The sequence below is a fragment of the Haemaphysalis longicornis genome, unplaced genomic scaffold (genome assembly GCF_048455015.1).
Source record: "Haemaphysalis longicornis isolate Haplotype H1 unplaced genomic scaffold, Haemaphysalis longicornis Haplotype H1 scaffold_5, whole genome shotgun sequence".
Classification (NCBI taxonomy): domain Eukaryota; kingdom Metazoa; phylum Arthropoda; class Arachnida; order Ixodida; family Ixodidae; genus Haemaphysalis; species Haemaphysalis longicornis.
The window spans coordinates 15282527-15354018 of record NW_027526385.1 but is presented as its reverse complement, the minus strand read 5'-3'; the positions used below and the strand labels follow the sequence as shown (position 1 = coordinate 15354018).

The window sequence follows — 71492 nt, the reverse complement described above, 5'->3', positions numbered from 1 at the left end:
ATACTTTTATGTAACCTGTTTCCTTCGGCACCCAGGGCCAGGGCAAGTGGGCCTGAGCTCTCCGGATCCGAGAGATATGGAAACATTACAAGATTGTCCACTTTGGTCGCACTGCTCCCCATGAGTCGGGTTTGCGTCAATCACATTTCATATATAATCAGAGGTAATCAGACACTTCTATTTATTTAAAATTAGTTTTTTTAGTAATTATAACTTACAGTTCTTGTCTATATTACCATTTCGTTCTGAAATGTTTCTTAAAAAAGCGAATGCTTTTTTTATTAACCGGTTTGTAAAATAAGTGTGAATCGACCAGATTTTAGGGGAAACCCAAAGGTGGAGTAGGTTTCTGCGAAGGAAAGTTGGACATCCACCTGAATTCAGCCATACGGCTACAAAGGAAAGCTATACAGCTTTCTCAGAAAGTTCGCAGTTGAAGAAAAATTCGTCCTGGTCCAGGATTCGAACCCGGACTACCGCTAAAATCTGGTTCATTAACACCTGTCCTTCACTTCGAGTTGTTGATTAATTCGCTCTCGCTGTACAAACGACTAGCCTCCTCGTTAGCTTTGTTGGTAGAGCGATTGCTCCGGTTCACCGGCGGTCTCAGGTTCGAATCCTGGAACAGGACGAATTTTTCTTCAACTGCGAAGTTTCTGAGAAAGCTGTATAGCTTTCCCTTGCAGCTGTATGGCTGCGTTCAGGTGGATGTCCCACTTTCCTTCGCTGAAAAAAGTGTGTTGTTTGGGCAGAAACCACCAGGCCCGACTAGTCCACTTAGTTCGTTTAACAAACGAGGGCCCTATTTTGAGCTTGCGAAAAGAAATTATTCGTGTCCGGAATTCATGCGCAGTTTTTTTTTGTTTCACCACCGTTGTCAATATACCCTAAAATATAAAAATTAACCCCTCGGAATGTGGGAAACTTGAAATTCCTGCACACCCAGGATAACATAAAACAAGGAAAACCAGGATACAGAAAATGCAAAAATATAGAATTTTGTTGCTCTTAAGATTTCAATCGAACGATGTGCTGTTTCAAACAAGATGCAGCACAACCTCCAGGTGCTTGATTAAGTGAATGCTCCCACTGAAGGGGAAAACGTTGTCTCCGAAATGGCACCTACCACACACTCTAGGCACACACTTTGTAACCCAACCTGCGGTGGAATAATTGGTTACAGGGTCCGTATGCTGCTGCACTGTGTGTTGCTCTTATTTTAATGCTAGTGTGTGTCAGAATACCTTGCAATGGTAATTCCATTCTTCTTTGATTGCCTCGATTGAAACAGCAGCTGCAGCCGCGCCCAACCAGCTGCTTGGACACGACAGACAACAGCATGCTGCCACAACCAAGGGCGAAACAATATTGAATAGATAAGGCGAAACAATCTTCAGAGCCTCATAAAAAAAACGTAAATGATGTTTCCTCTTCCTACTTTATGTGCTCGATGATATTATCTGATGATGTTTTGTCTGTGCAAGAGGCAAGTTTATTACCAAAATTATCGGTCAGTGCGCGACTTGTGAAAGAACATATACGCCACGGACACTGTTAGACTAAGGCCTTCAAGCTTAATCAATAGATAAATCGCTGGCTCATCTGGTCGCACCTTCGCCTAAGCGACCCGCCAGGAGGACGTCACTTGTCAAGCACCCTTACAAGACTGCTGCCGACACTCAAATAATGCTCCTCTCGTTGGAGCGTACTGTACTGTACGCTCCAAGGAAAGAAGCATTTTTTGCGGGTCGGCAGCAGTCTTGTGGGTGTACTTTACGAGCGACGTCCTGCTGGCGGGTCGCTTAGGCGAAGGTGCGACCACATTGGTCCAGCTCCGTGGCGTGTACGGCAGACGCTTGCGTTGCGACAAGCTCAGCTTGTGGAACGTGGCGGCGGGCTCCACAAGGTGAGCAGCGTTCCCCATAGGCAGCGTACAGGTAAACACAGCAGCTTCCGCTGCTACACGCTGCCCTATCGAGGCGTCAACTATCGGCGCTCATTAGCGTCATGACGCACTACTTCGCTTAACGTTTCCTAGACAGCAGCACCATCTTAATGGTGGAAAAGTTAGAGGAAGGACGTAAGGCGCGTTCGTGCAACTATCCGGACATGACCTCAAGGCTCAGTTGGCAGAGCGTTTCACACCTCCCGTTGCGGACAGGGTGATCGTGGGCTCGAAACCATTGCAATAGCCGCCGCGCCAATGGAACTTCTTCTAGTGATGCCATTCCCGTGACGGATATGACGTCGGTGCGGTTTGTGTACCCTGGCATAAAACACTTTCGTGTTAGAAAGAATAACGGTAAAAATAAAAATACAAAATGGTCTGGGCGCGGGCGCTCACGCGCCCAGACCGGCTGTGGCCTCCACCATCTCCAAGCGCCCGGCAGCATGACGTCAGTCACAAAAACATCACGTGTTCACACGGCGGAACAGCGCCCGCCAACCACAGCCAGCGCGTTGGACACGTCACGGGGTCCCTCACGTCGGCAGTTTGGGGCCGGGAGGAGTAGATGGCGTCATTCTGATGCTGTCTGCGAAATGGTGTCCGTTTTGAGCTTTTTCGTCGGCGCAAAAATTGAACTCTATTCAAAATATGTTCTACTGAATGGTTACTGTTCAAACTCTCTGAGAGACATGCCCATATACAGAGGAAGCCTTTTACATTGTTATCCCAGCCTTTAAATTTCGTGTCAGTACCATGTTAAGTCCCAAAATGACTGCACCAAGGAATCCTCTCTGTTCTGCCGCGGCGCTGTGGTCGACGACAAAGGCCCGGCGACTGCAGTGAGGCGAGGCGCGGCGGGGCGCCGGCACACCAGACCGCGGCACGAGCAAGGAGTGCGAGACCGACCCGCTTGACTGGACCAACAATCAACTGAACCGACAAGCAGCCGTGTATTGCCGATGACCCTTGGCGACACGCCTACACACATGATTGGCAAACTGCAATCGCGTGTGTTGTTCGACAACGACATCTATTACACACTGTCCAACACAGCGGCGCACCTAGCGCACACACGCTCCGAAGGAGGGCGCCACTGACCTACATCCTACACCCTTCCTGTCTGCACTCCGCTTTCTCTCCCCCAATATCGAGGAGGTAGTATAGTTCATTCCACAAGCTGGGTGCAGCACTGTGGAGGCGACATTTTTGTCAACAGCCCACCCCTCAGGGCGCCTAAGTCACCGCGAAGGAAGCGACAAAAGGCGCCTGGGCCTTGGGGTTCCACTTGCGCAGAGGGGAGAGGAAAATGTCCTTTCAGGACCCTCTTCACGGCGAGTTAGGCGCACTCAGTGGGCGCACTGTTGACAACAATGTAGCCTCCACAGTGCTGCACCTTGCTTGTGCAATGATTTTAGGTGGAGGCCTTGCTTCTACCACCCGATCACCATCATCATCATCGTCATTCCCATGGGACAGTCATCGTCATCGTCATCGTCTTATCCCGTGGGTTATATGCGTACCCACTACGGAAACTCGCCCAATTTGCTTGCAATGAACACTTACGAATAGAACACATATAACCGACGAATCACGATGCATACATTTAACTTTAATTATGAAAGTGACGGTAACAGAATTAAATCCGAAGGAAAATATATAAACGCAACAAAAACAAAAGATTAATCAATGCAGTTTGAGTTCACTGTCGAGAAACACATTACGCAGCTACAAAATTCATCACGCAGCTACACACGACGCAGTTACTAAATAAAAAACGAAATCGAGAGTACGGGCGAGTAGAAACCGCAAAAAGAACACGATAAACATTCTCAGTGTATATTTCTCACTTACGCGACTCCCAATGCCAGTTTTTATGATCAAAAATTTTTTAATGCGGTAGAGTTTGATCCCAAGCTTACGCTAGAAACTTTAGGGTTATAGGTCATCACTCCAACTTCAATCTCTACGGTGTCTACTGGGAGCCTTGATAAATCCTGTCCCAATTAAGGGCACGTTGCAAGTCAGGGAGATCATTATTGACATCGATATCAGTTCCCACTAGCGCCAACGAGATTCCCCAACCAGTTCTTTTCAATCGCAGCGCCCGTCAAGAACCGTTTTCTTCGTGGTCGGCATCGTGAAGTCCTGCGACAAACATGGGTATGCTGGCGGTCGTCGTTACTGTTTTCGAGTGGCCGCGTAGTTTCCCTGATTAGCATATGGCTGCCGGCACGACCATTTTCGCAGAAAAATGAGTGTCGCTCGTAGATGTGAAGATATGTAGGCCTATTCTCACGGCACCAGTGAGAAGTACCATCGTGAATTTCTCACGGCAGTTTCCTCTGATTGGCTTAACATGTCATTCGAATCTTACTTAGGACAAATATGTGGTGAAAACACGCTAGACATGGCTGCTTCCATGGCAGTCTGGCATAGTGCCTCCTTTCAAATTGGAACACTGGTTTGAATCCGCCTTAGTTGAAGATTTTTTGCAGTTCCCGAAATTTTAAAAGTTCTCGTTTATGTGGATTTTGTTAGGGATTTTTTTTTTCACTCTTGTGATTCCAAGAACTACCAAGCTATCGTCTCCCAGGATATCTGAGTCGGGTTGCGTTTAAGATACGTTGTGTTCTGTGTTGTTGGGCTAGGCGAAGTTTGATTATGTTCGTTGCAGTTGAATTGGGTTGGGCTGCGTCTGTTTAGCTAGTATAGGTAATGTTACTCCATGTTAGGCTCGGCGGTGTTAGGTTATATTAGGTTACGTTAGTCTCCGTTGTTTTAAAGGAGTACTGACACCAAATTTTTACGTCATGAATGTTTTCATTGCTTAGATCGATGCCTACGGTGCTAACTATCATGAAACAGTAGTTCATATACATCAGCGGACCATAAATGAGGAACTGTAACGCAGCGAAAACCGCCGTCAAAGGCTGACATTTCAAAAATCCCGGAGTTCGCGGGTGACCAAAAGTACTGTAGGACATCACGGTTTCCGCTGAACAGGGCCGGTGCTATCACGTGCGTATGCGAAAGCCTGTGACGCTCCATCCACGCGCCAGACGGTTGCGCCTTGCCATTAGCCGGGTGCCAGGTGGACGTCACGGATAAGGAGAGCACGCGGCTACGTCACCTCGTTTGCTCTACCACACCCTGATGTCACACGATGTCGATTTCGGTAAAAGCCTCCAGCACAGCAGTCTCGTCGGCGCCACATTTGCAATCAATTTAAGATATGTTCCACGCGACGCATGCTGTTCATACTTTACGCAGGGTATTGGGTAAAGGAAACGAACTGTACAATAATATCAGCCCCAAAATTGGTGTCAATATCCCTTTAAGTCTGGTCTTCTGTTTTTTCTTACTTGAATTGTACGTTGCAGTAAGGGACTATCATTGCTTACTCGTGCAAAACAAAGGTATTTAGGTCATTTAGTTTACTTCAAGTAATAATATTAGGCTGCGTCTAATCTCACGGCAGCCGTGAGAATTACCCCCGGGAAATTCTCACGGCAGTTTCCATAAAAGCTGGCTGGCCTAAAATTCGCTGGATAATATTGCGTCCCACCGTAACCTAACATAACATAACCTCACCGATCCTAACGTAACCTAACCTAAACGAACGCGTCATAACCTACCCAAATCCAGCCCAACTGCAACAAACACAATCTAACCCAGCCCAGCGTAACAGAACACAACCTGTATTTAACGTAATCCAACCCATTCTGGAAGTCCTGTGCGTCGATATCTTGATATAATAAAAACCAAAGTAAAAAAAGTAATAACAAAATTACGATGACTGAAAAATTCTGAAAGATAAAAAAAGGTAAAAAAAAACATCGCAGTGTCGGAGTGGGGCGTGAGCCTTCCCGTTTGAAACCAAGCACTACAGCACAGCGCTACACGGGCAGCTGCAAGCACGGCTTTTTAGGGAATATTTATCACAAAGTATTTCCGCGTAGTATTATTAGTCAATGAGAGGCGACTGCCGGGAGAAATGCCGGAGGGTAATAGGTTGCCGCAATAATACACTGCCTTTTTTGTATCGTTTGCTGCGGTGGCTGTTGCAAGCCGAAGTTCCGAACGCATGTACGGTGCTTGCAATAGAAGTCAACTGTCTCTTTTTAAGAACAAAAATTAAAGCCGTTACACTCAATGTGAAGGCTGTCGGAAGCGCAGAGCAGGGATTCACCATAATGAGCTGCAGCGCCGTTATCCGCTCACTGCTGCATTTCAAATTTCCCGCCTTCACAGTGGTCGTGCGCCCCCTGCCTGAAACTGCGCCAGCGGGAGCTGTGTTCTTTTAGTGCTTGCTTTAATTTCGTATGTTAGAGTTGTTTTGCGTAATTTTGAACGCGTAATTTTTCATTGAGCGGTTGGAGCCTTTTTTAAGTCATTTCGAACGCTCCATTTTTTTCTTGCGGGGCTAGAGCCTTTCTGCGCTATTTGGAAAGCGCCATTTTTTTCTTGCGCGGCCGCTTTTTTCACTTACTACCGTAAAAACCCACCCAACGACCGTTCCTAACTAAATGAAAGTGGGGGCTGCCGGTTATATACACAGATTTTGCCTAATATGTACCGGGAGTTTTCTTTGCGCTAAACAACGGGGAGATGTATGACAAGCGCCAGCGGTTCACGAGGTTTGAACGGTTATGACTATTTAAATCACGTGGTTTTCGAAGCGTCAGCGCTACCCCCTGACGACGGTACACAAGGCTCTACTTGGGTGTGTTAGCTCGCTGCGCCGCTTGACTCCGGCAGTCGCACTGACCGTTAGCGAGCTACGACGAGAAGACGAGCCCAAAAAGTGTTCTACACTTAATAGCGATACTTCTTGATTGGTGTTAAGCGTGACATCTGATGGCGCTCTGAACCGCGTTTACGTTACCGCGGGAACTGGCGTGTGCGTCTGTCGTCTGCTTCCCTCCGGTTCGCCAGCTCACGCCAGGTTCAGCGCGATTATAACTCAGTTATAATCGCGATTATAGCGCGATTATAACTATATACTGTACACATGAGCCCCGTCATACAATTACAGTAATGGGTCATACTAATACAACATAGATACCTGTAGTCATAGTTACAGGACCGTCATGAGAAAATAGTCATTGTTCCAAGCGCGTATTTTAATTTTAGCAAACAGGGCTCTTTTTGCAGTCTACCCTGAATTAGATAGTAAAACATAAAAGTGTAATGTTTTCGCGCCATTTTCGGCTTGAGCGCTGTATAACTAAACGAGCCCAAAAGAGCTTTGAGTCTTTAAAGGTGACGTTTACTCTACCAGCAGTGAAACATTTACTTGCGTCGTGCATGGGGAATTTGAACCCCTCGTGTCATCTTGCTTCCGTTTTGCAGGCGACGACTACATGTCAACTCAGCAGTCGTCGATGGGTGAGTTCCTCTGCAACGGCTCCGGTTCTATTTAACGATTGTCTGTGCTGTTATAATCCCCCCAAATAGGTTAAGTAACAGGTGTCTTTTGTGGTTGGTCGCGAAACTGCGAGTTCGACTCCCTGAAGTCATAAGGAAATTTCTCACCGAGATATAAACGAAACATGGCGTCTCTTATGCCTGTGCTCCACTGTAACTTTCAATTGCCAATTGGACTCTCGGCAACAACTGCGCGCTAAGTATTCACAATGAGAAACTTCATAGACAATTGGTTGCACGGCCTTCGGAAAGCCTTTGAACAAGCTGTGTAGCACAGACATTAGAGATAGGCCCTGTTAGCTCAGTATAACTGTCACATGTATATCGTTTCGTATGCCTATCGCAATGCTCACCAACGGGCTGGAGGCATTTCAAAGTGGTTCATGTAGCGTCATACATTGAAATTATCATCGCACGTCCAGCGTCACCACTGAAATCAACCTTATCCCTTGAGCACCTCAGGAAAATATCACGATTGTGCCCATTTCTCAAAATATATGAAAATTTTATTAGTAAGGATAGCTTACTAACCAATCCATCTTACATGCATGTCAGTCCGCGCTGATCATCGCTTCACAGTAGGCGTTCCACCAGGTAATACAAAATGTTTTCACGGTGCATTTATACCAAACACCTCGGTTAACTGGAACAAACTGCCTCGTGCAGCTAGGGAAATATTGGACCTTGCGGCTTTTTACACGTTCATTGTCTGGCGTCTTTGAATAAAGAAGTGTTTATTGTTGTGGTATTACTTGCCCTGACTTGTCCGATGTTTTGCCTCTTCGAGTGAACATCTCTTTAATGTGTTATTGCGTACTCCAACTTGTGCATAGCCCTGTTGATTATTGCATTATTGCTTACTCTAACACTTTGGACATATTTGTAACCACTCAATACCCTCTGAAATGCCCTTGGGTTGTGAGGTACGTAATTGAATGAATGAATGAATAAATAAATATTTGCCCACGAGCTTCTCTCCTACTTTTCGCGTTAGTCTCACATTACACTGTGTGATCACTGACACCCTTAAGGGGAATTTCCACTGTCTATAAATGAAACCCTTACACCCTAGCGAGAGCGGAAGAGCTAACCCGGAATGCACAACTTTTACGGGTTCGAAAGACCAAGAATTAAATTGAAGTGAACTTTATAAGCAAAGTATATCAGCAGCGCATTTGTAACGAAATAAGGTTATTTACGCACTGTGGGGAACACGTACCTTATCCTGAAATGTAAGTTGTGCATCTTTTCTTCACCTACAGCGGACAGCATGATGTCGTCAAAATTCGGTACGTTCGCCACTTTTTCTCGCAATCTCACACGTTGCTCTTTGTAGAATATATGTAAAAGTCATTTTTAACTTTGTTTCAGACTCTATCGGAGACGGGTAAGGCATTAAATATCGCTGAACGCCTTGTTAGCATCTTTGTTGCCAGACTGACTGACGGACTGACTGACTCTAACTTCGTTCGACTGACTGATTGACTGGCTCTGACTACTGACTGAATGACTATCTAACTCTGGCTCATTTTGTCTAATGTCGCCTTACTTTGACTGACTGACTGAATGACTAACTAGTGACCGACTGACTCTGACTCACTTTGACTGACTGATTCACTTTGACTGACTGACTGACTGGCTCTGTCTGACTGGTTCATCATAGCCCAACCAAATTATCGGACCTAAAAAACTGAACTTTCGGGACTACATTTTTACCATGGCATGGGGTGCAAACTAAGGCTGCATTTTTAGACGCTCCAGCCCTAATGGAGTTAAAAGGGGCAACTGCTTTCGCATATTCGTAATTATATCGATCTCCCATTGAGATACCGAAGTTGCCTTCGCTGATATGTTTAGCCAGTAAAAATATCTAAAAATAGTTTCAGGCTTTCGGCCTAACGGACAATGTGGTGAAGATGTGCATTTCAGAATAAATTGCGCGTTTCTGCAGATTTCTTCAATATATGTCCCGCCGATTGATATATCGGATTGGTTTCTGCTAATAACGGGTACTCATATAATACACAACCTCCTTTTAAGCATCTCGCCGCAGGACTCTGCTGAAAGGGCGAGACGTTTTTTTTTTAAGTTTCACCCCAAAGAAGTTTTGAAAAGGCCTAACAGACGATTTCAAACGCCCAGTGAAACTGCTGGTTCTAGAGGTTTGAAACTTCCGGAGTTCATTCCTGTGATGCTGTATATATAAATATCAGTGCGCCTGGACTTTTTTTTCAAAAAATTACACCCTTGAGACAGTGAAAAGGGCTAATGTATATTTACATGAATTTCTCATTCCATCCCTGACGTGTTCAGACATCGAACTGGTTTTTGCTGGTGTAACTAACCCATTCGAATGTCGAAAAGCTGCTTTGCGGGGTTTTGAATAACCCACCTCAACTGTGTTCAACTTTAGGTTGAACTGATTGGGATGTGCGACGAATAACTCTATGTGTTGTACGCATTTATATATTACACGACTTCGGCATCGCTGGTCACTGCTGATAGGGATTTAATAAAATTCGCAATCTGCCCTCAGTATATATATGCATGCTAAGACAGCCCAAAGCACGTAGACGACACAGGAAGGTTGAAAGGGAAGCGTCTGAGCTATTTGGCACTAAAAGGTTCAAAGCATTTTTGAGAATGATTTCGTAAACATACGGCTGCTACAATTTTCTGCAATATAAAAGATATTTTTAGTTTACCTGGACCGAAGTAAACAAAAACTGATACTGTCTTAAAAATCTTAAAAACTGATATATATTCCTGGACTAGTAGTATATTACGCGTGTTGAAGATTCAATAATAATCTTCACTCCGTTTTTTTATTCCATCGCCACTGACTGCTGAACCTATAATCGGAATACTGATTTGATGTATAAATGCTCCTGACACTTGTAGCCGCTGATGTTTGTGGGCACCGGAGATATTATACCTGAGATTTGGATGGCATAAGACCAGGAACATTATCAGGTCACTCAATCGCAGGAGCACGAGTTCGTCCGGGCCCAAGCTCTTCTACTGCCTGGCAATTGGCCTCATTGTGTTTGTCCTCTTGGTGCTCACTTTCGGGGTGATCATCTACCTTGGGATCGGTAAAGGTGACGCGCACGTTCTTTCTCTCTCTCTGTTGCGAGTTGTACACAGCGCTAAACAAAAAAGAAACTGTGGTTGATTCCTCTGCCATAGGAATCAGTAAAACACGAAAGGGAAATGTGCAGCGAAATCTGCAGCCGAGCGTGATTTGCGGGTCGGCGGGTGTCTTGTGGGTGAGCTTGGCGAGCGACATCCTGCTGGGGCGTCCCTTCAGCAAAGATGTACTGGCATCATTTCCGTGATGGATATGACGTCAGTGAAATATTTGGGTGTCGCGGCATAAAACACTTTCGTGTTAAAATATAAAAACCCGAAAACAAACAACCCTAAGTATAACGTACTCTTTGGTACTAAAGGTTGCTTTTCCTCAAGGAGACCCTGTGTGCACGGGAGCACCCTTTACAGGCCGCTTGCTTCGTTTTACAAGCGTCACTTCCGTGACGGATATGAAGTCGGCGAAATCTTCATGTGGCCGGGAATAAAACGCTTTCGTGTTAAAAAAATTCCAACCAACAGCTTTCCCGCTTCCATCTCCCTAAACTCTTCGAGACACCACCAGGAAAAGTAGCCATTTAACGGAATCGTGGAACGTAGACACGAGCGTGCTAGTTGCGCTACGCTGGGTAGCTGCTCCTCCATATTCTCAACGAAGGCGAGTTATGCAGGAACTATGAGTATAAAAATCATGCACACCTCCGTCTAACGACTACGACGGTTGAACGCCAAGCTTTCTCGTGACGGATTATTTGTTTCGCCAATCCCACACTGCGAGTATGTGTAACCACTCTGGAGGTGCTCACCACTTTTCTAGAATACCCCCAGCAACTCTCAGGTCACGGTGCACTCCTTAGGCCTAACGTTTGGGTTTGGGGTGTACGGCGCGCATTGGCGCCTGCTGCTTGTCGCTCGATTCGACCATGTTGAAATGGAGAAGGACACGTAATAATGAAAAACAAATGTCGAAATGGAGCAATCGATGGGCGCCGGCGTCATGACGCGAGGGACCCAAGTTCGATTCCGGCCACGGGAGGCGTTTTTTAACACGAAAGTGTTTTATGCCGGGGTCCACCATGATCCAAGCACACACCGAAGACAGCCCCGCAAATCATGCTCTTTCGCTGCAGGGGACTGTGAGGGCACCTAACGATTCGCTGGCAACCCGTTCGGTTTCGTTCGCACGGTTTGCGAGCGCGTATGGTTTCATACGGGTTTACGCAGTGCTCCGGCACGTGCAATCCAGTGTCTAATCTTGACAAGAATGACGGTGACATGCCTACCAAATATAAATAGTGGTGTGCAAGTTCATATTGATCTAGAATAAACACTGAACTGATCCTGTGAAGGCATATCTCACTTTCGTGCTATTCTAATGAAAGAGGGATCAACCACGTTTTTTTTGCTCTTCACACTTCACCCATGAACATTCATCGTCATCGTCAGAGAAAGTTGCCTTTCCTGCAGGTCGTGTTGGCGTACAGCGGCATCAGTGAGGACAATAAAGTTTCGCTTTGAAAGAAAAAATGGCTGTGATAACGCTTCGTTCATGTTTAAATGCCTGAGCCCGTGGCTAGGACCATGGAAGCAATGCGGGTACAGCAAACAACGAACGGCCCTGATATGGCGGCTTTGTGTGCGCTAACGCTCCAGTAATCCAATGTCCGCTCGCCTTACAGCATAACTTACGGGAAGTTGTCCCAATGGTTACGTTGGCGGTAATACGCATGCGCACATTGCATAGCGGGGAGCAGGCGTAACTACGTGGCCGAAGCGGCCGAGATGGAGCGGCTTCTGTCCGTCACCGCTGGTGGCTTCTCGCACTCATGGAAAAAAAGAACGATTCGACTGCTTTTGTCTGATGAAGATGTGCGCGTTATGGTAAACCCTTCTTCCATGCTTGAGGTCGTGTATTGGAAGGGTTTTGTTTTTCCGCATCAAGCGGTTTGGATACAAGTGCAAGCAGGCGTAGCTAATGTGCGCATAAAGAATACGTGTTTGTAAAGGAAAGCTTGGGAAATCAAGGGCTCTGGCGGCAACACTTCAAGAGTATTTTTGAAGGCCCTGCAAAACGGTAACGTTCCCCGCCCACTAAAGAATGGCTTCAGGCGTAAAAAAGATGGGTTTTCAAAAACTTCCAGTGCTCCTCTTCCAGAGTTAGAGAGAGAGAGAGAGAGAGAGGGGGAGAGAGAGAGAGAGAGAGAGTGATTGAGAGAATTATAGAGATAAGGAGAGAGAGATAGAGATAGAAGGGGAGAGAGAGCGAGAGAAAGAGCGAGCGAGAGAGAGTGCGCGAGAGAAGGAGAGCGAGAGAGAGAGCGAGAGAGAAGGAGAGAGAGAGAGCGAGAGAGATAAGGAGAGAGAGATAGAGAGAGAGAAGGGGAGATAGAGCGAGAGAAAGAGCGAGCGAGAGAGAGCGCGCGAGAGAAGGAGAGAGAAGGAGAGCGAGAAAGAACGAGAGAGATAGATAGATAGATAGATAGATAGATAGATAGATAGATAGATAGATAGATAGATAGATAGATAGATAGATAGATAGAGAGAGAGAGCGAGAGCGCGAGAGATAGGGAGAGAGAGAATGAGAGAGAAGGAGAGCGAGAAAGAGCGAGAGAGAGAGTACGACCGTGGTACAGTGGTATAACGATTTGTCTAGCCCAGTGTTACCCAGCTACCGGTGGTGGTCCTTCGTTTAGATCAGAATCCGTAGCGTGTGATATTCATCCGAAGCTTCCCATGTCTCACTTGTGGCGCATGTTGAATGCCAACTTTCCTGGACGATGGTGATGATCGTGGGTGAAGTGAAAGAAAAAAGAAGCTTCCCGTGGTCGGAATAGAACCTTAACGAATCGGCAGATACGTTGGCGGGTCTTGCATTGGATGGCCCAGTGGTGGAAATCCTACCGCCCACACATTCCCTCACCTCGGCACGTTTTCCTAGATTAGGCTTCCTACAATGCATGGCTGAAACTGCGTGCGTAGGTTCAGAGCTTGAGCACCATGGAAGGGCAGGATTTGTCAATCACGAGAATGTGAAGGTAGCCTCACTAATATTCGCTGTGTTGAATCGAATTTAAATTATTATTTGCACCGCTGTGATCTGGCCCCCTCACCCCTTTGTGCATTTTGTAATGAGTTACAGACAATAGAACATTTTCTCCTCTTCTGCCGACGGTTCACCTCCATACGCAAAAGATATCTGGAAAACACTTTTAATGAATTGGCCCACCCAATGTCTGCTCCTCTAACATTATCATTCGGGGCGAAAGTACGGGGTTTTCGCCGCGGGGATCTTCGCCGCGCTGTACATTCATTCATTTCTGAATCTCGCCGTCTACCGTGCTAGCCGCTAGATTAAGATGGCGTGCGGCTCTATGAAACATGTCAGCGTCTGTACTCTCTGCCTTCCCGCTCACTGTCTCTCCTTCACTGCCATATCTTTTTGCTTTATTTCGTTTCGCACTTTTCATGGGTGTCCTCCTTTCTATCCTTTCCTTATTCATTAGTGTTGATTTTAGATGCGAACGCATCTCATTCACTCGCCTTGTCCCTGCATCCATCCGGCGTTGTCGGCGTTGTCGGCGTCCACCCCTCCCCCATTCTCCTCGCCGCGCCAGCTGCGCTCTCCGCCGCTCACCCCTCTCCTCTCCGATAGCGAACACTCTCTCGCGAGGGGCATTGGATTGGATTCAATTGGATTGGCCTAGATTGGATTGGCTTGGCTTGGCTTGGCTTGGCTTGGCTGGGCTTGGCTTGGCTTGGCTTGACTTGGCTTGGATTGGATTTGGATTGGATTAAAGTGGATTGTGTTGGATTGTGTTGCGTCATAGCCGCGGCAGACGCACTGGCGCCGACGCATGTGCAGTACTCTCTCTTCCGCGGTCTCCTCTCCTTCGGGCGCGCGGCGCATATAACCGGTGTGCCGCTCTCCGGCGGCCTTTCGGTAGACGGTTGCCCTCCGCTTGCGCTTGAACCCCCCTCAGCGTGCATCACACCAGGGTTCCCGCGAGGGGAGGTGGGCGTAATTTTTTTATAGTTAATGTGTCCTCTCTGATGCCGTACCTCATATTCTGGCAGTCTACATATTCTCTTTTTTATTCCCGTTTATATAAACTTCTTTCCTAACGAGTACCTCAAGTGCATTCATTACATTTCTTTTAATCCCGAGCCCAGTTTTGTTTTTCTCTCAGTTAGCGCCCATTTCCTGGCCAATCCCCCTGAGTGGGTAAGAGCCATTCTCTTGGCATCAACCAACCAACCAACCTGGGCCCCTGCGCGTTATGAAGCTATGAAGCCGACGTCTATCTGACTGCGCCATTCTGACACGTGTGAAGCAGCTTGGATTTGGAGGGAAGTGCATGGACGTGCACAAGTAGACAGGAAAAATTGTGCACCCTTCCGTCTAACGCCGACGATAGTTGAACGCGAAGCTTTCTTCGTGCGAAATCAAAATGGCGAAAAGTCTACGTCAAAGCCACTGCGATCAAAAGTCCAACCTGCGTCCGAGACAAATTCAAAGCTCAACGGGCCAAAGTCCGAACCACCTGCGAGTCAAATCCCGAACTCAGACGACAACCAAGGAATCCGCCACGAGGAAGAGAGAGTGAGAAATAGGTTTTATTTACACAGTGGATTAGGGCGCGGTGGGCGCAACTCTGAGAATTGCGACGACTTCAGCCGCTCGAGTCACGAGCTCCTTCTGGAGCTGGGGGTCCGAGTGGCCCAACGCCTCCATCAACTGGTCAGGGGAATTAATGGCAGGGAATGGGTCCTCTGCCCAAGCCCGCATTGCTTCGCGTTCAACCATCACCGTCGTCAGACGAAGGGGTCCATGGGTTTTTAGGAAAACTTTACTCCGGTTAGAAAGAATTACTGCTATTTTGTTCCCACGTCGTGCTGAGCACATTAGCGCTTGTCCTGTACATGCCTCGTCCTCTGTTTGTTACTGCGCTTCTTTTCTGTGTGGCTATGAACCAACACGCCCAAACCTTTTCCCTTCTGAAGAGCACTTCAGGAAGAGTTGCTGGAGTATGTAGAGCGAACAATTTGTTATTTTGGACGTGAGAATATTTAGCATTGACTGCTTCGGGATACGCGCTAATGACGTACGGGAGTAGTAATGTCATAAGAAATAAAGAATTTTTTAGTTCGGAAGACGGGGAGACGAAAATGTGCAATCCACGCCAAATTATTTACAGCTAGTTTAGAGGTTTTTTTTTTAACGGGTCGTAAATTGGAGAGGGGACGAATACGATTGACTACGGTATATTTTAGCCACTCGAGATTTGCGATGGACACCTCCTGTAAATTAACCCAAGAAGATTTGCGAAAATTGTCTAAGGTGTACTTGAAAAAAAAAAAAAAGCAGGCTTGATGATGAACACAAGGAAATTTGAATAATTTTTAGCGGCCGAACGTCCAGGCAGCTCTTAAGTGTAGGGGCGAAAACACTAGAAGAGCTGATATAAACGATATGGGAGAGGAACTTGACGTAGAGCAGTTATGGGAGGAGGATACTTTCGAGAAGAGCTCCAGATGAATTAACGCTATAGATTACATATCTGCTAAACATGGTTTATAACGAACGCATGGTTCATTTGTTTGTGTATGGGACTCAAACTTCGGCGTTACTTAGCACCTATACCGAGAGGAAACTTGCGTCTTCCCCGACAGCCAATGAAAATGAGATAATAAAGGGAATGCTCAGGAGTAAAGATGGTCCTGTAGTTCGTTTCCCCGAAGTCCGGTGTCGATCAGGAACCCAATCGCCCCGGATCTGGTTGATTTGGCAGGAGACTGGCAGGGCGATGGTGTTGAAGTTCTTGGAGACGGCGGTCGAACTGACAAACTCGAGGCGTTGGGGTTGTTTAAGTGAAACAAAGAGTTTATATACAGCTATTTACAGTAGGAAAGCTGGGTACATAAGTAATAAAGGAAAAACTTCAAACTTCAGCTAGACGCATGCTCCGAGTGCGCACAAATCACTCGAGCTCCTCAACTTCGTCTAACTCTCCTATTCTCGGAGCGTACACAAACCGCTCGAGAAACGACGGCCGAGACCCTGTCTCGCCGCAGGATCCGTCTAGTTGCCCGGTACGGCGCTGCACCCTAAACTTCCGACGCGATCCTAACCTCTATCCTAGGGGGCTCACAAATCTCGACCTAGCTTCAACGGTCGAGACTCCTTGTCCCGCCGGGAACTGCTCAGCTCGGCGCTCAGACAAGAACGATTTCCAACGGCCAAGTTCGGCCTTATAAAACCTCGAGATCACCCTTTCTCGGGAACGCCCCTGTAGCGTTCGTACACGCGTAAGGGAGTGCCCAAATTCACGTAGACAGCTGTCACTCAGCACGCCACGGAATATTCAATGAGGCGTCGCCATCTTTGGGTCAACGGCACGCTCGCAGACGAGCAGGCGCGTGCGACCCAGCGGGGTGAGAGCGAAAGGCGGCGACAGTGCACTGTGCCGGCCGGGGCGCGTTAACATTTCTTGCGCGGCGCGCGCTTCGGCGCCGGTAATCCCACCACCTCCGCGCATCACGCAGACGGTTCCCGGGATCCGGCGGCGCCGTCTGCTTTCTCAATGGGGGATTATCCCTGTGGCATGCGGTGAGCCAGACAATCCGTCTCCCGTGCGCGCCATGACGAATTGGCGACGGCTGCAGCGTAGAGTCTACAGTGCTGGGCCACCAGACAGAGTGGCGGGTTCTCACGCGCAGCTCGGGCGCCTGGCAGCTAATCTCATAAGTGGACCTTACATCAGGGATATGCAATGAGATACGTAGAATTTAAAACCGTATAGGAGGCACCAACGCTGAAATATAAAAGAAACGCGTGGAGTTTATCGGGAACGTTACGGGGAGCGGGAAACCTAAAATACGTAGGTTACTAAGCTATCTGATTGGCTGCAGAGGGACAGTATTAATCGTAGGGTGGATGTAGAACCCTGTAGATGGGTGATACAAGCAGTTTCGGGCTAAAAGAACAAATTTGCGGGGTACACGGTAAACAATTGGGAGAAGGTAGGATAGGTGCGGCATACACTAGCAGGCAGGCTAGACGTAGAAGTGGTTCGTACGATTGAAGACAACCGATTGGCGGCCTGCTACAAACACGACATTCCCTACCCATGTAGATACGTGGCAGGTACTTCCGAGCGTTGGAGAACGTAAATTAGAAGTTGTAATAGGCTCCGCCCCCAAATGGACCCAAAACATACCAAACCATATTTATTTACGAAAACAGCGAGTAGAATTGATCTAAAGACCTAGTTTGAAAATAAAACGGCAAGAAAAAATCGCGCAGCTTGCGCTAGTGGTGCAAGGCTGGAGATGGAGAAACAGCAGACCCGGCGGCCCCTCTCCCTTAGTCGGAGACCAGACTGCCGAACCTCGCGTGGATTTCCGAACTTTCCCATGAAAGTTTTTCATGACTGGCAGGCCAGATCGTTTTGTCCGCAGTCTGTCCCGTCTCTCCTAAAGTGGGCACGCGCTACAACCAGCGGGAACGGGCTTCGCGAACTCGGCGTCTGTAGCGCGAATTCAGTGTCTGGGCTCCTCACTTCAATCAAAGACGCACGAGAGAGAGAGAGAGAGAGAGAGAGAGAGAGAGAGAGAGAGAGAGAGAGAGCAAAACTTCTATTGAGCATTTATATGCGTGGGGATGGCTTCTTAGTCCGGAAGTTCAAGCGTCGTCTTTGCATGTTCCGCCCCCTCCGTCAGCATGACCTGATCGGCGAGGTGTAAGCTGGACAGCGCTATCTCCGACTGCACGAGAGAGGTCACACCACGAGCGCTGGACAGAGTGTTCTCAAAGGTCGCGCGGTGGCGGCGCGCGCTATGACGTCGCAGCTAGGCGAGGCTTGGCTCCGCCTACGCGGCTGGGCGACGGTCCACCGCGCCTCACGCAGGAGTAGTTTTTCTTTCGTATTTTTTTGTGATGAACGCCAACGGGCGAAGCTCTACTGTTAGAGAATATTACAACCACTGGGGATTGAAAAAACTGCGGCTCATTCCTCTGTCATAGGAATCCGTAAAACACGAAAGTGATATGTGCAGCGAAATCTGCAGCTGAGCATGATTGCGGGTCAGCGGTTGTCTTGCGGGTGGGCTTGGCGAGCGACGTCTTGCTGGGGCCCGCTTTGGCAAAGGTGTACTGGCGTCATTTCCGTGATGGATAAGACGTCAGTGAAATCTTGGTGTATCCCGGCATAAAACTTTCATGTTAAAATATCAAATCCAAAAAACGAACAACCTTAGGTTTAACGTACTCTTTAGTACTAAAGGTTGCTTCCCCGCAAGAAAACCCTGTCTGCAGGGGTGCTACCTTTAGAGGCCGCTTGCTTCGTTGTACTAGTGTCAATTCTGGGACGGATATGACGTCACTGAAGTGTTTGTGTAACCCGGAATAAAATACTTTCATGTTTATTTAATATGGCCGTCAGCGTCAGATCCAGCAAATCTGTACCTCGAGGTTCCGAGGCCGAACGGCGGGTCGGATCTAGCAGTTGCTCAAGGGAATAGCGAGGGTGTTAAAGGACAACCACTAGATGGCGCTAGCTTACACAGGAAGTCAAGGAAGTCAAGGAAGCTATAAGAAAAAGGCAGCAAGCATCGAGAGAGCACAGGGAGGCCAAGCGAGTGGGAATGCAAACAGGAAATAACTTTGAAGTGGGATTGGTACCGCCTTAAGAAGCTGGAAGTACAAAAACTTGTACAGCAAAAACTTGAACGAGGAAGTGAGCGATGGGTCTCGAATAAGGATAAAGGCAAAGGATAAAGGCGCACCGAGAAAGTTTTGGGATCTTGTAAAGGAACTAATGAAAAAGACCGAAGAAGTACAAAGTCATATCACACACGGTGAAGGCCAGGTACTAAAAGGGGAAGAAGCAGTATTTCCCATACGCTCAATGATACAAGGGAAGTTCAGAAAAACGGAGAGAGGGTTACAGCATTTAGGGAGTGGGGCAACTGAGGTGAGTACAGATGGAGAGATAAAGTTGGAGAATCTAAACTGGAAAAAAGCCGAAGAAAATGTTCCAGCAAATGCGGCAACAGGGACGGATGAAATTCCTATACGGCTGGTCAACCTACTGGGTCCAAAAGCAAGGCAAAACTGATTCGAGCAATCGAAAAAGTGATAAAAACTAAGCAAGTACCGGACAATTGGCGTAAGAGCATGATGAAGATTATATATAAAGGTAAAGGAGACAGGGCTGAGGCCAATTCGTACAGGCCTATTACAGTTACCTCAGTGGCATACAGGCTGGCAATGCAAGCCATAGAAGTAGAACTACAGGCGTGGATAGAGGGGAACGGCATACAGTCAAACCCGGCTATAACGAACCCGGTTAGAGCGAATTATGCTGTATATCGAACAAAAATATTTCAGTTACGGAAATACATGGGAAACATATTCCTTATAACGAAGTTCACATCCGATATATCGAACTCTGGGCGCCTAGAATGGCCGCCGAAATGAATGATCTCGGAGCGGCGATTGAGATGTGGATTGGCCGCGACCACGGAGCAAGAGCCGCGACTGAGGCATTGCGCCTCGCACGGAGCGACGTGACGCCCAATACTTTCTGGAACTGTTTCCGATGCGCGGGACTCGCGACGGAACCTGCCCAGTCAGTGAGTGCGGACCAAGACAGCATGCAGCATCGGTGAACTGTGGGAAGAGCTCGCCAACGTTCCCGATGATGTCGCCAATGAAATCCGTCCGACGCTTATAATGAAGCGTTTTCGGCCGTCGATGTGCTCCGCCAATGCTTCTTAGATTTTTGAGGACACGGACTCGGAACTGGTGCAAACAATGTTTCGTGTAGAGAATGCTATGCTAGTTGAAGCCGCCAAAACGAAAGTGAAAACAAAAATCCCCCCCCCCCCTTTTTTTTGCAACGTGGGCTTAAAGTTAAGGCGGAAAGTAGCTTTGATACTTGCAATAAATTGATTATTTTGGTCTGGTAATGGCTACTGTAGTGTGTTCGTTTCTGCATACGCGGATGTCGGAGTTGGGGAGGGGGCGGGGGGCTCTCGCGGATTGCGAACTCGTAACAATAAGCTTGTTATAGGCGGGTTCGGCTATATCGAACTATTGGATATATCGAACTAATCGCGGTGCATATTGCAGTTCGCTATAAACGGGTTTGACTGTACTGGGAGAACTGCAAAATGGTTTCAGACGAGACAGACGCTTAGAGGACAATTTATTTGTCCTAACACAATGCATAGAGGTGACAATGGCTCAGGAGCGACCACTATGGATAGCATTTCTCAATATAAAGGGAGCCTACGACAACGTAGATAGAGAACTTCTGTGGAACATACTTGAGCGGGAGGGATTAGGCCAGGGCTTTATACAGTTGTTACAGGGAATTTACAATGAGAGCGATGTGCAAATTACCTGGGAGGACGAAAAGTGCACGGAACCGGTAGTCACAAATAGAGGTTTAAAGCAGGGTTGTCCTCTGTCGCCATTGCTGTTAATGCTGTACATGGCTAGACTAGAAAGAAAGCTTGAAAGCAGTAAAATAGGTTTCAATATATGTTATAGCCGCAAAGGAGAGGAAGTGGAACAATATATCCCGGGACTGATATATGCAGATGACATATTACTACTAGCAAATAGCAAACAGTGTTTGCAACAACTCACATATATCTTCGGGGAGGAAGCCACTGAACTGGGCTTAGAGTTTTGCAGAGCAAAGTCGGGAGTTCTAGTTTTTAATGACAACGCCCGCAACGAATCGGTATTCGTTCAAAAAGCAGCAATACCGTGGGTAACGGAATACAAATATCTGGGCATATGGTTAAACGAAGGTCAGGCGTACCTAAAAACTCATGAGGAGCATTTAAGAATGAAAGACAGAAGAAACGCCTCTATCATGAAGCACAGAGCACTGTGGGGATATAACAGCTATGAAGTAGTGAGAGGAATCTTTAAGGGAGTAATGGTACCAGCACTCACCTGTTCAAACGCAGTAGTGTTTGTCAGATCAGAGATTCAATCGGGGCTAGGAGTAAATCAGAGGGCCGCAGGTCGATTGGCATTAGGAGCACAGGGTGAAACAACAAATGCGGCAGTGCAAGGAGACATCGGATGGGCATCCTTCGAAGTGAGAGAAGCACAGAGCAAAATATGTTTTGAAGAACGACTTCGAAATATAGATGATCAGAGATGGGCGGCCAAAGTGTTACGGTATCTTTACATGAAAAGCGTGGACACACAGTGGAGGAAAAGAACCAGAAGGCTGAGGACAAAGTATATGAAACCTGGAAGTGCAGGGTAAACGACCAAGGCAATAAAAAATAAAGTGAAAGAAACAGAGACAACGACCTGGAAAAAGAGGATGGATGCGAAGAAGTCCTTAGATATCTACAGGATCGGGAAGCAGGAGATCACAAGGGAAAAATTATTCGATAATACCAAAGGGAGTCCATTGCTTTTTGAAGCCCTGGCGGGTTGCTTGCAGACAAAAACGCTTATCCGCGAGCCGGTACAGGAAGAAGTATGCGCAGGCTGCGGAACTGAGCCAGAAACCATGCGACATATTGTAACGGAGTGCAAACGGAGTGACTGGATGGAGTATCCGTCCAGTCCTCAGTGATGGAGCTATCCAGCTTCCGGAAGCCCTTGGCCTCAAGGTTAGCGGAAAAGTGAATTGGACAGCAGTAGAGGTTAGTAAAAAAAGGTTAGAATGTCGGTGAGAAAAGAGCAGAGAAGAATCTGGGAAGACAGGCGAACAAAGCAGTCAGAATAGCACAAAAAATTCGTAAAAGTATTTTCTTTTTTGTATATTATTTTTTTGTTATTTTGTTTGTATTTTTGGCGAGGTGATTGTACAGTGGCGTTGCCACTGAGGCCGCTGTGCAACGCCGCCCCGTTACAAAGGGGAAGCCACTAAGCATCATCATCATCAGTGCCTTGCGCGTACGCACATGGGAAAGGAATGTCGCCTTATACGCCTTCACTCTGCGTTCACACTCTTAAAAATTGTATACCTTCACGGAGGCAATTCTTTGTATAATGGAGGTTCGATAAAGTGTGAGGGATTTCTAAGCCGACATTCATCGCTGCAGCCAAACAGTTCTGCAAAACACACAAGATGTACAAGTAATTTTCAGAACGGCCTTCGGACGACCCTAAAGAGTATTATGCTCAAAGAATTGAATAAATTCATGATGAAGTTACTTGTGGTACAAAATGCTTGCGTTTCCTGATAACCAGTACACAGGTGTGGTTGTTGCATAAACCCAACACACATGTCATTTCTCCTTAGGCTCGGGAGAAACAACAACGCAAGCCGACGGTGGCCCAGGCGATGGCGCCAGCCCAGGGAAACCGATTACGTCCATCCCAATCGTGATTCCGCCTTCATCCAGTGGACCTATAACAGCGCCAGGGGCTACACCGACAACGACGGCAGGGCCGCCGCCACGTAAGTACTTGTAGCGACTGCACTTGCAATGATTTCAAACTGGAGGGGGGGGGGTGCTTCGATATCTTCGAAGAAAAATAAGGTTTGAAGCAAACAAATGGCAGCACTTCACTCCGTGGATGGTGGCGAGGGCGCGGAGTACGGGGGCTAGAAATGACGTAGAAGTTGCGCCCCGAGTGACATCCGATTGGCGCCCCGACCGTCATTCGATTTGAGGCGTGAGTTGCGCCTTAATTATTTCCTAAATGAAACTGCATGGAACTCACGGCTCAAATCGAATTTCGCTTGATCTTCGTTTGGTGGTGGTGGTGTGCGCACGGATGGACGCGGACGGACATTGGGAGGTCCTAAGGCACTCCGCACCGTTACAGGCGAGGGAGTAAGCCGTTTGACGCTCGTGTACTAAACAAAAATACGGTTGTAGCCTAATAGGTAAGACGACTGACACTACCTCTGTCTGGTCTACAAAACACAGGATCGAATCCTGCCGGTGCGTGTTTTTTTTTTCATTGTAAATGCTATGCGCACGGACGCGGACGGACATTGTGCGGTCATTAGGTACTCCGCACCTAAAAAAAATCTAACCACTCCCCTTCCGGGAACAGGGGTACACGCGAAGCTCATCCTAATCTGTTAAACTGTACGGCGATCTCTCGTGAAATCCCTGTAAAACCAAGTGCGCAACCCTCGACCAATCCCAACCGTACCCTTTATCTGTGGGAGCGTGGTGTGGACGAGTGCCTTGGCATATACAGGGTGGTGCGGCGATAATTGGAACACTAAATAATTTTCCTGAGCGAACCGCCTCTCTGTTCGCGCTCAAACTACACACGAAGGTCGGATTTTGTGGTCTATTTTATTTGACACCGGGAACAACGACTGTACTTACCTGCTTATTCTGAAAATAAATAACGATTTTCACCTATGGTAAAATTTCGGGTCATTTGTACGTGCCAGCCAGCTGAAGGGGATGTTGGAACGACGGCGCCCCCTGGGGTATGCAGAGCGAAACGCACAGTGTGGGAGTCACGGTAGGAAGGAGACAAATGGTGTAGCAGACGATCAGAAAATGTGAAAGCGGGTTTTCTGATCGTCTGCTAGCTCATTTGGCTCCGGCCTAGGTGCCTTTTCTGATCGACTGATGCACCATTTGGCTCCTTCCTACCGTGAATCCAACCCGTGCGTTTCGCTCTGCATACCCCAGGTGGCGCCGTCGTTCCAACATCAACTTCAGCTAGCTCGCACGTCCAAATCACTGATCAGCCGCCATTTTCCCATAGGCGAAAATCGTTTTTACTTATTTTCGGAATATACAGGTAAGTACCGTCGTTGTTCCCGGTGTCAAACAAAATAGACCACAAAATTCGACCTTCGTGTGAAGTTTGAGCGCGAACAGAGTAGCGGTTCGCTAAGGAAATATTTTTAAGGTGTTCCAATTATCGCCGCACCAGCTTGTGTTTGCCCATGGAAGCGACAAGAGCTTAGGAGAGGCCCTCACGTCACTTCTACTCATGGAGCTTCTAGTGAAGCCGGAAATGCCATTTTGGTAGGCCGCTCTTTTTTGTTTGTTTTTTGCGCGCTCGCACAACCTCCTCAGGCTTCACTCACCCCACTGTCGTCTGCTTCGTCTTTGCCCGCCGACCATTGGCTACCGGCTGGGCTGTGCAGTGACGTAGGTTCTCGGCGGCCGACCGTCGGCGCCGTCGGCCTCCAATGGAAGTGAAAAAATTGCGTCACTTCTTACACACTCCTCCAAGTGCGCCCGTGGCCAGCGGGATAGAGTTTAATCTTATTGTATGAAACTCTATGGCCAGCGGGGCCTCTCGTAAGATTTCTTTCCGTCATGTGTTTACCCATGAGCTAGTACGCGTGGCGCCATCTGCGGTCTTCGCCGCGAGAGCAGCAAGCATCGCACACCAAACGACGACTGCGTCGTTGGGAGAAGTACTGCCGAAGTTTAGAAAAGGTCCCCACTCGGCGTATTTCCTGCATAGATGAAGTGGGGAGCTAAGTGGCCCGACCCGCCGGACCTACCGATGGCGTCACTTCTCTGCTACAACCGGACCGGCCGTGGTGGGACCGGCTTTCCACGCGGGTGTGCCAGCGCGCGCGTGCTCGGTGTGTACGCGTGTAGTGTGTGTACTGTGTACTCTGACACCCGTGGGGCCTCCTGACGGTGCAAAAGAAAACTACTGTGCCACGAAAAGCTCTGGTGGTGCTGGTGCAAATACTCGATCCCAAACACCACACCACGGGTGGCAAAAATTTCTTAACAATTTCTCCGTATGTGCAAACATATGTTCGAAATTCCTGTGGCGCTTCATGCGCCTGCCCTGTGTCTGATTGATTGATTGTAGGGTTTAACGCGCCGACGCAACGCAGGCGATGAGGCGCGCCGTAGTGGAGGGCTCCGGATTAATTTTGACCACCTGGGGATCTTTAACGTGCGCCGAAATCTCTTACCTGCCCTGTGTCAAAAGGGGGGGATCAGGACCACGAACTTACTTACTTACTTACTAGGCGCGCGGCAGCGACCTGACGGCGGTTGTTTCAAATTTCTAATTATGCTTTGTTGTTAATTAGGCTCTTTTTTACTCGTTATCTTTTATGTCTGTGTTCTTTAGCTCCTGCCCAGTTCATGAGAGACGCTGCTAGGAGTTTCTGTTCACCTTTCTTCAAATTTTTCGCCATTTCTTTTTTCGTTTTTCTCTGAACAACGCGGAGTAAGAGCAGTGTGGGCGTCGGGGCCTCCAGCTGCGGACGTGGACGGTTTTGGCGTACAACGCCAGCAGCAACACAGACGGCGACGCAAGTCGGCCAATGCCATGGAAGGCCGAGTGTTCGCTTGATTATATAAACCCGCAGCTGCGAAATTCTGCAAATAGGAGCTACTGAGGTTATCTAACACCACACCTTCTACATGCGGGTGCACATATATTTAACTTAGATTTGCGCGCAACGCGCTTTGTACGGGCACAGCGGGACACTTGGTGACGCACCTCTCCCCGTCCTTCACCACCGAGTTGCATTTGGCGTGCATGAGGCCGTGGCTCGATATAACGTAAAATTGAAGCTTTCACTGCCGAGCGTGCATTTGGTGCGTGACATATTCTCAGTTCAACGTTCTTAAACCAGGAAATGCGCAGAAAGGTTAAACCTGGGAGGCGGTTATCTAATCTTGCATCACGTGGTGCTCGCACAGTACCGGCCAACGCTGGTACCGGCGGCGAAGAGTGTTCATGGCTCGCCGCGTAGATGAAACGATACACTACATTCACTACGCGGTCGGCAAAACGAGCCATGGAGCGATTAACGATTGGAGTAAGATTTGCGGACCGGAAATGAGCATGGTGGAACAAGGAAGAAACTGGAGCAGAAGGTAACATACTGCAGACAAAGAGAAAGAAATGGACTTAGATTAGACTTAGCTGGCCATGTTGTGAGACGAACCCACAACCGGTGAACAATTATGATAACAGAGTGGATACCGAGAGACAGATCTCGAAGAAGGGGAAGACCAATAACTCGATGTAGGGACGAAATAAGAAAATTTGGGGCAAAGAATGGTCTCGAGCAGCGCAGGAAAGGAACTGTTGGAAGTCAATGGGAGAGGCCTTCTTCCTGCGGTGGACCTAAATAGGTTGTTGCTGTTTGTGTTGTTGTTGTTGCTGTTGTTGATGATGGTTATGACGATGATGGTAATGTAGTTAAAGTATTGTGGAGCGCGTTCCCCGCGCTGCACAGCGTCGCCGGTGGGGTGACTTCAACTTGATAAGGAGGTTTGTGTCAAGGCGCATACTGCCCGGTCGGTGGAGGAGAGCACTGGCCGTTTAATCCTTTGCGCACAGTTGTCAAATTCTATGCTTCCTGTCTACGTGATGTTCAGTTGGTCGCGCGTTCCTAAAGCCAGCTTCCTTTCATGGTCATCTAATGAAGCCTGAGAACGCCCATACAGCCAGTCTTTCGTGCTGAAAATAGCTAGCGTTGTCGTGTGCAAGATAACACACAGCGGTGCACGATGCCAGGAAGCAGCAGCAGCAGCAGCAGCAGCACTAGTAGGCGCTCCAAACCTGTCCGAAGAGCCAAAGAAAGATGCGCGGAGCACTTTTATCTAGCTGTTGGCTAAATGTTTGTCCTCGAAGTACGTAGTTTGCAATGTGTATATAAATATGAATACGAAAAAAAAAATGGACGGTTGGAAGTCATGTTATATGGCACATTCGTTAAGCACATCGTACTACTTTTAGCGACGAAGTAGCATGCGCGATCGCGACCACTTCAGGCATTTCTCAGAAGTAGTTCTCCTACAAGGAGGCAGCAAAAAGATGTGCGGGTGTCAACATCCGCTGCCAGCATGCATATACGTGTACTTCGGATGGCGGCAGATAAGAACAATGAAGGGGCGGGTTTAAAGGGGCCATGAAAACAAAATGAAACTTTAAAAGACTGGCCTTTGATAACTCCCTCTGTTGTATTCGAGCCACCAAAAACGTTTTTTTAACTGAAACACTGCAAGAGCTATGTAAAGCCATTTAAGTTTTGTGTTCGAATGACGTATTATGGGCAGGAGCGACGTTATATCATCAGTGTGTTATCGGCAGGTCAGCAATCAAGAGATACGTTCAGGCGGAACTAGAGGCCCCCCTACAATGGGCTGTCATGTTTCTTGGTGGTAGCTTTGGCCGTCGCCCTCCAATCACAAAGCTAGATTGTGTGACGTCACCTAAAAAAGAACAAACACCTGAAAGAGGCTGGGGCATCGCCACTGGTTCATACGTTATCTTAATATTTCCGTTATATGTTAGATGTTTGCGATGAAATGTGCCTTTGGTATCGAGAAAAAGCAGACTTTGTAAGTGAAGCGCCCTGTTTTAGGCGCGGAGCACCTTAGGACCGCATTGTGTCCGTCCGCGTCCGTGCGCATAGCGTTTACAATCGTAAAAAAATCACACAGGCACGGGCACGATTCGAGCCTGTGTCTGGTAGACCAGACAGGATTAGTGCTAGTCGTCTTACCCATTGGGCTACGACCGTTAGTAAGTACCCTAGAGTCAAACGGCTTACTCCCTCGCCTGTATCTGTGCGGAATACCTTAGCACCTCCCAATGTCCGTCCGCACCCATCCGTGCGCACACCACAATCAAGGGAAAATCAAGCGAAATTCGATTTGAGCCGTGAGTTTCAGTTTCATTTAGGGAATAATCAATGTGAAACTCACGGCTCAAACAGATTGACGGTCGGGGCGCAAATCGGATGTCACTCGGGCACAACTTGAATGTCATTTCGAGTACCCGTATTCCGGACCCTCGCCATCGTCCATGGAGTGGAGATGCTGCCATTTTTTGGAAGCTACCTACACTCCGCGGACAATAAATATCCAAAGAAATTTACCGGAAGTTTGTTTCAGGGGCGCCAGCTATGCCATCCGGTTCCATGGTGTGCACCGTGACTGAAGACGGACTCGGCCTGTCGACTGGAGGGCCGCCGGACGGCCTTTGTGACGTCATCTTCTTCGACTCGTTCTATAAGGATGGGAAAAACAAGGTTGTGGAACCGATTCCATCTAGCGTCATCAAGTTCCGGGACTTGGCGCTCGATCGTCACGGCCACCAGAAAACTCAGTTCGGTGCTTCCTTTTCTGTTTCGTGAGTATCTTGTTCTCGGTTTTAACGCTCGCTTCGATTTCCATGTTGCGTGGAACGCGTGCAGGGCAGCAAATCGTTGCAAGGTACACAGAATCACGCAGAGAATAATCGTAGCGCGACCCGGCCTCGCGTGCATGTGTTTGCAAAGAAGCACCTGTCCTAGCACCGATCTTCATCAGCTTCCATTAGTATATGCACGATAAGTGGCAATGACATATACGAAAGAAATGGTAAAATGGTGGCACTCTTGCAGCCCTTCCGGCGGTTGAACGTGTTTCGGGGAAACGGTCATAAAGAAGCGAGACTAAAGGAGAATATCGCTGTAACTTTGAACTATGGCAAGTCGCTGTGACGACAGGATTGCGACCTCGTATATCCTGTATGGTCAGCGTCAAGATAACGACACAACCCCGACTCCCTTAGCAATGTTCTCTTCTTAGTACGTCTCCTTCACATCATCATCATCATCATCATCATCATCATAAAGAGCAAGGTGGGGGAGCACAAAAAGAAAAATCTCACGATGATTATCGACTCCACGAGAGCAATTAGAAACCTGATTTGCGGAATTATTCTTAAAACAGCAAATCATATAAGACTCTGACACCAAAAGGCAAACACGAAATAATATGGACCCCGCCCCATCAGGGACTGCAAGGAAACGAAAAAGCGGACTCCCGCGCGAGGCAAATCACGTTCGGGGCCACATCCCTGGGGTTTTGTCATAGAGGGATTATTGCGGCCATTCACGCGTACAATCAGAGAGCAGACGCATGCCCTGCTAACCCGGTCAAAATTTTTTAACCTTTTCTCCCAAAAATGATATCATTCACTGATTCTTCTTTAGATCTATTATATAATTCGGTAACCGTTTCCCCAATTCCTACAGGCTGATTATATAGGGCCACGAGGTGGGCGTTTTAGCCCCCAAAAGCCATCCCGTTTCTTGGCCAATCCCCCACGTGGGTATGTGCCAATAGAAGAGGAACAACAACAAAAACAACAACGGACCTCGGACAGTCTGAGCATTCATACGCCCTTCCTACATACAGTACGGCAACCGACAGACTCCGCTTATGCCGACTAACCAAAAAAAAAAACAAAAAACAATGCCGACACCTCACCTTCTACTAGACGCAGAGGAGGCCAGAAATCTTAGGAAAATCCAGGCCAATACCTACCTACATTAGTCCAGACTAGCACTTATATGTTTCCGGATAAGTATAACAAAGAATGCCATAAATGCCATGGGAAGGCAGACCTCTTCCACACTATATGGAACTGCCCGACCATATATGGCAACACAACAACTACAACACATCAACGGAGTCCTGGGAAGCGGCACTGTCCAGCTCTGACCTGTCCAGTCAGCGAGAGCTGCCGGAAAGAGCCAAGCTCGAGGCTTTCGCCACTGGAGTCCTGGAAATAGGATTCCACCCTTAACTCTGCCCGCTCCCCCTCCACCTTTGTTGTGAATAAAGTTTACTACTACTACTCAACAACAACAACAACAACAACAAACAACAACTCGCTTATGCACACAGCATCGTTATGCCCACAGCAGAATTGCCTTACCCCTCAAACTTGTTTTCTGTCTAGTCCTGCTTTGGATGCTGTCTAAATATAGCCATTCGGTTTCTTGCGTAGAGTGGTTGGTATACAGCCAACGCCATACGGCGCTCTAGATGTATTTATGTCCAAGCTGTGACAATTGTACCGCGAGTAAGGAAGGGTCATGAGATGCGACGCAGCTTACAAAGGTGGTTGTTTACAAAGGTTACAAAGGTACAAAGGTTACAAAGGTATCTTTACTACAACGTATTTTGATGATACGATGGAATTTTCCCTCTGTGAAATTGCCTCTTCTTAAGACCGAGTGCGAAAAACGGCAAAATCTGAGGATACAACCTGCATTCAGTGCGTACTGGATACAACCGAATCACGGTGGTTTTCCGGTTGGGCGAACCACGTCGAAAATATTAATTTTTTTGTTTGCATCGCTCGGCTGAATGTGAAGCATGGCGAAAAAAAAATTTACCGTCCCTTCCCCAAGAAAGTTTAGAGAAGCGCGAAAGCTTCAAGAGCGCCCAACCTTCGCTTGAAAGTGCGTGCAATAGATCGTGAAACCTTCAAAAAACCGAAACCACAAAGAAGAACGAACACATGCGACGATCTTTCGCGCACGAAGCAAACGCATCTACGAACAATCTAATTGTGTACCGATACGTGGTTTTAGATACATTGCACTCCTTCTGCGTCATCGATTCGTGTATTGTGTGATCTAGAATCGTTTCCTTTTTTCGACATTTTCATGCAACCCTTTTTGACTCAATGGATGCCCGGTTTCGCGCATGCGCCTCGTGTCCATACATGTTATCAGAGCGTTTCGGCCGTCCAACCGGGATGTGGGGAAATGCATTAGCTTTTGCACAGGACACCATTGGTCCCACCAAGAAAGCTTCCGCTATAAAAACACCTTAGCACGCTGCGGAAACTCACAGGGAATACGCCAGTGAATACTATTCTATTGGCGTCAGTAAATACCATGCTATGTGCTAGATTTAGAAGCATGCTTGTTTTGTTCAGAAAAGGGGAAACCAGCGAGCAGAACGCAGGACAAGAGGAGGAGGCACACACACAACACCGCTGGACTAACAACTGGTTTATTCGGCAGAAACACATCAGATTTATACGCCAAAACCTGCGCGCGCGCACACTTTTGAACAACGTGAAGAGCTGAACTATAAAGATAAAAGTTCAAATTCCTTTTCCGTGTTTTCTTTCGCAGCGGGGGACTCTTGGAACAGGATTACCTGAGCCCCCGCTTCAACACTTCTGTTCAACTGGAGCTCTACGTCAATTACATCAGGCATTTCGCCGTCATCAACATTTTGCCGCAGGACTCGACAGCGCACATGATCACCGTGGCTCTAAAAGTGCTCAGGGTAAGCCGTTCTGTGCACCTGTCGATCCAGTTTGCACAAGAGCAAAGTTGACCGTGCACTATCATTTCATTTTGCTTCGGCCTAAAGGAAAACTGCACGAATAGGCAAGGAAGACATCTGAGACTTGGCCCGTTGCCCATCTAAACTTGCCTCTTCTTTCGTGCCTTGCTTCAGTTTATTTCAGAAAATTTATTTTCACAACCCGAATCCTCCAACTCCTTTCCTCACCAGCGCACTTATCTGCGTGTACTGATGACTCAGAGTTAACGTCCATTTTGCGAGCAGGAATTCGTTCGATCCCTATTTTCTTGTAAAGACATCTAAAGAAGGGAATGACTTGCCATTCTCAATTGCAACCCTTGCTTATACGCTCGCTTTTAAAACCGCTGTCGAAATTTCTATCGACCTCAATAATTGCATTTTCGAATAGTGTATAATATTGTGGTACTTTGTGTGACATGTTTTAGTTTTTATTTGATTTCGTATGCATTGCTGCCATTGTAGTCCGATTTTCCATCTACTTATGAGTTTCTTGTGATATTCAAGCTAACAAACATTCCCTTCTGCAGCGTCCTCCAGGCACTGAAGGTATTGAAATAAATAAATAAATAAATAAATAAATAAATAAATAAATAAATAAATAAATAAATAAATAAATAAATAAATAAATAAATAAATAAATAAATAAATAAATAAATAAATAAATAAATAAATAAATAAATAAATAAATAAATAAATAAATAAATAAATAAATAAATAAATAAATAAATAAATAAATAAATAAATAAATAAATAATGACTTTGCTGCATTCCTCAATGCTGCGGAACTTTTATTCCTACATATATCTAGCTAGTTGAGTTGTTCTGTCGCGATTATTTTAATTTTATGAGTGTTATTGCTTAAGTTTCCTTCTAAAAAGGATCCCCAGCTGAGTCATTTTAAACAAACTTTCACGCTGTTACAGGATAGCGTTCGCACTCAAGGCTCTCTGGGCCAATGATCCAAGGGGGGTGAGAACGGTCTTCTAAACTAGCAGAACCAATGCTACAGTGCGTGCCACAAGTGAAACCTTTTGGCGCCGCCCCAGTGCGCCGGTTGTTAAAATTTCACCCCCCCCCCTTCCGCAACGTCACCCTAAAACCACCCGTTTTTCCGAATAGCTTTGCACGCACAAATCGGAAATATCGGGTTGGCTAACAGTGTCAGGTCGGCTAAAAGTGTACGTACAGCAACAGATACTGCAACATTTGAAGCGAAACACGTGCCAGTACTCACTCGAGACCAGCGGCAGGTAGGCCAACTTGAGGCACTTTGACGAGTTTTGCTCTCAGGGATGTCAACTGGATTGTAGAGCCACGACAAACGTTTTCACGGCTTTCTTTCCAGTACTAAAATTGTCCCCTCACCACAAAGTAGACATTTTACGCCGCGGTGAGCGGTGAGTAGTGATGAGGCAAATATAGTGCTTCCCTCGTCGACACGCCTGCACACATTCTCGGAGTAATGGTCGATAAAACTGGATCCACCTACGCGTGACTATCGGATGCAATCCATGGGAAATGTGTTAGTCGGCGCCACGTGAGATTCAGATAATGAATGGCTTCAGGGTGGGTTGCGCAGAGACAAAACTTCCTACCGTTCTACTGACGTGGTTGGTTCAGCACTAGAGGCAGTGCTGAGATCTGTTCCCGCTGTAGTGGACGCGGCTAGAAAGACTTAAGCCAAAACTCTTCGTACAGTCATGGGTCTGCAAAAGTAAACGCAACGCGGATGAGATAAATAGTTGAGCAAGGCAGGCTTTCATTCGCGAGATGATTGAAGCAGCGCAAGCTGACTATGAACACATTGTTGAGCACAGCATCCAAGGCCATGCAAGCTCGCACTCATTCCGCATTACGGGTCTCGTCTAGTGCGGATACCATCCCAGATGCAGTGCGTGTTTTGTTTTGTACGGATGTACTCGACTGCAAAGATGCCGGCGATTATTCGCGTAACGGTGGGCTATACACTTGCCGCCTTGCTTACCTGAACCATTGTGGGTTATATTTCATGGAACGCAAGCTCGAGCGCAGCAATTCCTTGTTACAGAGAAAATATTATGACGCGGTGAATATCCACGGCCTTATACGCGGCTGTCGTATAGTGCACATTATATTTAAGCTAACATCTTCAAGCGCTACTAATTCTCTTTCCGCAGTCCCTCACCTGGGTAAACAACAATGCCCAGTCATCCCAGCGGCCAAGTTACTTTGTTTTGGGCGCCGCCATTGAGGATAGCAGCCGCTACGGCCTCGTCAAGTTAATGAAGTAAGGCCTTCATGGTTACATTTTATGCTCCCCAGCGCTGCGTTGGGATAGTTTAATATCTGTTTTTTTATGTTCTCGATGATGGGTTATGCAATGCAAGTGGAAGTTGTTGTTGCCATTGTAGAACGTTTTTACACAAAAATCCAATCTTCTAGTAGTCGGTTTTTGCAGTTTGCATGCAGCAACAAAAGACCTCGTGTCAAAAAACCTATATAAATAAAAAGAATTGAAGGAATGATAGCAGCAAGGAAAAGTTGGAACAGATGAGCAAGTTTGCTAAGGTGAGGAATTGAATTGGAAAATAAATTAATCAAACTTGTTATGCGGTTCAAATACAATAATAGCACTAACGTCAGCATAGAAAAATACGACGGTGTAGGCGCTGACTAAGAACTGCGTTTTCTTCATGCGGTGCTGTTGCTTCGTTTGCATGGGTACTGAGCCTGGTTATTACCGTTGTGAGATGCGCCAACTATAGTCCAGGATCAACACAGTATTTGAAAAGATACATTATTTGGTCACAGTACTGCCGAGTTGCCTTACAGAACAGCGCAGTCAATACACGCGCACGAATTGCGCCGAAAGAAAGTGCCCTTCTGAGTGAGCTAGCACGACCACTAACTCGCCGACAAAGATGCAAGTAACCAAGCAAGAAAGCTAGTAAAACATCAAGCGAGCCTAGAGCTTGTATAGAGGGCGAACCCACTATGCCGACATGACGCAAGGGAATAAGTAATGTACCGATCTTAAAGTAAACAAAGTTTAGACAAATGTGTGCTTGAAAATGTGTCGTTATTGGATCAGATCAGTGTGCAAATCGAAGGGCGCGGCATGTGCTTGAGAACGGACGCCCAGATAACGTTGCGCCAAAGGCAACGTTCAGACACTATCGGGCTACTTTCAATATTTTATGTTGTACTCAGGGGAAAGTGCTGTTTGTGAGATTATCCCAAGTCTATAAACTATTAAGAAATGTGTCGCCTCTTGAGCTATTAGACGACCTACTAAACTTACTTGTAAAATTCCGTTTAGTGGGTGCTAACCCTGGGTAGTTTTCCAGGCGTGGGTTGCAAACCTGCAAGTATAACTGGAGGGTGGATTTTCTTAACAATTTTGGTGGCGGTGGGAACACGTGCGACGGCAGCAGCTGAGCAAGGCGGGTGGCCGATGCATGTACCAGTGACGACCCTGCTTCACCAGAGGCCCTGTTGGTGACCTAATAATTATCCTCTTGTTCGGGTTTGGTAGTGACCACCGAGTGATGAAGCAGGGGTGACTCACCAGCGATGACCCACTGGCTACTTAGCGGTGGGTCAGGGCGGAATCACAAATAATTTGCATGCCACGTGTTACTGGCTCGTGCCCCAAGTGCGAGTCTCAGGGCGTTAGACGCTTATTCTCCTGACGCCAGATGAAACCCCAGGCTGGTTTGGCAGCCCGATGGCCTACTGGGCATTTTCGCACGGTTATATGGCTCGCGTGGTTATTCGACTGAGACAGTTTTCTTTTGACAACCCCAGGACTTCGTATTGTCCGAGTAATGGCCGGCAATATTGCGTTTTACTTTTTTTTGTGGAGACGAATTCCCGAATCATGATGTGCTATTCTTCGTATTGGAGTTGTAAGACTCACAAAATGTCTGCATTAGGGTTTTTCTTTGCTTTAGATATGCATTAGGTCGGAACGGAGTTCAAATTCAACGTTTCAACGGCAGATTAATTGGCGGGATCAAGCACCCGCCATCGCTTTTCCCATCTCGTTTCGTTCTCACGGCCGCATTGCATGTTGCAGCGACCACTTTGTGCCATCGCTGTTCATCGCCGTATCACACATGCCGTACCCAGACGCGCGTGCTAAGTCCGACTGTCGCATCCTGCCGCCCACATTTCTGGCCTTCCCACATGGCACGTCGAGGTCTGACTTCAAGTACGGACACACACTGGTGAGCGAAAATCCAAATCTACCGCTTCCACTTACAAAAATGTCGCGATTACCCTTTTACCATAAATATTATGGCTGCATCATTTTAGATAAAGAAAACGACTAATCGGTACTGAATAGAAAATTTTGAATATTGATGAAACGTAGTAATATAATGTAATTGCTTATATTTTTTAATATGATTAAATTTTTGGCTATAATTGACGATATATATATATATATATATATATATATATATATATATATATATATATATATATATATATATATATATATATATATATATATATATATATATATATATATATATATATATATATATATATATATATATATATATATATATATGTATATATATATTGCCATGTCCTGTATCCTTCTTTTAAACTTTTAAATTTTTTCTGCTTGAAGACCAAAACAACCTGCCGTTCCTGTACGTGCTTTCTATGTCGTTCCTGCACGTGCTTTCTATTTTTTGTCTTTTTTTTCAGCGTTGCAATTTGCGCCCCAGTAAGAGCGTTTTTATACTGAAAATGTCTTTTTGCGCGCGAGAGTAGGTTCTGCGTATTTTCTTGTGCTCTATCCGTTGTGCTTAGTATAGACCATTGAAACTGATTAGTGCCCTTCGTGTCCGCATATTTCGGTATGTTTGGTTGTTGTCTACTTTATCTACTACCCTGTTTGCGTTCAGATACTTTGTAATGATTGCAGTGCGTAGATTACGTGTGTGCGCTACGCTATTGACTTTTCGTTTTCTTGTTATTGTTTTCCGACTTACACGTGTATTGCAAGCCTTGTCGCCATTGGTTTTTCTACTGTGTTTTTAACTCGCGATTTTATACTGAATGATCTGTAACTCCTCACTTTGTTGCCCCCTTTAATCAATGCCCTGAAGAGGGGCCTGTAAAGTACTTTAAATAAATAAATAAATAAATAAATAAATAAATAAATAAATAAATAAATAAATAAATAAATAAATAAATAAATAAATAAATAAATAAATAAATAAATAAATAAATAAATAAATAAATAAATAAATAAATAAATAAATAAATAAATAAATAAATAAATAAATAAACATTACACTGTGATTAACTCCAACACAATGCCTTCTGGGAATTCCTATTCTCGTCCCGCGTTGACTAATTAAAAGCGCCAAAATAATGGTGCACTCTTATTTCAATATCAATGAAGGCGTAACTTGGCTTTAATAATGTTACAACGTGCTTTATTGATATTTATGACTATAATTGTGTAAAAATATTATTATCTGAAAAAGGTACAAAAGTATTACTGATCGATATTGAGTTACTACTAATAAATTAAACCATTATGACTAATCGTCACTGATTAAGGGAAATATAATGTTTAAGGAAGTGATTAGAAGAACATACCGAATTTGTGGGGCTGAGTATTTTTTTCATCATATGCGCACTCTGGCAAAAGGCGCCACTATAGAGTCATGCACTGGAACATCTTTCTACAGTCATTTGCCAGTGAACCGTATTGCTTCAAATAGCAACATTCAATATCAGTTTTCAATACCCACGCTGTCAATGCAACTACAGACATTTCTTGAATGAAGAGCGCTTAAACTTTGACTAGTAAACAAGGACGAGAAAGACTACAACACAGGACGAAGCGCAAACTAACAACTAATTACTAGTTTGTTTACTAGTCAAAGTTTAAGCGCTCTCAATTCAAGATATGCAGAACCAACTAGCCCCTACAGATGCCCGGTTACAGACATTTTGTAGGCCGAGCCTAGCTATACAAAGAAAATGCGAACAGGTTCTTCTCCCGCAATCGCGACGGTGGACGAGCAGCTGCAGCCTCAGATTCTCATCTAGGCAGTTTGGGACACCTTGTGGACAATGCCACTGGAATATGAAATGGCTGGTGAACTCATCGATGCCACGTTCACTCATGGGTCGTTTAAATTGGTTTTCAGGAAGTTACTGGGCTCTCGGTCTTTTCAACGACGAGACCAAACTGACTAACTAAAAATACTCACTTGCAGCTACTACGGCGTGATAGGCGCGAAAAGATCCGTGTACAACGAATAATGATCGGAGTAACAATGAGGGACTAGAAACTAGCTTCCTAGATCTGCGAGAAAACTACAGTAGGAGGCATCATAGTTCAAGTAAAGAAAAAAGAAATGGACTTGGGCAGGCCATGTAGTGAGACGAGCCGACAACTGGGGCACAATTAGGGTAACACAATGGTTAACAAGAAATGGGTCAAGAAGGAGGGGAAGGCTAATAACTCGATGGAGGGATTTTACAGGAAAAGTCAGGGGCGCAGAATGGACTCGAGCAGCGCACGACAGAAGCGGTTGGAGGTCAATGGGAGAGACCTTCGCCCTGCAGGGGACCTTACTAGGCTGCTGCTGCTGCTGCTGCTGCTGATGATGATGATAAAGATGATGGCCATGATGAAGTGCGGAGCCCAACCCGTTTGGTCAATCTGTAATGACTGGTACTTGACCATATTATTCTCGAGCTAATAATACCTGCGAAATGAGTGTTTTGAACTTGCCTTAGAGGTATTTGGGTTTTTACCTCCTATCTCTAACTTTCAGGGAATGTCGTACTTAAAGTTATCTCAGGGCGAGGAAAAACTCAACCGCAGCAAGTTGGCGAGAAATTTCCTCTTTCTCGCAGTGGCGCAATGCAGAGACATAGATGTAACGACCTATTGGACCAGTTCGTTTGCGCTTGTCATTTTATTTTTAACCCACATTACCACAAATTGATTGATTAGTTGAAATACATGCAAATACTAGCCATCAGGATGAACATTCCATAAAAAAGCGACGAATTGTGTTTCCAGAGGTTCAATTTGTTAGCTCTGCGGGCTAAAATAACTGCATGGGAACAGAAAACATCAGTCGTCTCCTTAATGATAACTGTTATGTGGACTATGCGAGCCGTATTTACAAGAGAAGATCTATAAATATGATCAGTATGAAGAAGCGCAACTCAGGGTATCATAGTTTATTTCAAAATAATATTTAGTAATTGTGAAATAGGAAGAAAGCTTGAAGCGCCAAATGCACAACAGAAAATCAACACCCACATAACAAAATTAATCTATAGAGTAAGTTCAGTTACCTGGAGGCGAAATTTCTAGGTTCACTCTCACTTGTTGAGTGAAATCGGAGAGCAGTACCTATTACTGTTGCAAAAATAAAGTACAACTCCGGTTGTTGTTACGTTAGAAGCCCGATTTCTTAGCGTTAAGGTTAGACAAAGGCTCAATCACATTTGGTTTTATATTTATATTGTTTTATATCTGTGCAGATTTATTTGCAACTCAATTCTTCCTTCTTAACTCAACAGCCATTGTTGACATGGCTGGGCCATGTTGGTAACTTAAAGGAGCCATGGAATAAAATTGCAAGTTTGCTTCAATAAGGAACTGCTTTGTCCTGATGACAGTGGTACAAATTTATTTATTTTTTTATTTGTTTATTTACAGTACTTTTAGAGCTAAGAGGCACTACAGAAAGGATTGGGGGGGGGGCTACAGGACAATGACATCCAACAATGGTAGTACATAGGTGGTAGTAGAGTACATAGTATTACTCCACACTAATAAATGGGGTTTTGTAGGGCAGTCTTGAATTGGGAATGTTCTCAGATGGCAACAGTGGAGGCGGGAAGGTGGTTCCATTCAACGCTGGTTCTTGGAATGGAAGAATCATTATAAAGGTTAGTCCGGCAAGAAGGAACACCAACTTTGTTTACATGGTCTATGCGTAAACTTGAAACAAAATCGTAATCGTAACCTTAATCGTAAACTTGAAACAAAAATGGAGATATTAAGTAAAACATACGAAGCAGAGGCGGCTCCCGTGCCAGTTTCGGGCGATTTGTCTATGACGTCACACAATCTCTGGTCAGGCGATTGCCGGTTGCCAACCAAAGGCACGTCCAACAAACATGATGGCATATTGCAGTGAGACTTCTAGTTTCGTTTTATCCTATCACTTTGATGCTAACAGGCGGTTACTATTGCTTAAGTTTTCTAGTACGATCCCATATGACGTCACTCCTGCCTGAATTATGTCACTGAACGTGAAATTTGAGTTTTGCAATAATCCTTGCGTGTTTCAATTAAAAAAAAATTTGGTCGCATAAATGGGGTGAGTAACTAAAGCCTCGTTTCCTCAAACTAAACCAAGTTGCATTTTGCTTTCATGGCTCCCTTGAGGTGCATTCGCGTCAATTACGGGATTACAGACCAATGAAACTCGCCTCATATATGGTCTTCCACTCCTGTACGCTGAACATTTGCATCATCGACGTTTGTAAGAACGAGCTTCAACTTTAAATACTCCCACGTAGGGCGAGAGCTGCGACGTGCTGGGCGAGGTGAAGAAGCTCGGCATCCAAGTTCCCGTGGCCCTGTCGTTCTCGCTGAGCGGCCGCCTCTACCAACCTCGGTTCCCGCAACCCCCGGCACGGGCGATAGAGGACTACGAGCCCTTCAAACCCTGCAAAGAGTATTCGTCGGCAGACTTCCTGGCGCCCGCCACGGTTAGTCGGCATCCACCCTGTCAAGGTCGATGAACACCGCAACGGTGCAGCACCTGCCGGGCAACACGTATGGACTGTTATATTGGGTTATATAACAGTCCATTTATACCTCTTATACCTGTTATACCTAGTGGCACAGGCGGAGGCATTTATTATTTTATATTCTTTTTAATTTGCCTCACAATATCCATATCCATGTCCATGTTACATTGGCGAAGGCGTCCCCTTAAACCCTTACCGAGTTCCGTTGCCTCCGTCATGTAGCGGTAGAATGGTGTACTAGGAGCGAGCAGAAGTGCTGCCTTGGTGTTGACGACAGAGCCTAGAGCAAAACGTAAAGGGACCGACTGCCGACTTTTGTGGAGTGCATACGAAAACCAGCGTGTTTACATATTGGGGTAGCCGCAAATAATTCCTAAAACAGGCGGAACTAGTTTTAATTTCGCACAAAAAACCTCAAGTCTGAAACGTGGCGACACGCAGTGTCTACACGTGACACCACGTCACGTGTCCAAACAACTGATGCGCTTCCCATCGTCTGTTCCTGTGTATTTCCCCCTGTTCTTCGCATGTTTTCGTGTCAGGCAGCGCACCTCTACACTCATGATGTCCAAACAACTCCGTCGATTTCAACGCGTGATTCAAAAACAGCTAGAAGGAATAGGAAAGGTTGCGCATTACCGTTGTTTTAACCGTGCATAAGTTTTTAAATACTCCTTTTCATCTCACGTGCAGTTAAAAATGTGTTGCCACACGGCTCGCTGTCATTGTTGCCTGAATTACTTTTTGGCGGGACAAGTATGGCTGGTAGATTTAAAAATTCCTATTTCAAAAGTTCTAGTGGGCTATCAGCAAAGTCCTTTAGGGTTAAGGTGTTTTAAGTGATGCCCTTTCATTTGGGATAAAACAATATACTCGACAAAAGTCGGTTGTCTGCCCCTTCAACTAGTTTTACTGCAAGGTGAGGGATGAGCAGGGACCGGTACAGGAACAGCAGCATGAAGCTGACAGGCAGGGCGGCGCTCTGAGTTCCGACCCCAAAGTCGACTGACACAAGCCACCGACAGGGCAGAATTTACACACAGAAGCGCCAACGATAAAGCGCTTTGCGTGTGACTCCAACTTATTACAGACACCGACACAAGGACACCCTTTCCCGGTCTCGTGATAGCCGGCGCACGTTGAGTTAGAGAGGAGAGAAAGGAGATTTCGGCGGCCAAAGTCTGTTCGTAGAGCCAAGTCTGAACACGACCCTGTTTGCCGTAGCTTGTTTGCGGATGGCGGGCTTTCCTGCAGCAGACACCCCACCGCACTACAACAAACTTGTAGCACGCGCGCAACAGATAGCGGCGCGTTGAATCGTAACATGAACCATCCTGGCGCAAAGGCGTCCGGGAGTTTTTAACGACTTTAGTATTTCTTTGGCTACTTAAACACAAAAACTTTGATCTGTCTGTCTGTCTGTCTGTCTGTCTGTCTGTCTGTCTGTCTGTCTGTCTGTCTGTCCCTCAATTCAGCCACCCGGCCAAAAGTTGAAATGAACTCTTGAACGAGAAGTTTCTATTAGCAAAACTTCTCCAAACCAGTAAGCCTGCTACCCTACATCGTACTAGTCAAGTTGAGCAAAATGAAAAAAATTAGTCCTCATTGAGGCAAACGATCAATATATAATTGGTGCAAGCATTGTGCTTTTAATTGAAAACAAATAAAAATACACGTGGAAAAGAATATTTTTTACCACAAATGGGAAAATCTCGTGCGAGCCTGGACCTTGTGGCAGCGTTCCAAGTTCAACCGCAACAAAAGGTTCGAGTAGATGGCGGGAGATTTGAATTTGGAAAACCACCTACGTGTTTGCCATGGGACGATCGAAAGGGAAGGGAAGAGCATGAAAGGTGGGTGGTGGAGAGAAGAAAGGAATTTACTTGGCAGAGGCGACAGAAGATTATTGTCTTTCGACGAGTGAGCGGACGCGGGCCAATTTACCAGGTTAATAAAGCGGAAATATCTATGCCTCTTTGATGGTGACCTTCCTGTCACCGAAACACACTGCAAAAAGTTCAACTTTACACGACTTTCATAAAACGATGATGGCGATAGGCGAAGGCACATAAAGCGCCTCAAAAGAAAATCTAAACTCTTTCCGCGGTTGGAATCCAACCTCGGTCCCTTGCGTTATGAAATCGACCCCTATCTGATAACGCTATTCCCACACAGTCGAAGCAGCTTGGCGTTTTAACCATCTTGCTATTAAGAAAGGGGCTTTGATTTTTATGTCCTTTTTTGAACAGGCCTGTGTACAAGGGACCGAGTTTTACGACAGAGTCAGGGGAACCAGTGACGTGGACCTCGCCTTCACGTTCGACAACAACACTGAGCGCACGTTCATCTTCGACACCGAAAAAAGCATGCGCTTCAAGGTGAGTGTGATATGTATACGGACAGCCATTTAGTAGACGGTATTCTGTGCCATGCATTTTAGAGCCAGCAATTTACCGATTATATTGCCGCCACTATCATCAACAGCAAGTCAGGGAAGAAATGCCGCGACTATCACCATCAGCGAAGCAGAAAAGAAGACGAGAACGCTCGCGAAAACGCTTGTCCTCACGGGCTCTGGGCTGCAGCTTTGAGTTTAAACGCATTAAATCTTCCTTATAGGCCTTGATCGCTAGAAGTACCGAGTGTCATTCGTGACATTTGTGGTGGAGGAGCCGGGGTACACCCCCCTTAATGCTGAGTACCCCCTCAAGGCCCCGTAAGCCAAGCCCGATACTGAGTCCGGGCCGGCGAGCCTTCCTCGAAGAGCCCGGTGTCCGCACCAGTCGACGTCTCCAAGGCCAAGCACCGGAATACGGGCAGTTGACGGCGAATCCCAAAAGGACACAGGTGACACGTGCAGTTAGCATGACGTCGCAGTCGCAGCAGACTGACGCGTTCGGGCCTCCGATTATGTTCTGGCCGATCGCGCCCCGTAATCCTGCCCCGTTCTATGGCGAAGACTTCGAGGACGTAGAAGACTGGATTGAGCAGTACGAGCGTGTAGCTCGCCACAATGGTTGGACGGAAGACCAGTGCCGCAAAAGCGTCTACTTTTCTTTGGAGAAAACTGCTCGCATCTGGTTCAATAACCACGAGGCGGGCCTGAAGTCATGGGAGTCCTTCAAGGCGGGCCTTCGGCGAGCCTTCCCTAACCGCTTTCGAAGTCAGATGGCCGAGGAACGTTTAAGAACCCGGGCCCAAGGGCCTACCGAAAGCGTGACGAGCTTCGTGGAAGACGTTCTGCAATTGAGCACACGGGCGGATCCGCTGGCCACTGAGGAAACCAAGGTGCGGGCACTTATGAGAGGCGTGAGGAGCGACATTTTTGGAGGGCTCGTTCGCCATCCACCGACAACTGTCGATGAGTTTGTGACGGAAGCCACCAACATTGAACAGGTGCTAGCGGCGAGGAGTAACCATTACCACAGGTTAGTGGCTTCCCCCACAATTGCTGCTTGCACTACTACTTCTCGCCTCGACCTGAACACCAATAATGATAGTTGTCTCCGCGAGATCATCCGCGGCGTGCTCCAAGAGGAGCTACAAAAGCTGTTCCCAACGCGCGAGCGGTCTGCTTCAGTATCGGTTGCGGAGGCTGTCAGAGAAGAAGTGCGGCGGACCTTTGCACCCATAATTCCGGCCGACGTTGTCCCCCAACGTCCCTCTGTGACGTACGTCGCGCCGGCTTCCCAGCCGCCCTCGTCAGTCGCCGCTCCTTACTCAAACCTGGTACCACAGCGGGTGGCCGGTGAGTCGTCGAATATTCCCCCGCCGGGACCACAGCAGCTTCGCCCGCGAAAAACGGATGTCTGGCGAACACGGGACAACCGACCACTCTGCTTCCACTGTGGGGAGCCAGACCACACCTTTCGCCGCTGCCCCTACCGTGAGCTTGGACTTCCAGGGTTCCGTCCAAGCGATCCGTGCCCACGTTACGGTCAGAAACCCCGCGAAATCGAAGAATACCTTCGACGCTCAACGCCGCCGTTATCAGCCGTTCCTCGTGGACCCCGTTCGCCGTCGCCCCGTCGCCCACCTTCGCCTCTCCGCTCGTCTCGCCGCGAAAGCCTTTCGCCCGTGCCTCGCCGGGAAAACTAAGTACGGCAACGCCTGGAGGTGGTGTTGCCGACGACGAAAGCCATCAAGAACCTCCGCAAACGCCGCGAAGCTCCCACTCCGACTCCCGCAACCCTTTCATCCGTACTGCTGCGCCATCGAACAACCTGTCGATCACTATAGACGGTCACGACGCGACGGCGCTCATTGACACTGGTGCTGATTACTCCGTTCTTAGCGGTAGGCTTTCCCGTCACCTACGTAAAGTGATGACAGCGTGGGATGGCCCGGATATACGTACCGCCGGAGGACACTTGGTGACGCCTGTTGGACTGTGCACTGCCCGCGTCGAGATCCACGGAGAGCCATGCCCTGTGAAGTTTGTCGTTCTGGAGAAATGCTCCCGAGACATCATTCTAGGTATGGACTTCCTCTACGAGTATGGTGCCGTCATTGACCTGGGCTCGAACAGCCTCACGCTGCGGATGCCGGATGCACCACGGAGTCACTCCTCGCCACGTTTCGCCTCGGCCAGGGTGCTAGAGGAGCACGTGAAGCTGCCTCCGCTGGCCAGTGTTTTCTTGCTGGTGCAAGTTGACACGTTCCCAGACGGGGAAGCACTCTTAGAAGGAAGTATCCAGCTTCTTCTGGAGAAGGGAATCGGGGTCGCCAGAGGCCTACTGCGGCTTCAAAATCGATGCGCAGAAGTTCTGGTGACAAATTTTCGAAACGAGTCGCAGCACCTGACCAAGGGCATGGCCGTAGCCCACGTGGAAAGCATCGCGGAAATCTCAGCTGTTGACGTGGTGTCCGACGCCGATACATCGTCTCTGCCGGAAACGGCAGCAAGTCTGGAACTCGACGTGAACTCAAAACTTTCGGGTCAACAAAGGAGTGAGTTGCTTTCACTGCTCGACGAATTTCGTCACTGCTTTGCTACGCCGTCCGGAGTTGGCCGAACCACCGTTGCTAAGCACCGGATTTTGACTGATGACGCCGCGCATCCAACTCGCCAACCGCCGTATCGAGTTTCGCCCAAAGAACGAGAGGCAATACAAACCCAGGTGAAAGACATGCTGAAGGACGATGTCATCCAACCGTCTAACAGTCCCTGGGCTGCACCAGTGGTGCTTGTAAAGAAGAAGGATGGGACACTGCGGTTTTGCGTAGATTATCGGCGGTTAAACAAAATAACGAAGAAGGACCTGTACCCGCTTCCACGCATCGATGACACTCTCGATCGGCTCCGCCATGCCCGCTTCTTCTCGTCAATAGACCTGAAGAGTGGGTACTGGCAGATTGAGGTTGACGAGCGGGACCGAGAAAAGACGGCCTTTATTACCCCAGATGGGCTCTATGAGTTCAAAGTGATGCCTTTCGGTCTATGTACAGCACCAGCGACCTTCCAGCGTGTAATGGACACCGTTCTCGCCGGCCTTAAATGGCAGACGTGCCTCGTTTATCTCGATGACGTCGTCATCTTTGCAAGTACGTTCGACGAACACTTACGACGACTTAGAGAGGTACTGAAGGCTCTAGAAACTGCCGGCCTTACGCTCAATCCAAAAAAATGCCGGTTCGCGTACGATGAGCTGAAGTTCCTAGGCCACATTGTTAGTAGTGCAGGTGTAAGTGCTGACCCAGCGAAAACAGCCGCGGTTCGCGCCTTCCCAACACCGTCTGACAAGTCGGCAGTGAGAAGGTTCCTGGGTCTGTGCGCTTACTATCGCCGCTTCATTAAGAACTTCTCCCAGATAGCTGCCCCACTGACTTACCTTACAAAAGAACGGGTCCCGTTCGAGTGGAATGAAGAACAACATCGCGCATTCGAGGACTTAAAATCCGCTCTGCAAACGACGCCCGTCTTAGGCCATTTTGACCAGGAGGCTGAAACTGAAGTCCATACCGATGCAAGTAGCGCGGGACTTGGTGCTGTGCTCATCCAAATGCAGGATGGAGCTGAGCGAGTCATCGCTTACGCGAGCCGTACGCTAACCAAAGCGGAGCAAAACTATTCAACTACCGAAAAGGAGTGCCTTGCAGTCATTTGGGCAGTTACAAAGTTTCGTCCCTACCTGTATGGTCGTCCATTCCGTGTAGTCACAGATCATCATTCACTGTGCTGGCTTGCCAACCTGAGGGACCCATCCGGACGACTCGCTCGTTGGGGACTACGCCTTCAAGAATTTGATTTTTCCATCATTTACAAGTCGGGCCGCAAACACAGTGATGCGGACTGCCTGTCTCGGGCCCCCGTGGAAAGCGCTCAGCCGGAAGTCGATGATGACGACGCCTTCCTGGGAGTGCTACATGGCTCTGATATGGCCGCACTGCAACAACAAGACCCTGAGCTTCAAAAACTTACGGCATACCTTCAAGGCCAACAAGTTGACCTTCCCAAAGTTTTCTCCCGTAACGTGTCCTCGTTCAGTCTTCGACAGAGCGTCCTCTACAAAAAGAGCTTTGACTCAAACGGCAGGTCGTGGCTTCTCGTTGCGCCAGACAGCCTTCGCGACGAAATCATCGAAGCTTCTCATGACCACCCCACCGCCGGACATCTCGGATATAGCCGCACACTAGCCCGGATACGAGAAAAGTACTACTGGCCTCGTCTTCCGAAATCGGTCCGTCACTACACGCAAACATGCCGAGAATGCCAGAGGCGGAAGAAGCCGCCAACAAAGCCGGCCGGATTCCTACATCCTATCCAGCCCCCACTAACAGCTTTCGAACAAATTGGCATGGATCTTCTGGGCCCATTCCCCATGTCCAACTCAGGCAATCGGTGGATTGTGGTAGCGACGGATTACTTAACCCGCTTCGCAGAGTCTAAGGCGCTGCCACTCGGAACAAGCGCTGAAATAGCGAAATTTTTCATTGAGTCAATTGTTTTGCGGCATGGGGCTCCCAAAGTGTTAATAACTGACCGCGGCTCGGCGTTCACGTCGAAACTGACGCAGGACATACTCCGCTTGAGTAACACCAGCCACCGTCGAACAACGCCGTACCATCCCCAAACAAATGGACTTACAGAGCGCCTCAATAAGACAATGACAGATATGATAGCCATGTACGCAGACGTCGAGCACCGAACTTGGGACGAAGTGCTCCCATTCGTGACCTTTGCGTACAACACCGCGATCCAAGAAACGACGGGATTTTCTCCATTCTATTTGGCGCACGGCCGGCACGTAAACACCATGCTCGACGCAATGTTGCCCCACTTGCCCAGCGACCAGACCCACGAAGATGCGGAAGTTGTCTCACAGCGCGCTGAGGAAGCACGACAACTCGCAAGGATCAGGATTCAAAATCAACAATCCATCGACGCTAACCGCTACAACCTCCGTCGACGAGAAATACATTTCACCCCTGGTGATCGAGTTTGGGTTTGGACACCGGTACGGCGCCGTGGTCTGAGCGAGAAGCTTATGAAGCGGTACTTCGGCCCCTATACAATACTCCGCCGCATTGGTGACCTCAATTATGAAGTGAAACCTGACACAGCGCGCACAGCCTCCTGTCGAAGGCCAAGATCCGAAGTGGTACACGTCGTGCGGCTCAAGCCTTACTACGAACGTTGAGGCACGGACTACGCACCCACATATAGAACTGGAAGTGTTCCGTCTTGCAGATGTTGATCCGCGTTGGACAATGTCATTTCGCTTTCCGTAGCATCGAGTCGATGCCCTCTCAGAGGGGGGGGGGGGGGGAGTAATGCCGCCACTATCATCAACAGCAAGTCAGGGAAGAAATGCCGCGACTATCACCATCAGCGAAGCAGAAAAGAAGACGAGAACGCTCGCGAAAACGCTTGTCCTCACGGGCTCTGGGCTGCAGCTTTGAGTTTAAACGCATTAAATCTTCCTTATAGGCCTTGATCGCTAGAAGTACCGAGTGTCATTCGTGACAATATAAGCTTAAAGGCCTTGATCTCTAACAGTGTCCGTGGCTTATAAATTCTTTCACAACTCCTGCACTGAAGGATAATTTTTGGTAATAAAACTGCCTCTTGCTCACAAAAAAGCATCAGACAAAATCATCGAGCACATAAGGGAGGGAGAGAAAAGATCGTTTGCGTTTTTTTATTTCTGAGACTCTGAAGATTGTTTCGTCTTTTTTGTTAAATATTGTTTCGCCCTTGGTTGTGGCAGCATGTCGTTGTCTGTCGTGTCGAAGCAGCTGGTTGGGCGCGGCTGCAGCTGCTCTTTCAATCGAGGCAACCAAATAAAGAAGAATGGAATTACCTTAGCAAGCTATTCTGACAGAGATTAGCATTAAAATAAGAGCAACACGTATTGCAGCAGCATAGGGTCCCTGTAACCAAATATTCCACCGCAGTGTGGGTTACAAAGTGTGTGCCTAGAGTGTGTGGTAGGTGCCATTGCGGAGACAACGTTTTTCACTTCAATCGGAGCATTTACTTAATCAAGCACCTGGAGGTTATGGTGCATCTTGTTTGAAACAGCACATCGTTCGATTGAAATCTTAAGAACAACAAAATATTATATTTTATATTTGCTTCACCCTGGTTTTCCTGGTTTTCCTTTATTCTGGGTTTACAGGAATCTCTATTTTCCGACATTTCGAGCGGTTATTTTTTATATTTTAGGGTATATTGACAAAGACGGCGCTAAAAGAGTGCGCAGAAATTCCGGACGGAATAATTTCTTTTCCGAAGCTGAAAGCAGTTCCATCGTTTGTTTAAACGAATTAAGTGAACTAGTCGGGCGTAATGTACTGTGCCCAAAAAACACACTTATTTTACAAACCCATTTTTGTGAGAAAAATTTTAGAACAAAATGGTAATGTAGAAAACAACCGTAAATGATAATTAACAGAAAAAAACTAATGTTAAAACAATCTAAGCGTCTGTTACCTCTCCGTTCAGAGGAGATATGATTGAGGCAAACCCGGCTCGTGGGGAGCAGTACGACCAAAGTGGACAATCTTGGAATGGTTCAATATCTCTCGGATCCAGAGAGCTCGGGCCCATTTTCTCGGGTCTGGGTGCCGAAGGAAACAGTTTACATGGAAGTATCGTGATTAGACATCCGGGAAAATGAAAACAATATCGACGTAACCATACTTCTGAAAAAAAGAAAACTTCACATGTGAACTCGTGAACCACATGCGTTGCGGTAATGATATGTTGATTAGGCGCATATTTAAACGACATCTCCTTAGAAAAGGAAATCACAGCGATAATCTTGCAGCTGGAAACAGTACATACGGGCTGGAAAAACCTGTAAAATCTTATGCATTTCTCAGATAAGGAAGTGGGTTTCTTAAACATGAGCGCGAAAGAGATACAGAGAACGGTGGTAGCAACAAACATCTGGCAGCCATCAGAACTTAAGCTCAGGTCGAGAAATTTTACGGTGGTGTTGAAAAGTAGCGTGATTGATATGCCCTGAAGAATAGATTGCAAGACCTATGAACAAGCTTGGTGTAAGGATGCGTACATATTTTGTATTTAACTGTTCGTATCATAACTTCCTTCGCCCCTAATGAAAGTTTTCTGTTACTCTGACAATTGAAACCCTTAAGGTGAACAACCACCCAAGCCTATGTGCACATTACATATTGGTGGCACAAAATTTAGCGTGTGGGTTGTCCACTCTCTCCTTTTGTACACGTCTTTAAGGCTGGGTGTCGCCGTTCTTCAAAATTTAGGCCGAAGGTGTACATGAAATTTGACTTCTTTGCGTTGACGGCGGCCATTCTTAAGAAATACACGCATACACGCAAAACCTTTCATTTGGACTGTAGTGATTTAAAAAAAATGGCGCCCATAAATAACTAATCTATTCAAAATGCATATCTAAGTAATGCCCTTTATATCTATGTCAAGTGTTTATCCTGAAAATGGTGCCCGCTGATAAGTAATTCTCTCAAAATGCAAACCCGAGTAATGAAACGGAAATAATGCCGGGCGACTTTCGTGGAGGCCGCGTGCTGATAGCACACACCGGGGCATTTGTTTCTCAACGCCTCACGCAGAGCCCCGGGAGTTTTTTTCTTCTGATATACAAAACACAAGGAACCCTACGGTTATCATTTGTGTAGTACTTAAAACTTGCTCGGCGTTACGAAGTCAGTGGAGTGTCAGGAAAGCAAAGACGGGAATCTTACCCCTTTACTGCTTCTGTCTGCATAGTATTCGGCTACCTTACAGCCAGTTTTGTCGGCTTCATTTCCTCGCTCTGCATGCTCGTGGGAACTCTCCTGTTCTTTTAGCTTAACAGCCGGCGATCACCTTTTAATCAGGCACTCATCGTGGTCATTAGGTGTTGCGTGTCGTCATGCGGATATTCTTACTCTGCTGCAAATTATGTTTAGACCGGCGAAAAGGCTCTGTGGTCGCTTGGTGCGTTACGTCACGGCGCTGCTTCCGGAATACGTAGGCATGGACGCCATTTGTGAAGGCGGGGTGCGCACAGCGTAAAGAGCCACCAGCACATTCGAAGACTCCACTAGTGTCAATAAATAAGGTTGCAGAGTATCGGCACACTTTTCTCCCGTTGTTCTGTGCTGCCACGATGATCATTCGTCAATTCGCAACACGCGACATTTGTTTCCACTACGACGGTACAAGGGCGCCGCCATTTTCTTGTTCATGCGCTTTAGTCGGTCAACTCTGGTAGGATTAGCTTGCCCTCCCGCCTCATGCGGTTGCGCGTGATTGACGTCGTTTCCAGCGGGAATCAAAGCGCGCGTATTTCAGTATTTCAGGAGCATTTCAGTAGCAGAAGTATGTCTAAAGATGCCGTTTTGCTGCATCTTTTGCAGTGTTGATAATAAACGACCCGGTAGGAGTTAGCGGCGATGCTGTAGAAGCGGAAACCTCGCAATACTGATAAACACCGAAACTGCCATCCACCGTTGTTGACTTGCGTGCCTCAATGGCGGTACTCTTATACCTTATCTAGCGACACTAAGCTCAAGTTTAAAGCCTTTTCCACGGCAAGTTTTGAGTTCGCAAAAGCTTGCTGCATGCCAGCATTCGAAATCATTAAATGACGCGAATGCGTGTTCTGGTGAGATGCTGCATCGACTAAAGAGGCTAACAGTAAAGCTTGTAAGTAGGAACGCTCCATCATTCAATTTATGACGTTGTGAAGCACGCCTTCACTGTTTATGCTGCATGCTGGTGCCACCACAGCTGCCTCGTTATCGATTTCACTCGATCGCTTCGCACTAAATGTGTACGAAAGTGTTCCCTGTCGCATCTATCGAGCTCGAAGACCATAGCACGAAAACGTCTGTGAATTTTTCGTGTGAGGGTGAAGACTGGTTGGATTTACTGGAGCAAGGCCGACTAAGAAGAAGGAGCGCCGGTTAAAAGTTAGTATTTAATAAAAGTGGCGTGAGGTACAACTAAAACCAGACGGTTAATTGCCAGCGAAGTGGAGTAAAATGCAAGTAAGGCAAAGGTAAAGGTAAATTAAGGTTAAGGACCAGGTTGCGATTATGTGTGATCTAGAATAAAGTGAAAGGTTTGTTAAACTTTTAAACACGCTTAAACGAAATCAAGGATAGTAGGCTAAAGTGAATGATGGGTGTAGTGGAATATCGTTCCAGTAATATCTTGGAAAGTGGTCATTACGTGTTACCTAGAGTGCCTATGTGTGTGAATTACGGATACGCCCTCAGCTCAGTTGCTGCACATGGTTTATCGCATGATGTATGTCTTTGCGTAGAATACAACTTGTGCTTTGTGTATTGGGGTGATGCAGGTGTGTCAAACGAAGAGCTCATTCCCAGAAATACCCTTCGGCGTATCCGCGTACGACGTCCACACCGACGCTAAGGACGTCCAGTGCCCGCGCTTCGGACTCAAGGGTGGCTTCAAGCGCGTCGAGTTCCTGCGCAAGATGAACGCACATCTCACTTCTCCGAGCCCACGCGTGCCGTGCCTTAACATCACAGCGCAATAATGCTCGCATGTGGTAAACACCGTAATTAAACAGCGCCCTCAGAATAAACGAGCATGTTTTGTTCCCTCTCCGTAATCGCTTACACGACGTATTCTCCATTCAAGCTGCAGCACGTCACTTCCTCCTCTCCACACTTTCTGACGTGTGCGACGACTTGAACCACGTAGTATGTGAATGTTTGCTGTATTAAACATGTAAGACGTTCCTCTTAGTGTCCATGGCCCAGCCGCTCTTTGGACGACTGAAATTAAGCGACGTGTTAGGCCCCTGATCAAATTCTTAGGGTGAGTAAAGCTCTATTGATTTTCCTGCGAAATGCAGGACTTGACCTGTCTCTAAATAAGGTTACCCAAGCATGCACATCGTCGCCATCACGTTTATCATCAATGTGTTAACCAAAGTATTTAATTTTTTCTTACATCCGATGCAGGAAGCTAGGCACCTTTGCTACACTAAACTCACCAGTACCATCAAAGACCATGCCCTCCCTCCCTCCCTCCCTCGGTTGTTATATTGCGAGCGAAATTCACATGCTGGGCATTTAACTGCGGCGACACGATGGCGCAAATGCAGGGGTGGTGGTGGGAGCCCCGTCAGGCTATTTGCAACGAGCGCGAACAGAGTCGGTCCCTGGCGGCGGCGGGACGAACCGCTCCTAGTGTGGATGGCGCTCTCGCGTCGTCTGCTTTTTCACGTTGCGTGCGTCGCAAGACGCGTGCTGCACACGACAAAACAACCAATATGTGGCCTCGTTTGGCAGTAAGCAATGACATAGTTACATCTGCTTGCGCATCTCCTCTTGAAACGCAATAATCAGCTGCCGTTGCGGGTTAATGTGCTGGTTTAATTCCTCGAAACGTCTTCGCCGTGGTCACAGCTTGAGTGTGCAACGTCTGCAGTTTCAGGAACGTTGAAGGGTGCTTTTTGAAGGTGGCGTGGTGATTATTTAGAGGATAAATGTTTAGTACGCGAAACGGGTAAGAAGCGACAAGACCTGGACATAGGCGTGCAAATTCCACACCCTTGTAAAATTGCGCTGTGTCCTTAAAGACAGAAGAAAACAACAAAAACATTTACACTGCACACGACCCGTGCTCTATCGCCCATACATTACCGGACACGTATTTTACACCCGCAAGCGCCTGTGTGATCGTGTTCTTCCCGTACCTTTTCTAAAATACCATTTCTGGACAGTCGTTGTTTAGTCTTAATTGATAATTTCAAGTAATATTTAAAATACGTTTCTATGGATGCGCAAGAGTATTTCGGGGGATTTCTCGGTAAAATTAGGCAGTTGTGAGTTCGCGCCTGTCCTATGGCATTTCGTGCGTCATTTTCATATATCCCATTTTCAAATCCCGACATGAATCACTTTGTCCATAAATGTGTCTCACTCAGCATAACCAAATGCCTAATATGGTCACGTCTTAACCTCTTAAGGTGGATCTAAGTTTAAAGAAACAGGAAAAATCGCGTAATATAATGCACGTTGTTGCCAACATGTGTGAGGGGTGTGTGCCATGACCCGCTGTTTTTTTCCCCCCACAATGCTTGCTTTCAGTACAATTTTGCAAAAGGCGAGCCACAATTCTTGGACAATCTCGGACCAAAGGGGGGTTAATCAGTTTTGAAAATACGTGTTGAAGTACAGCTTTTTCACCACTACAGAACACGACGCCTAGCGTAATTTCGATGGTAAGTAATACTGATAACTAATGTTTGGCTTTTCGCGTTACATGCGTTCTCTTCTCGCTGCTCTTGCTACGTTGGTAGCCCCCTCCCCCCTCCCCTCTCGAGAAAAAAAAAAAACGAAATGCACGGAAAACCTTTTATCCTTGCATTTTTTAACCAATCCTCAAGAATTAAATGCCAAGAGAAAGGCGATGTTCAATTTACAAAACAAAGTAGTTACCGGGAACGCGTTCCGCTGATTCGCAACGAGAACTAAAAAGGAAACGTTTTACTACATCTGCAACAGGGCAACTTCATTTGCCATCTTTAGGGTTCGTAAGCGACCTTATACGCAAGAATGCAAACACATCTCGCTGTTGCAGGCACCTGTTAGATTTTAAAACGAACGGAAATGGTCAACAGAGCAGCCGTAACAGAAAACTTGTGTTCACTGTGAGGTCCCAGAAGCTTGGTTTGCACACTGTAAACCTGCTTGTCACTTTGCAAAAAGCTAGCTAAACGTGAGATGGTGATTGTACTGCGCGCGTTGAGAATTCAATTCGCAAGTTCACTTGCGACGAAAGCCGTAAATAAGTGAACCGACACCGTTATCCATCAAACCTTCCTTCAAAGTCACTAAAATTTCATTTAAAAGACCCGTTAGAGCGGTTACATTTATGTCTCTGCGCTGATCAAAATTCAGTAATTTTATGTTGCCTTTTGAACACAGAAAAATATCGTGAGCTCTTAGAAAGGATGTCGAGGCAGTTAGGTGGTGTGACCATGTAAGGGCATCCCACAAATGATTGATGGATTGATTGTGGGGTTTAACGCGCCGACTCAACGCAGGCGATGAGGCGCGCCGTAGTGGAGGGCTCCGGATTAATTTTGACCACCTGGGGATCTTTATCGTGCGCCGAAATCTCGTACACACGGGCGTTTTTGCTTTTCGCCTCCATCAGAAAAGCGGCCGCCGCGGCCGGGAATCGAACCCGCGACCTCGTGCTCAGCAGCGCAACGCCTTAGCCACTGAGCCACCGCGGCGGGTGCATCCCACAAATGCAAGAATTCGTCATGCTACTAGCGAAAGCAATTGAGATTGCCGTTGTAAAATGAACTTCAGAGATTGAGGCTTCATGATTTCTTTTCTATTTATGCTTTTATTGAAGGCTCAAGATCGAGCTTGCTACGAGCCACAGCGTACAAGTTCATTGTCACTATTACGGCCTTTCTGAGATTCCCGATGGGTCGTCGCTTTTTTGGCGTAGTAATGAAAACTTACTGCCGCTTCCATGCTACACATTGAACGTTGAGGAACCTAAATACAGCATACCACTCTTGTTTGCGCCTTTCCTGTGCACATACGGCGGGAAAAAGGCACGAAGCGCGCCCACAGTGTGCATTCTTACGGGCCGCTCAGCGGAGTATCCACACTAGCAGCGCGACGCTGTCGCCACCTACATGTCGATCTCGCGGCGAATAGTCGCAGTGGGTTTGGCATCCTGGATTGCGCTTTTGCGTTGCTGGTTAGGGAATTGTCAAAATCGGCCTTTTTTTAGGTGCAGAGCATCTGATTCACTCGCCTTGTCCCTCCGGCGTCGTCGTCGTCGGCGGCGGCGTTGTCCGCCCCTCCCCCATTCTCCTCGCCACGCCAGCTGCGCTCTCCGCCGCTCACACCCTCTCCGCTCCGATAGCGAATACTCTCTCGCGAGGGGCATTGGATTGGATTCGACTGGATTGGCTTGGATTGGATTGGCTTGGATTGGATTGGATTTGGATTGGATTGGATTAAAGTGGATTGTGTTGAATTGTGTTGCGTCATAGCCGCGGCAGACGCGCTGGGGCCGGCGCATGTGCAGTACTCTCTCTTCCGCGGTTTAGTCTCCTTCGGGCGCGCTGCGCATATAACCGGTGTGCCGTTCTCCGGCGAAGCAACATCCACGCTTGGCTCAAACACCTAGAGTCCACGCCGCTTTACAAGTACGCCAACGTCGTCATCGACTGGGACCGGCTTACGCAGTCCCCTCAACGTTATGCGCGCTATAAAACGCGGTCCCTTCGCCCCTCCGCCTATGCGTCGCATCTACACAGGGGTTCCCGCGAGGGTAGGTGGGAGTTTTTTATGCAGGTGATGACAAGTGGTTTGTTTGTAACCACTTGTCTTTCCTACTTAACTCTGACCCAATAAGTGAGAATGCAACCTGTGACTGGGTCATTTCAGGAACAATGGTTACATAGAAAAACGTCGGGGCCGCTCCGGATAGTGTAAAACGAGTAAATTAAGACAAAATGCTTATTTTCTGTTACTGATCGCGCAAAGAAATGACATGGTTTTTAGTGTCTGATGCCGCACTTACGTGTTTCACAATTCAGAAAATATTAAACACTAAGCCTTCTATCAATTTGCGGAAAAGTTTGCAAAATGGTAGCAGATACCTCCCTCGTAATGATGTAAAACATAAGGCTAGCTTAAGAGATAATGCGTCGCCCTGCGGCCCAGAACGACGTTAGAGGTGAAGATTGGATTTTGACTCTGGCCAGTGGTAAATGTAGTAGCCAGCTGTTTTGAAGTTAAACTTTCTATGCCTCACTGGTGGCGTTGAAGGCGAAAACGCACTGCAGGAAATCCAACTTTACACAATAGTAGCGCACATTATGATGCAACAAGAAGCTGTCATTTCAAAAACAAAAAAAAAAAAAACGCTTTCTGTGGTCGGATATATAAACTGGGTCACTCGCGTTATAAAGCCGACGTCCATCTGATTGCTTTATTCCCACGCTGTTGAAGCAGCAGTCTGGATTTTGGTCTTTGACTTCGACTCGGGTTGCATGAGAGAAGGCTTCGCGTTTTAACCCGGTGCACCTTTTTCTAAAGAAAGGGGCTTTGGCTTATTCGATTGCCGGCGATGATCTGAAACGACAGCCGCCTCTTTTAGGGGACTTACGTGGAAGGCGGCCAATAATGCGTTACTTCAGCAAAGTTTGGTCAGAATAGCCTGGATCAATACGAGCGCATCTTACTGCTATTGTAGAGCTGGTGCAGACATTTTCACTTTATTCGTCCCGGGAGCAGACATTTTATCATTTGGCTGTGGTAGCGCCGATTTAATTGGCGGAGTCGACAGGCCGACCTCACTGCGTATGCGCGGCACAGCTCAGAACAGGCGAAGATTTTATAAAGGATTAAGGAAGGAACAGGTGGATACGCTTTCGAAACCGGCGCCGTTGATATTCGTTTTTATTCTATGACCAGAGATTTGTTCAGCCGGGACACTGGTGGAGGGCGAATATGAGTGGATCACAATATATCCCGCAACGAATGCTAAGGAATTGGCAGTTTGTCATCTGGTAGACTCGCTCGAGTGGCGCACATAAAAACTGTTGGCCACACAGATTGTCTCTTTCTTGTCTGCATGAAATAACATTTCAGCCTGATTTAAGTTGGCCTACAACAGCAGTGATCTCCAACTGAAAGAGAAAATGGGTTCTAAGGGGTTTCGTACTCTCATTTTCTTGCAGCTATTTATTTATTTATTTAATTTTATTTATTTATCTAATACCCACATCGCCAGGGCCATTACAGTTGGGGGAAGAACACAATAAAGTAACACAGGGTTGCAGTCAGCCGCACACCGGCCTTACAGCATTGCAAGCGTTCAAAACATCTGTACAATGCAGAGATAAACCACAAATAAGCACCCATAAAATCGTTACGTTCATAGAGCGCAAACAGAGAAACACTCAAAACAACCAAACACGTTACACCAACTTCGAAAAGAACGAATCATTGGACATAACCGATGCAACGTCACCGGGCAAGTTGTTCGAGTCGCGAATAGTCTGGGGGAAAAAGACAGCCAAAACAACTGAGTTTTGCAAAAGTATTCCCAAATGCGTGATCCGTACGTCTTGATGTATAATGGGGAGGTATGAGATAGTTTTCCCGTACTATGACCGTTTGACAATGATCAATTGCATGAAAAAGTTTTAATCGAATTTTTTTGCGGCGGGTTTCCAACAAGTCCCATTTAGCTGGTCTTTCGCTACGGTCGTACTAAATCCAACACCCCATCGGCCGGAAGCGAAGCGCGCAGCTATATTTTGTAACCTTTCCAATTTCTGTTTATTACAAATTGTCGGCGGATCCCACACCGTACATGCATATTCCATGATGGATCTTACGTTTGCCTTGTAGAGCGGGTCTTTAGATTCTGAGAAGTCTTCTGCATTCCTACGAAGGAAACCCAATGCCCTACCCGCCCGAGCTGCGACATAGTCAACATGGCGTTTCCAGTCAAAGTTGCACGTAAAATAAACACCTAAGTACTTGTACGCCGTTACTTGACATAACGGTTCATTGTCCAGAACATACGAGATTTCATTTAGGCTTTTTTTTTGTAAACCTCATATAAACTGTTTTACGTAAACTCAGTCATGTTCAATTTTAAACACCACTGACTTATTTTGTGTACGATCACACAGAAGGGCATGTAAATCTTCATCCGATCTGATTTCTCTGTACAGGACGCAGTCGTCTGCAAAAGCCTTATTCTAGAGTTAATTTCGAAGGTGATATCATTTATAAAAATTAAGAATAAGAGCGGAGCCAAAACTTAACCCTGTGGCACGCCTGATGTGACGTCCGCCAGGTTTGACTGTACTCCATTTAATACGACAAATTGCCTCCTCGAGTCAAAATACGCTATTACCCAGCTTACTACCTGCGAATTGATATTATGTGGGGTCATTATGTCAATAAGCAAACTATGGGACACAGTGTTTAAAGCTTTCCTAAAGTCTAAGAACACGCAGTCTACAGTTAATTTATTATCCAAAGCTTGAGCTATATCGTGAGCAAATTCGGCAAGTTGGGTTACACAGGAGAAACCTTTGCGAGAACCATGTTGTGTAGAGTTACGCAGGGAGCTAACGTTAAGGTGCTTTATAATGTCCTTATATAAGAAATGCTCAAGAATTTTAGAGGCAACGCACGTCAAAGATACCGGTCGATAGTTCTCAACATTGTCTCCAGGACCCGATTTATGAATTGGGACTGTAATGTTAAGCTTCCAGTCGTCATGCGCAAAGTTTGAGATAGCTACTGGATAAGCCATCAGAGCCACCCGATTTGGAAATAATTAATCCTTCTGATAATTTTCCAATACCACGCGTGCTGGTCTCGATGTCACCCATTTCACTTAGACCAGTACAAAAAGCATGCCTATTTTCACCGCCGGTTGACTACGGCCTACTGAAAACGGAGCTGAAGTACTGATTAAGACACTGCGCCTTTCCTGTTACTTATTCGCGTATTTTCTAGCGTGCATGGGCCTTTAAAGTAAGTTCGTCAGTAAGAATGCATTTTGCAAACTTGAAGACAATGCTGATTGATGAGCCATCGGTGTGTACGTCCTGTAAATCTATGGAGAAATAGATGCCCTCCTTCGGTTGTGTACATGCCGCCGGAATATTCGTTCGTACAGTTGTTACAGAGGCAATTCTGCTGTGAACTCTTGGGTATGAAGTGACTGTTTACCAGCTCGCCAAAAGATTGCAATATTTATATTTAGTAAATCATCACTTTTTTGGCGGCAAAACAACTGCATATATCTTTAATAATTGCACAGAACTGTCGTGAGCTGTTGGGAGCGGGGCTGTGGCAAACGGTTTTCTCTGTGTGTGGTTTTCGCTCGTTGTAGTTTTAGCTGATCAACCCGCTAACTATTTCTATTGCACATGTACCAGGCAGCGGGTTAGAAACAGGCAAGTTGTTTTTTATTTGCCAACTTTGAAAACATACACGATGATTTTGTTCTGCCGGGGTAACAAGATTAGACAAGCGTAGAGAACTTCAATGCTGCCATTTCCTTGGTTCCGCGAGGTTGTGAGGGTCACGCCAATCTGTTAGCAGTCGGCCCGGCGGACGCACTTGTTGTCGGAGCTCCGCCTGTAGTAGCCGTGGTCGCAGAAGCAACCCGTGGCGCAGTCGAGAGTGCAAGCCCTGAAACGGCGCGGGACAGGATCGTCGCCGCACCTGTCCTCACCGCAGGAGCTGCTCACGCAGGACTTGAACACTTGCCCTGGGCCGCACTCTCGTGGCCAGTTGTCCCAACCTGTACAATAAAGCGAAGTTAGATGTCGGGAAGGAGGCAACAACAGTTCTTCAATATTTTTTACTTCAACGTGTCTTCTAGTGTTTTTTTTTATTTTGGAGTATAATTAACATCAGCTCTATCATGGGCTGGTCACATCTGAAGTGTACTCTCAGTATCCATTTAAGAAATGTACGCCATATGATTGCGGTGGTCTCATCCACCCATCCCTATGCGTTATAGCCGTAACGTGGTACATGTTACATCTACGTACACAGCGATGCGCTTTCTTTCTGACCTGGTCTCGTAACAGAACAACTGATACCCCCACCGCGCGATCACGAGTTTGCTCGTGCACGTACGTGATAGAACATTCTTGTCTGCGCTGAAGGAAAAATGGTAAACACAAGTTCGTGGTGCTGTTTTTTATCATGGCATCACGAAAACACAGTGGAGTAGCTCTAAGTATCTGCGCCAAACAAATTTTACTCCACGCCACTAAACGGTCCACTTACGGCAATTACATTATCCAGAAATAACACTAAGAATGCCCCTTCTACGCAAAGGTCTCGTGGAGTTCTTAATGCTATACTGCGTCAGGTAACAGTGCTGAATTCCACGTTCAGGCTCGTTTATCAACTCAGATTTAGCTTCTGGGGTACGAAAGCCCGATGGTGAAATCAAGAAAAAATAATAGTTACACATATTTTTCATGAACAGGTTCAGCGCTAGTATTTTGGACAGGGGAGAATTCGGTCATTTTTATCCCCCCCGCTTTCCGTACATATGCATATGATGTCGGAAAAAAGCGCGGCTTTCGCAACTTCCAAATGAAACTTTCGACGATTAGAATTTTCGTGGATTGTGCTATTTTGGCCGTAATTTGGCAGCAGTGCTTACCTCTCTCAGCAGACGCGAAGCCTGCCACGACGATGACAATTCCCAACAGCACAATTGTCCTCATGGCTACAGAGGTGTTGTCGATTGGACCGGGGTGTTGCGAGTGGGTCGGTATTTATTGCATTCGGAAGATACCCCTGGCAAAAACAGGGAAGCAGCTTCATTCTTTGCCGACACAATGAAATGGCTTGATCAGCACGGAGGAAGCGCATGGCCCTACCGGTGTTTTTTCCAAGGAGTGTTTTGTATTTTATGTTAGGAGCAAATACGTTCTGGTGCACCCCGCAATCAATGCTGGCGCTATAAGTGTCGTGCACTGGAACGATAAAGATAACGTCCTTCAAATCCTCCCAATCACGAAGGAGCAATAGCCTGCTTCTCTATTCGTCTCAGTCTCACGCGTTGTTGTCTCTCTGATAACATCCATTGTGAACACGTGCCTTTTGTTTCACCTGATGATACCTGGGGAAAACGTTCATCGCTAAAGATTACAAGCACCTGTGAACCATCGATGAGCTCCATAGCATAGCGGTTTTGCCTAGTTGAGCATGAATGCTTTCAAACAACTTCTTCCCACGATAGAAACATGTCAACCACCGGATATAAGCTTGAAGAATTCAAGCAAAAATTTAAGTTGTTTCGCTCTCTGCAACTGCCCCTCGAATTTGAGGAGTGCCGTATTGGGCGGAAACAGAACAAAGTGTGGTTTAGGGAATATTTAGTGCAACTGCAATGGGGACAAAGTCTAATTTTTGGTTTTTGACACCTCATCCAGTGAACCAAGACGGCGAGTGTAATGCGCGGAACAGAACGGGATACTTGGAGCATTGAATGGCAATTGCAACAAGTTTTTGAAGCAAATTAAGTCTTCGTGTGAACGCTGCTAAGGACAGAACATAATTGAAACTAGGATCTGAAACGAATGGCGTCTGGTTGAGCACCGAATGCAAACTTTGTGAAACTAATTAATGAAAATTGGCCACGCATCTGTTCGCATCGATGCAAATATAATCGAAATGCAATGCAGTTTTCTTCGGTCCCTGCCACGTGACTGTCTTTCCTCGCTACCCCGCCCATCTCTCACGCTGTTATTTTCCTGCCTCGGTCCTGCCATGACAAACACAAGGAAGGTTTTATAAATTGAATTCAAGTTTCCCGCGTTTGCATTGCTTGTGCGCCATCTATTGGAATCTTTATTTACTGGTGGAATTGGAACAGAACCGCGTGGTCATGGATGCATCATCAGCCTACTCAGGCCCACTGCAGGGCGGATGCCTCTCCCATTGACTTTTCCAACAGCTCCTGTTTTGCGCCGTGCGAGTCCAGTGTTGGCCACTGAATTTACCGATTGCACCCCTCCATCGTACTATTGGCCTTCGCCTTCTTCTAGACCCGTCTCTAAGTATCCCCTCTGTTACCCTAATTGTCCACCGGTGATCGGTTCGTTTCACTACATGGCCAGCCGAAGTCCACCTCTTTTTCTTCACATAAACTATTATATCATCTACTCGTTATCACAGTTCCAGTATTTAACGAAACTTTTTGAATTTTTAGGTCAAGACGTTGTTCTCAACGCGCAATATTTCAGTTGCCATAGCAAAAATCAACCGCACAACTACTTTCATTAGAATATTGCGAGCACCAGTTATACATTCATGACTTGCCTTAAATATGTCTGATGGTTTTTTTCTCAACGATGTCAAGTATGAAATGGGGTAGTAGATTTTTTGTTTGGAAAGGTTTTGCCTATATTGGCTGAATCCACGGATACGCAGGCAGGCAGGTGGGCTGGCCGGCCCAGATTGTAGGGTTTACGTACGCCAAGAAAGACTATCATCTTCCTGCTATGCCCGGCTACATTGTAAGGCTCCGTGCTATCGTCCTAGCTGTTGCAGGGTCATAGAGTGGAGAGCCGCGTTAAGGTCACTCATTCAGACTCATTGCTTCACCAGAGTATGAATTTATGGCTCGCTTTACGTACCGACTGCTGGTGCTCCTGTTGAGTTATTGGCACTTTTCTTTAGGCTTTCGTGGTTTGTATCGTCACCTGTCGCGGCGTGTTGTGCTGCTGAGCATGAGGTAGTGGGTACGATTGCCACGGCATCGGGAGTTGTTTTCTGTTGGAGGCAAAACAAAAACGCCTATTTTCAGATCCCGTGAAAGATCCCCGGAAGCCTAAGCTAGTTTGTAGTCCTTCAGAACGGCACATCTTGTAGCCCAGGTTACGGGGTGCAAAAACCAGGGTGTCGAACCGGAAGCGACCCGAACCGAAAACCGGAACTGAACTGGTATTATCACCTGCACTGAACCCAAACCGGAACCGTTATTTTTTGAGCACGCTGAACCCTAAACGGAAGTGAACCAAAAAAAGAAATAACGGTTACCGGTTCATGCCGAAACGGTTCGACCCTCCGTTGTTGATATTGCACAGCCAACGCAATTCACGCTTTTTTTTCTTTCACGTACCATCAACTTCGTACTCGCTAACGCACTTTTCCCTCCAGACAATTGAACACTATCACGCTCAATGTAATAACAGGGGAAATGATTGAGCACCAATGTAGCAATGGTCTGTTGCTGTTGGAAGCACGAGCTTAGTGCAAGCCGACCAAACGAAATGTCATTCTCGGTAGGTTGCATGGGATAAAAAACGACTTTGCCCTTTCCTAGGTGCGACTTTATTGGAGCAATCAGGCTGCAGGAGTGCTCCACTGTGCAACAGCGAAAGCCCACCCCCGATGTGTGCAACCTTTTTGCATTTCATAATTTGTTTAAAAGGTCTGACACCTGCAAATCGTTAATACTTGACAAGTGTGACCGCAGGAGCTGCTCAGTGGCTAAGCCGTTTGCTGCTGACCACAAGTGGCCTCGATCTCCCTTCCCCACGACAGTTTTTCTGAAGTATATGGAAATCGAGAACATCCGTGTATAGAGGTTTTGATCCACGTTTAATATCACCAGCTGGTTAAAATAATCCATGACTTCTTGTAGCGCAAATAATACGACAGAGTACACAGGGAGGCGATGGGCACAAGCGCGAACTTCCAACTGAGTTTATTCTGTTTTTTCTGTTCTTTACTATCTTTGTTTCCTTTTATAATGTTCCGCCCCAGTGTTTTAAATTCACGGATTTTTTCAATAAACTCAGTCAGAAGTTAGCGCTCTAACTTCCAACTCTAAATTATAATAAGCTATGGTTAAAATAAACTCATATGGGACTCGTGAATAGGGTTCCACCCCGTCTGACGACTGCGAGCGTCACCTGAAATGGGCTCAGCGAAAGTTGTTTCTCTCTCTCTCTCTCTCCCCGGCCTGCAGCATAAGCTGCGCCTCGGAGCAGATATACAGCACGGGGCATCAAATGAGCCAGTTTTTTTAAAATGTGTACAGGGAAAAGAACAAAAAAGAAAAGGCGAATCACGTTGTTTTAAAATATTAAGCAAAAAGTAGTAATTAAAACTGAATAAGTAAAAAAACACCAAAACGTGGATATTGCTCTATAATTTTCTTTGCCCTGCCTTTCACAACCAAACGCGCCATCAATGCGAAGAAAGTCAGTTCCGTGGTCAGTTTTTGAGGACAGTATTTGAAAAGTGAATTCCGTTTTTTACACATACAAATAACCACAGATATCTCAGGGTGCGCACTTAATCCCTTGCAAGAAACGGCAGCCCTCGATCTTGTCTTGGAAGCAGAAACAGTAATAAAGCAGATGACACGTGCAGAATGGCAGGCCGGTACCTCACACTGTCCCATTCGCCCAGCGATCATCTTTTCCGCTTGTTCTGCAGTTTTGTCTGTTTCAGATGTGCTTTTTTCCGAAGGTGCACTTGTACTGCCTGCCGAACTCGCTACATTACTTCTACTGCTACTCTTTTCGGAGGGGAGAACTGCTGTGGACAAATTAAAGAGCGTCTACCCAAAACAGTCCCATTTCATACTCCGAGAGTCAAATTTTCCTTTCATTTTGTAACAGCTTTTATAAGATTCCGCAATGTAGCACACGGACAGATGGCCGGGGGTCAGGCGGTACGATGACATACTAATTGTAATACGCACATCAGGTATAGCTATCGCAAAAGGAATTGCAGTGGTCAGAGTAATAAGGCAGTGACTGAGCGTCAAATAAAGCCTGTTTTAACAGGAGTGTGGCTAACACATTCGATAAGGTGACAGCTAACAAATTATTCAGGGTGACCAAATAATCTAAATCATTTGTAGTATTTGTAGGATTTTTCTGTTTTGTTACAAATATAAAACGTATGTGCCATTGGTATTAATCGCTGGTATTTGAATGCGCCAGTACGCAGGCCTAAATTTAAGGCTTCAAGGTTAGCGTGATGGGCAATTCCATAGCGACGATAGCGATTTCAGCAAAAAAGGTAAAGGGGGGAAAATATATGCCACCGTCATATCTCTTGGCGATCGCTTTATAAATAGTGGCTAGGACAACATAAAGTCCGGGCGAGAAAGTAGGTGGTAAATCGTCGCCACTTCATCTGTTTTTCTAATATCTCGTAATTGTTTAAAGTTTGCTTTGCAATTGCGCCTCCGCCCTGGGCTTGGGGAACAGCAGCATTTTCAATTTTTGTTTGTATTTTGATTTGACTGTCGTTTTAAAATACTAAATGTTTTTTTTCTAATTTCAGGTATAATTCAACTCATCGAACCGGTTCGCGAACCGGTTCGGTACGTGATTTTGTCGAACCACGACTGAACCGGAACGAAATGATTTCGCCTGAACCAGAACCGTAACCGAGCCGGTATTTTTTTAGGTTCGATACACTGGTAAAAACCCCGTTTAAATTTTGAGCATTTTTTTCTCTAAACTCTGATCTGTTGATCTGCCTGTTTCTACCATGGGGGACCGTTTCTTTAGCAGTTTCGTTTAACAAGACAAACTGCGGCGGCTTTGAAATGACCGACGGATCATGCTGCATGCAGTCTTTTGCACCCGACGTGTTCCCGCGTTATCGTCGGCTGAAATGATAGATACCCGTTCAGAACGGGCATTATGAGAGGAATGCTCACATCGCGGGAATACCAGGTCACAGAAGGGGGCACTGTTCTGACGTGTGTCATAGCATTTACAGCATGCATCAGTATTCATTTAGGGGTACAACACAATGCCCTTATCAAGGCACCTCATTTTGTCGGATAAAATGACCTGGCGACACCGTTTTTTCCCACGCGTATCATTCGTGCACAATAAATACCGACACTCTTCTAGTGCCGCATTGTATTCGATAACACCACTCCAACCATGAGGACGGTCGCGCTGTTGGGAATTGTCATCGTCGTGGCAGGTTACGCAGCCGCTCAAAGAGGTAAGCCCTTGGCACACAATATTCAGGAGTACCAACCTTAGGGACTGCAGTAAAATTTATGCTTATATTCTTCGCCATGTAAAAGTACAGTGCTTGACCGAAATCTTGATCTGTCACTGAGATCGGTAGTTTGCCTGATGCACTGTTCATGCGCACAAGATGAAGTTGAGGTGATGTGAGGGGGCTGCTGCGGAGACTTTGTCACATGACGGAGTGTAATCGGTTTTTCAGTCAGCTGTGCTCCATAATGAACAGACGCGTGGCTGGTTGACCCGACGAAGCCCTGACAGAAACGTGGTACAGGAGACAACCCGCAACCGTATTATAGGAGCGTGCTGAAGACCCATATACGGGTTAACAGTAGCCAATAAACAACGACTGCCTCTTTAGGGAAATAATACGTCCATTGCAGCATACTTATTGTGTTGAACCTGGTGTAACGAACCACTTCCTGGATTTAACGAAGTTTGTCAATTCCTCGTTGCCACTTCCATTGAAACCCCAGGCGTTTGCGACCTCTATGTAACGAAGGTGTTGCGACGGTTAACCTCGTTGTAAAGAAATCGCTACGCTGGTGAGCCCTTCTTTTTTTCACTTTCTCTGAAAAATTGGTTGGAGAAATCCAGTAATGCCGAAAACTTTGCCCGCGCCGCAAAATACCTGCGTTTCTAGTGTGAGTGCGGTGTCGGTTAGAGAGAGAGAACAAAACTTTATTTAAAAAAAAGAAAACCGGGTTAGCGAGGGGGGGGGCGGCGGAGGACCAGAGGTCCGCCGCGACCGCCAGAGCTCGGCAGGTGACCAGCACATGGCTGGACTCCTCGGAGCTGCCCAGGGCCTGCTCCCAGTGGGATGAGGAGGTGAGTGGGGAATATGGGTCAGCAGGACATTCGCAAAGAGAGTGATACAGAGTATCCAGCTGACCGCACTTGGGGCAGTGGGGTGTGTGTTATTGATGTAGATGTGTATGTATTAGTTGAGTACGATGAGGGAACGTGTGCGTTTGTAGTATCCGCCACATGTGGGCAGCCTCGAGGGATAGGTGTGGATGGGGGGGGGGGGGGGAGAGTACGGCGGAGGAGGCGGTATTGAAGGGTAATTTCCCTGAAACTGAGGAGAGACTCGGAGGTCTCGGTCTCGGGAGGCCCGTGTATAGGTGTACGAGAAACAGCGGCCCGGGAAGTAAGAGCTCGAGCGTGTGCATTCGCTGCCTCGTTAGCACCTATGCCGGTGTGGGCCGGGGTCCACACCAGTTGAACGGGGTCGGTCGGGGGATTTGGAGAAGAATTTTGAGGGCTACGGGGGATATAAAGCCTTTGGAGAAGTGCCGGATGGCTTGATGCGAGTCTGATAGGACGGTGATTGGGGTGGGGCTCTGGGAGAGCGCAAGGGCAATGGCCGCTTCCTCCGCCGTAGTTGCACATGAGGTGGAGATGGTGGCAGTGTGTGTCGGGACATTGATGTCAGGTTCGGTAACCGCGAGGGCATAGGCCGGTTTATGTGGGTATTTGGCTGCATCTACGTACAGGGTGTGTTTGTCAGGGGGGTGGAGCTTTGCACGATGACTTGCACGAGCTGTTTGGCGGTTGGCATGGAATATGGGGTGCATGTGACGGGGGAAGCGGTTTGATGCGGATGAGAGCTCGGATGTTGCGTGGAATAGGTTGGGGTGTAGTGGATGTTGTGAGGGGTGTATTACCTGTGATTTGGAGTATGTAATGGCCCGTGGGTGTGGTCTCAAGGATTTCAGGGATGGTGTTATGGATGCCTAGTGACATAAGGCGATTGGTAAGAGCCCCGGGAAGAAGGAGCAAGGCCGCGCGATATGCTTTGCGGAGCATGGCATCCAGGGCGTTCGTTTGAGTGTTTGTGATATGCATGTAGGGGAGGTGGTAGAGTATGCGGCTGATCACGAAGCTGTGTAATAAACGTAGTCGGTCCAGTTCTGTTAAGCCATGATGGCGGTTGGCGACCCGTTTAATGAGGTGGATGGTTTGGGCTGTGTATTCCTAATGTACTTGAGTGTGGGGAGTGTAGATCTGTTGTGTGTGACAGTAAGCCCCAAGATTCTTAGCTCGTGAATGTGGGGGATGGGGTTTTCATTTGCAAATAGTCGTATTGACAGTTGGGGGGAGGGCGGGTTTTGGGAGGTGTCATAATAAGTAGGGCAGATTTGGTGGGCGAGCATGTTAGGCAAGAGGGGTGATGTGTGTGAGGACGTGGTCAAGCCCAGCTTGTAAGGTGTCTTCTATCTGGTTATCACTGCCACGTGTCACCCATAGGGTGATATCATCTGCGTAAATGGTGCTGCGAAGTGCAGGGATATTGAGGAGTTGGTGAGCGAGTGAAATGAGAGTAATATTAAAAAGTAGTGGTGAGAGAACTGCCCCTTGGGGAGGCCCGCGATTAGGCATTTGGAAAGGCATGGATTGTATGGGGCCGAGTTTGATAGTGGCTGTGCGTTGGCAAAGGAAGTTGTGGATATAGATATAAAATCGGGTTCCCAGTCCGAGGTTGCTGATGGCTGCGAGGATCGCCTCATGTGATAAGTGGCCAAAAGCCTTTTGCAGGTCAAGTGAGAGTACCGCAGAGTTATCTTTGGCAGGTGGGTATTTTATTAAGTCGTGGTGGAATTGTAAAAGGGCATCCTGTGTGGAGAGGGCGGGGCGGAAGCCTAACATATTGGGAGGATATAGGTTGTTAGATTCTAGATAGTGGGAAATACGGTTGTAGATGACGTGCTCTAGCAATTTTCCAATGCAGGAGGTCAAAGATATGGGGCGGAGGTTGTGTATAGAGGATGGTTTACCCGGTTTAGGTATTAGCGTGATGTCAGAGTGTTTCCAGGCTGCTTGAAGGGTGCCTGACGTCCAGTGTTGTTTATAGAAATCGGTAAGCTGCGTGATGAGATCGTCATTGAGATGTCTAAGTATCGTATTTGTTACTTTATCGTGGCCCGGGGCTGTGTGCCGGCGTACGGTTGATATGGCCGATTTCACTTCCTCTATAGTTATAGTGGAATCGAGGGCTGCATTTGGTGCTCCCATGTAGCAAGTTGAAGTGGGATTTGCGGGTAGCGGTTGGGGGATATACAAGTCCTTCAGTGTTTTTATGGTTTCTTCCGGGGGTGTTTGGAGCGAATGAATTAATTGGGTTGTGCGGTGTTGTGATTGTTGTTTGGTGTTATTAGGGTCTATGAGGCTACGAAGTATCTGCCATGCCTTTCTGGTTGAGAGCTGTCCTTTGAGGTCGTCGCAGAGGGAGTTCCAATTCGATCGCGCGAGAGTTTGGGCATGCTGTTCTATTTATGTTCGGAGGTGTGCTAGTTTGAGTTTGAGTGCTCTTTTGTGTTTGTGCTTACTCCATCGTTTTTCGATGCTGCTATAAGCTTCCCATAGGTGAGTAATGTGAGGGTCAACGTATGGGGTGGCGATTTTGGGGTCGATTAGAGAGTTACTCTGTTCTTTGGCGTGTAGGATAGATGTTATTCATGTTTCGAGCTCACTTTCTGTGTTAGGGGGCGGGATGTCTAGACTGTTGGTTCGGAATTGGGCCCAGTTGGAAAGTGTGTTGTTTTCGTGGGGGGCGTGTATGAGCGCTACAGATAATTTGTGTTTGAGTGATGAAGTGGTCACTTCCTAGGGATTGTGGAAGTGGGTTCCATGTGGCGTTGGATATGTTTTTCGTTATGGTTAGGTCGGGAGCTGTGTCCTTTTGCACGCTATTGCCTAATCTGGTGGGCTGTTGAGTTGGATTGTGAGTTGGAGTTCCTGTATATCTTCCCATAGTATTCTACCCTTTCGGTGGTGCGTGTGTATCCCCATGCTATATGTGGCGCGTTGAAGTCGCCCAGAGTGAGTAGTGGCTAGGCTTTGGAATGGTGTATGGCTTGTTGGAATAGCGCTTTGAAATTAGTATAGGTGGATTTGGGTGGGCTGTAGACCTTCAAGACGTGTAAGTAGGTACTAGTTGGTTTGGGGGGTAAAAGAGTAATGAATACATGAGGGATGTCAGAGTTGAGCATGTGTTGTTGGGTGGCTGTATTTCTGTGTACAACAGTGCTTAGTTGGGGCAATCGAGTATCCTGATGTGCTCTGTAATTGGGAAGTTTGGTTGGCGTGTGTGCTTTTTGTAGCGCTATGAGGAGGGGTGTTTCGCCGAGAGTGGTGAGGAATGCCTGGAGGTTAGAGGGTTTGGTTCTGTACCCTCTGCTATTCCATTGCCATATAATTTGCGGCTTAGAATTCTTCGCCATGTTCTAATGGAGCATCTAGTGCGGTATGAACTGAGGGAGGTAGGACGGGCTGCAGAATGGCTGCCTGCATACAGTTTAACATTTCTTGGTGGGGGTCGTGCACAGTGACTTGGATGGCTTTAATTTGTTCCGCGGTCTGATTTTTTAGGGCGGTAAAAGCGGACTCTACTTCTGTGCGTAGGGACGTAATCGCGTCATGCGTTATCGGGGCCGGTGGTGTGTTAGTTGGAGCGGATGCCCGTCTTTTGAGGGGGGGGGGGGGGAGATTGTGAAGAGTCATTGAGAGCGGGGGCTGCGGATTGTTGAGGGAGACTTGCTGTTTGAGTTGGGCGTTTTTGCGTGTAAGGCGTTCGTTTTCCTGGCGTAGTAGGGTGATTGTGTGGCGGAGCGTTTGGGTTTCTCGGCGGAGTGCCGCCATCTCATCTTGCCACTGTTGTGTTGTGGATTGTGGAGAGGGTGGGGGAGAGAGCAGGCCCCGGGCACTTACCGAGCTCTGGGCGGCCTGGCTGTAGGACCTGTTGTGGATGGGCTTGAGGGGTGGATAGGCTGCAGTGCTGGGATTCCCAGGTGGTTGAGTAGTGGTGGTCTGCTGGTTTGCGGCGGGGGTCTTGCGGCGTGGCTGGAACCGTTTGGGGCATCCAGCCGCTCCGGTGACGTGGGCGTCGCCGCAGAGGATGCACTTGGGTTTGCAGGGATGGTCGGGTGTGGGGCCTGGAGCTCCGCAAGTGGTGCAGTGAGGTTGTGGGGAAGGGTTGGGACATACGTCACGCCTGCGGCCTGGTTTCCAGCAGGCCAAGCAGGCCTCCGACTTCCGCTTGAAAGGGTAACACCGGAGTATGACGGCACGGTAGCGGACCCAGAAGGGGATTAATGGGCCGAGAAAGAGCACTTGAGCGATTCCTGTGCCACGGATTCGTTTTGCCT

General features: G+C 47.1%; 2 protein-coding genes across 2 annotated transcripts; one reads left to right on the top strand and one right to left on the bottom strand.

Annotated features, from left to right (window-relative positions):
- The first annotated feature begins 22751 nt into the window (after positions 1–22751).
- Positions 22752–52356, top strand: LOC144139063 (uncharacterized). The gene is made up of 8 exons (XM_077671550.1): positions 22752–22905; positions 28313–28550; positions 31339–31495; positions 33694–33803; positions 35595–35745; positions 40097–40288; positions 42580–42708; positions 52126–52356. Exons 2-8 carry the CDS (start codon positions 28324–28326, stop codon positions 52324–52326), a joined length of 1167 nt encoding a protein of 388 aa, XP_077527676.1. The 5' UTR covers positions 22752–22905; positions 28313–28323; the 3' UTR covers positions 52327–52356.
- A 7394-nt stretch (positions 52357–59750) lies between these two features.
- On the bottom strand, positions 59751–61150 carry LOC144139061 (chymotrypsin-elastase inhibitor ixodidin-like). Its single transcript, XM_077671549.1, has 2 exons — positions 60990–61150; positions 59751–60110 (listed from the first exon to the last, which is right to left on the bottom strand). The coding sequence occupies exons 1-2, from the start codon at positions 61051–61053 to the stop codon at positions 59902–59904; spliced, it is 273 nt and encodes a 90-aa protein (XP_077527675.1). The 5' UTR covers positions 61054–61150; the 3' UTR covers positions 59751–59901.
- Positions 61151–71492: the final 10342 nt, after the last annotated feature.

What these genes read in the sequence shown, in the direction of transcription:
- LOC144139063 (XM_077671550.1), top strand. Translation starts at nt 28,324, where the DNA reads ATGCCATCCGGTTCCATGGTGTGCACCGTGACTGAAGACGGACTCGGC. An exon ending in GGTGCTTCCTTTTCTGTTTC is followed by an intron (nt 28,551 to 31,338) that starts GTGAGTATCTTG and finishes TTTCTTTCGCAG; the next exon opens with CGGGGGACTCTTGGAACAGG. An exon ending in TCAAGTACGGACACACACTG is followed by an intron (nt 35,746 to 40,096) that starts GTGAGCGAAAAT and finishes ACTCCCACGTAG; the next exon opens with GGCGAGAGCTGCGACGTGCT.
- LOC144139061 (XM_077671549.1), bottom strand. Translation starts at nt 61,053, where the DNA reads ATGAGGACAATTGTGCTGTTGGGAATTGTCATCGTCGTGGCAGGCTTC. An exon ending in CTTCGCGTCTGCTGAGAGAG is followed by an intron (nt 60,111 to 60,989) that starts GTAAGCACTGCT and finishes TTTATTGTACAG; the next exon opens with GTTGGGACAACTGGCCACGA.